This window comes from Helianthus annuus, chromosome 12 (genome assembly GCF_002127325.2).
Source record: "Helianthus annuus cultivar XRQ/B chromosome 12, HanXRQr2.0-SUNRISE, whole genome shotgun sequence".
Taxonomy (NCBI): Eukaryota; Viridiplantae; Streptophyta; class Magnoliopsida; order Asterales; family Asteraceae; genus Helianthus; species Helianthus annuus.
The window spans coordinates 23915125-23987213 of NC_035444.2; the positions used below are offsets into that span (position 1 = coordinate 23915125).

The window sequence follows — 72089 nt, forward strand, 5'->3', positions numbered from 1 at the left end:
AGTAAATAAACCTTTATCTTTATCAAAAACCCTGGTATGTAGCAAATAAGGAAAAAGAGATCACCAATGGTTTGCAAGGCCATTGATATGTGTAAATGCAAGTAGGAAGGCTCAAACCTAGCAAATTTATGCGTCGGGAACAAAGTCATCCCAAGGTCCGTTCTGCTGGACCTGGGACTGGGCTCGCTACACCCAAATAGATCTACCGCTCCTGCCCCTCGGTCCTACCCTGAGGATTAATGACCTCAAGTTTCCGCCTACCCATTCACATGATCTAAGTAACCCTCCTTACGCTAACCATACCATGTATAACATATCCATAATCATTGTAACATGTATTTCACCCCCGCAGTTTATAAAACTGAAAACAGTTAAGAGAAAAGGGGGACATGAACTCACAGTGAACGCGTCACAAAATCAAGCAATCCAATATCCAGGTGCTGTGCAACGACCTACATGTGCTAATTCTATTAGACGGATGGCCGTGCCTTAGCTTCATAGTTTACATTTTTGGGAAACAGTTAGTCAACCGTTTCGTATATATATTTGATACGCATTCTCCTTCCCAAGGATGGGGGAATTAAATACATGTATACTTATATTATTTTATTAAGTCCCACTTAATATATTTTATTTCTTATTTCAAAATATATTTATTTTTCTCAAAAAATAATATATTTCCTTTTTCTCATAATATTTTCCCAAAATAATATATTGACAACACACGCGCTTATGAATACTTCTGAATAAAGCGTAAGTTACGTTTTGGTGATTAAGTGGTAATGATAATTACCGTTGTAACTTATATTCTTGACGTATAAGCGTTTGTATTATTTCGGGCTTGACAAGGTTAGTAAATATTATTTTTACTCTAAAAATAATATTTATATATCTTCACAAAATAATCATAAACAGTGAGGTGACAAAATGTATTTACCGAATATATACTTATCACGTTTACTTTTGTGAAAATCCCACCTCCGATTATTTGTAAATAAAGTTGTGGCGAAATATATTTTGAAAACATGTCAAAGTAGTCTAACACTTGTAAATAATTCTAAGTGTTAGATTTTTAGAAAATTTCGCCAGAGCTTCCCCTGTAACTGGAGGTGGCCACGCTTTCAAGCGTATCATTTTCTTTTACAAAATCATCTCAACAATTTGTCAATTCAACCGAGTCATTTTTCCACTCTTCAAATAGAAGACTAGTATGTAAAACCACGTTGTTTCATGAACTTGTAGTTTTTACAAAAACTACGGTGTAGATCTCGTTATTTTTAGTGGATCTATTCATAACCTAGCTTAGTCTTGCAAAAACCTCGTTTTTGGAACAAATCACTTCTTACAACTTCCCGACAATTTTTGTAAACATTGTTATTTTGTCGGATCTTTTATTCTACAAGTGTTTCTACACTTGTAGTTTATAGAAATCGTATTTGTTAACACTTTATCCACTTTTATAAAAACATGATTTTCTCGACACCCGGTCCTACGAATATACCGCTTGTACATACGTAGATCGGCTTGTTTTAAATACTATTTTTCATGTTAAAACACTTTTATACAAGTTCATGTTTCTCATGTGGTGGAGTTTCACCTTTTAACCCTTGAACCGCTGGCATCTAGTGTATGCCAAAATTCGAGATCTTAACAAAGTCGGGTTAAACGATGATAAGAGCCACCACATCATAGATCGGGCCATTTTAATCAACATGTTCAAATACTACGACATTTACACGCGTTTTGAGCTTTTATCCAACGATATACACGTTTTAGTAAACTTTAAAGTTCCATTAAGCGGGTTACCGACATTCAACCGACAAATATCCTTTTAACCACTTTAGACATGACCAAAAATGAGTTTTAAACGTTATACCTCTAGCTCGGGGCTAGGGAAGAAACTAGTCGAAAACTGCGTGGATAATAGCAAACGGTAGAGGTCCTTCGCGTTCCGTTTGTTCCGAGCTCCGTTGTACGTAACCACCAACACTTGAGTATACTTGGAACTTGCAAGACTTGAACCGACAATGGATGTGGGGGTGGGGTGGCTCACGGCCGAGAGGGGCAAGGGGAGAGGGAGAGAGAGTGAGGTGAAGTGTGTGTGTGTTTGTGTGTGAGAGGTGAGGGTTTTTATAGAAAAAAAGTGCCTCGTTCTTCGCGTAATCTAATTTAATATTATAAAGGACGTACTCTCCCGGGGCCCACTAGTTGGCCGATCCCATTGGGATGTAATGGTACTCGGTTCGTTTCCAATCGTTCAGTTACGGTTCAGTTTGGTTAAGTGCGTTAAGTGCGAGGTCTAACCCCGTTAGTTGTTTAATGCATTATAAAGCGGTTGTTAGGGTAATCAGGGACCCTAACTGGCTCAGAAAAGTACTAATATTAATTTTGGCAATATTTTTATGTTCCGGGTATTGTCCGGTTGTTCGGTCGGATAGTAATCCGTTAAAGTGCTTAAGATATCCGTTAAGCGTCATAAATAATATTTTTAGCGACACAATTTATTCTGCAAAGTGTCGGGAATAATTCCTCATATTTTGGCACTTTATTAATTAGCTAGAAGCTAGTGTGTTGATAAAAGTGCTGTGTTCCGTGCTTAAAGTATGTTTTAGGCACATCCAAATCTCTATATCTTATTCCTAGAGACGTAATCATACAACCCTTGTATCCCTACACACACTATGGGTGTAGTAAAATAATTCTGGCTCATTCAGGCCTTTAGAGGCAGTGTTTGCCTGATGCTGGCTATATCAGCATGTTCACTGTGTATCCGTTTAGTGCTACTGTGCTTTTGTGCATCATGTTTGTCACTAAGGTTCAGCAATTAAGTAGTGTAGTGACAGGAATATCAAAGTATGATGCAGATATGTACAAGTACCAACAATCAAGTAGCAGTTTATCAGCAAACTCAGTAAAGCCCAGTAATTAGGCAATAATTAATAATTAATTAAGTCGTACGGATACCTGGTTTTGAGAGGGTTGTCACAGTTTGTTTTCGAGTCAGTAGTTAGTCAGTGTTTTGAGTCGAGTTCAGTTTAGTTTTTTTTTGAGTCGGGTCAGTGAGTTTTAAAGTTAGGACAGTAGGTGGTATTTCTGTGTCGGGTCAGTCTATTGCAGTGCACTATAGTACTTTGTTGGGTATCGAGTTTTGTTCGACGTTTTTGGGATTGTCACGTAGCCAGACCATATGCTGATTTGTTTTTTTAAATAATGTGAGGGTGCGGAAGGGCCCGGGTTGGGTTATTGTGATGATTGCTTGTTTTGAGAGGCGTGCGAACGGGATGTGACTTTGGGTAATCAAGGGGGGTGGTTTTGTCCGCAAATTTTATGGTCATGTTATTTGGCGCGGACGGTCGTTATAGGATAAGTGTGGGGAAGCGTAGGCGCGCTTTTCACATAAAATGCACAATTCTTTCCACAACATCACGCGCCTCGTTTCCATTGCTTCCACACGTGAGTTGTTTCTATTTCTCGGCACTTCGGATTGCTCGGGGGCGAGCAAGGTGCCGGGAGGGGGTATATGTTGTAAATTTTTTGTAAAATGAGTCTTAAGTGTCGTAGTGTCTAGTTTCGCGTCGTTTAGGGTCCATGAGTGTGTTTCGAGTCGTAGTTGCGTCTTGTTAAGTCGTGTCGTGCGCATACTATTGCACCGTTCGATTTTAGGCCGCGTCGCCCGTACTCAATCTCCATTCGGGCGAGGTTGGCCTAGTTTCGAGTTGTTGTGTGATATGCACTTGTGTCGAACGACGGCCGCGAACGAAATGCTATACGGCCGTCGTCCGATTGTACACTGTTATAATATTATTTTATTATTTAAAAAAAAAAAAAAAAAAAAATTCAAAAAAAATTCAAAAAGAACAAAAATAGTTTGTGATTTCTAACGGTTCACCTGTTTTGCGTGTTTGTTTGATTCTTTGTGAACAGGATGTCAGGTGAAGGAACGTCGTCAGGCACCAAGCGCAAGAGGCGCACTACTCGTTCGCAGACGGCTGCATCGGAGCAGCCGGGTACTCCAGTGCTTCGGGAGATTAGGTATAGGGATGCTGGGACCCCACATGGACAGAGTGATAGGTTGGTTCAGAGTCCGTTGTTGCGGTTTGAGGTAGGATCGTACGAGTTTATGAAATTTGAGGCGTTGAAGAATGTGAGGTTGTTAGAAAGTAAGCGGATTGACTGGGAGTTGCTTAGGAGGTTAGGGCAGGTTGAGAGAGTTCAGGAGTTGCTGGGTGATAAGTTTAGGTGGGCAGTGGAGTGTGAGTGGCCACAGTATTTAGAGCTGACTATGGAGTTTCACTCCACGTTTATTTATAGGCACCGAGGGGGGTTTGATCAGTCAGATGTAGTGTCGTTTGCATTAGGAAAACAGGTTTACAATATGAGCCTGATTCAGTTTGCAGAGGAGACAGGGTTGTATTCAGCTGAGGAGGTTGGGTCAGCTGAGTTTAGGAGTTTACTGAGGCAGGTGATGAGGGACCCAGCGGAGGCGTGTGTTGTGAAGGAGGATTTAGCACGTTTCTGGCACACCATTGCTATTTCACCGTTTTCTAGCAATTTGGTGGCGTCGGACATTAGGGATCCAGTTTATAGGTTCGTGCATAAGATTCTATGTTCTACGCTGATAGGAAAGCACGAGGGAGATAAGGTGAACCAGCATAGTTTGTTCTGCTTGATGTGCATGGTTGAGAGGCGGCCAGCCAATTTAGCTAGTATTCTGGCGTGGTCTTTGGCGAGGCCGAAGAAGGGGGGTAGTACGGCCAGGTTGTATGGTGGGCCGTATATCACTTTGTTGGCCGCCAATTTAGGAGTGTTTGCTAGGTTTCCAGCTGATAGGATGACTGCGGGCCCCGCTCCATCTCTTGTGGAGTTGAGGAGTCTACAGCTAGCCGGGATTGTCACATTCATTGAGCCGCTAGCGTGGACAGAGGTTTTGCCAGCACCACCGTCTCCGGATCCGACTGCCGAGGAGGCAGCGACCACTACGATTCCGGAGCGGTACCAGGTGCCACTTCAGCGACATCAGCTCCCAGCTAGGGAGTATCCATTCAGGCAGCCGCGGTCGGAGCCGCTTACGTTAGAGGGTTTGTATGATCGGGTCGAGCAGGTGAGACATGAGATGCAGCTGGGTTTTCAGGGTCTGTATGATCACTTTCAGTTACAGCTACCACCAGCACTGCAGCCACAGCAGGGGGGTCCCGCTGGTGGAGAGGAGGAGCAGGATAGTGGAGATGCATGAGGATGAGCAGCAGTGATAGCAGCGGTTATATCTTTTGTTTTATTTTTATGCTGTTTTAATCCTCGATAGTCGGTTTGTATAATACGATATATTTGGTTGGTTGGGTTTTTGGGTTGGATGATACTTGTTGGTTGATGCTTTGATCGTATATATTATTTTGGGTTTGGTATGTGTGATTTGTTAGGTTGTTTTGCCGCTTCCGTTCGCGTGTCCGAGTTAGTACAGTTTGCTGAGCGCGTTATGGATTGGAGGGCATGTGTGGTATCGACTGGCATATTGACAGTCTCACATATGATTCAGCTAAGTCGTTCCACTTGTATACTTGTATATTATTTTATTATATTTTTGTTTTGGGTTTTTAGGAGTCCGGTTTTCATCCTTGCATTAGGGACAATGCAACATTCAAGTGTGGGGATGGGAACTTGTAGTTAGTGAGTGATCAAAAAAAAAAAAAAAAAAAAAAAAAAAATCCAAAAAAATTAAAAAATAGAAAAATGTCTTTTGAAATAAGAAGTTTGCAAAATAAAAACGGAAAATGATAGAAAAGTCGGGTTTTTGATCGGGTTCAAATAATAATAATATGAGATAAAATATTCGTGCTTGTGTCTAGTTTGGGATGCGCGGGTAGGCTTGATTCGGTTTCGGGTTCCTTTGATATTAATTATACCTAATTGTCGGTCTACTAGTGGGTTCTCATCTAGGGAAAGTGGGGAAATTGAAACCGCCAATAATAGTATAAGGGATGCCGTTATAAGCTAAGATCGTTAGAGTTTTTGGTCATTATCTCGTCGAAAAAGAAAAAAAAAATAATAAATAAATAAGCGAGCTAGAAACTAAATGAAAGTAGCCATTCTATGTAATCTGTGGTTGGGGATAGCGACTCTACAGCCGGAATACCGCTAGAATGTGTGAAATCGACCTTGCAAAATAAATAAAAAGTACCGAGGCCTATGTAATCTGTGGTTGGGGATAGCGACTCTACAGCCGGAATACCTCTAGGATTAGGGAAAGCAACGTCTACGCTCGTAAATGAAAGAAAAAAAAAATGGAAAAAAAAATGGAAAAATAGATTTGATTTTAAACTCTCTTGATCTTGGTATAAGGCGGTTAGGAAATAACCCAGTGGTGGTTCCTTTTGTCCTATAAGCTTGAGGGGGGAGTAGGTGGACTTGCAATTTCTAGCGTGAGACCCTAGGTGGATTGACCGAACTTGAACCTAAATTGCATGATAAGGGCTTGAAACCGGGTTGGGTTTAAGAGGATCATTATACTTGCAATCGCGGCTAACACGAGTATCGATTTAATAAAATAATCTAAGTTTTTGTCCCGATCGACTATCTTGACTATGATTCCGTTTGCATTATTCTTTTTCGAGGACGAAAAAAAGATAAGTGTGGGGATATTTGATGTATTGCAAAATACATCGGTATTCGCGTCGGTTTTAGTCGTTAGTTAGTTAGTTTTAGTGTCGATTTAGTTTAGAACGTACATACTATTGATTTATTTATGTTTCCAGGTTTTTCCAGCCAAAAGGAGTGAAACCGAGCAGGAATATTGAATGGCGAAAGGCTGGCACGGAAACCGAGGAAGTCGGGAGCTGAAACGAAGAAAATTGTAAATTCTGGAGCTTCCAGGCGACCCGCGTTGACTAAACATGCATTCCCAGGCGGGTCGCTTTGACTTAATAAAGAATCAGAAGAAATACACCCTCTCGCGCCCCGCGTAAACTTGAACAGAAACATGAGGCGGGCCGCGAGCATCTTGTAAAACAACTCAGGAGTTATTAGCTTAGGCGACCCGCGAAAGATCAAGCTAATACTTCATGCGGGCCGCCTAAAGTTGTTATGTCGGCAAACTTACGAGGATTGCATGGCAAGTTAGGGTTTTCGGTTATAAAAACACATGTTCGCATCAGCAGCCGATTATTGACAAACTAGGGCATCTTTGGGGCTGTTTTGGCTGCTGATTGAAGGCTGTGAACGTGTCGGAGGCATACCGGAAGCTAGGAATCATCGGGAAAGCATTCTTGAGCATTCGGGAGTGAAGATTCGGGTTTTATACACCTATTTCTTGCATTCTTTGTTTGTTTAGATTTTGTTAACGATGAATTCAGTTGATACCTTGATTTTGACTTTGTTTCTGATTATGTTTTCCGGCTAAACTCATAAACTACCTAGGCGATGATTATGGCATAACGAAGATTGGATTTTTATATGATTATTGATGTGGTTGTGATTTTTCTTGCATTGTAAACACTATGTTAGTTTGTCTTGGTGCGTTTGTATGCTTGTGATTTCTTAGTTAATCGTTTATTTGTTCCATTCAATTCTTGGTGACGGTCTTTATCACGGAATAGAGTTGAATTAGGGTTTTTGACTTAGGTGAGTGTCTATATCACATAATAGGTCATTAATTCTCTAGGGTGAAAAGTGCACTAGTAACCTTAGGAACAATATTCGGTAATTAATTAAAATCAAGTGTGCTGCTAGACTCGTCGCGGAAAGGCTCGAGGATATTGGTAGGTCTAGGAGTAGTTAAAAGGAATTAACCACCCATTGTCTATCAAGCCAAGATTGAACCCATAGTTGCTTTAGACGTTCGCGCGGCAAAGTAGAGCGTCTTACATAAGCACTTTCAAGAAACTAGAGGACGGACAAGAAATCTAGAAAACCGGTAGTTTAACAACCTCTCGGGAATCTTAGTGTGCTCTTGGGAGGGATTAGGGGTCCTTAGATTTCCCTAGAGGTGAGAATTTTAAGATCCCGGTTTCACACCACATCATTATCATTTAGGAATCCATTCCGAGTTTAGCCTGCGTCTAGCCTAGGTAGTCTTTATTCTCACTGATTCGACCCTTTGCTTGTGTTCGTGTCTTGCTTGCTAGTATTATTTTATTATTCTATCTAGGATTTTTAGAAACCCCCCCCCCCAAATTAATAAACAAATTAGTATGTCGTGTCAGTCCGAGTCTAGATAGAGTCGTAGCGTAGTCAGTAGAGTCTTGTGGGTTCGACACTCGGACTTACTTTAGCTTTACTACATTCGATCGGTTCACTTGCCGATTGTGTGTTTAGGGTTTAGGTCGAGTCTTAGTTTATAAATTTAAAGCTTAGAGAGTCTAGAATTAGGGTATTTTAGTTAGTTTTATTTGACCCATTTTCAGCACATCACGCTCCCAACTCTCCTCAACGTTCGATGTAGAAGTCACCACTGGAAGAACTGTCGCCGTTAATTCTGTTCTTCGTGATTGTACTCTTGAGCTCAACAATCACATCTTCCCAATCGACCTTATTCTGATTCAACTCAGAAGTTTTGATGTCATAGTAGGCATGGACTTTCTTCGCGAAAACCATGCTGAAGTTGTGTGCTTCGATAAAATGATTCGATTCTCGCTCCCAAATGGTGATTTATTATGTGTGTATGGTGAAACTACTTCGAAAGGTCTCAAACTCATGTCGTGTGCCCAAGCTAGCAAGTATCTCCGCAAGGAATACAGAGCTTTCTTGGCTAACATTGTAGTAGCGGAGAAGGAAAAGAAAGGAAAGACAGAAGGGAAAGACGTTCCTGTGGTTCGTGAATTTCCTGATGTGTTCCCAGACGATCTTCTTGGTCTTCCGCCAAGTCGTGATATCGACTTTCGTATCGACCTCATTCCTGAAGCTAACCTCGTTGCCAAAGCTCCCTATCGACTCGCGTCGTCTGAAATGCGTGAACTCTCGAACCAACTACATGAATTACTTGAAAAAGGCTTTATTCGCCCGAGCACCACTCCTTGGGGCGCGCCAGTCCTCTTTGTTAAAAATAAGGATGGGTCGTTCAGGATGTGCATCGACTATCGGGAGTTGAATAAGCTAACCATCAAGAACCGCTATCCCCTGCCTCGTATCGATGATTTGTTCGACCAACTGCAAGGTGCTACGTGTTTCTCGAAGATCGATCTACGCTCAGGCTACCATCAACTACGCATTCAGGAAAAAGATATACCCAAAACCACTTTTCGCACTCGCTACGGCCACTACGAGTTCGTTGTTATGCCTTTTGGTTTAACCAACGCACCCGCGGTTTTCATGGATCTGATAAATCGCGTGTGTAAGCCATTTCTCAACTGTTTCGTCATCGTGTTCATCGACGATGTCTTGATCTATTCCAAATTTCTCATGATTCGGCCAAGCAGCTCGATCGGACAGCCTGTCATGGTCATCATTTCCCCTTTTGGAAATCCTCTGACCGACCAGCTCGTGCTCTCCATCTTTTCTCAGATTTCTCACGATTCCGGTAAGATCTTGTCCTAAATCTTGTACTTTCTTGATCTACACGCACTCCTACACCTTTCTATCTTTTAAATCTTAACTTTTAACCGTGAAATCATCAAGATTCAAGTGTTCTAGGATGATGTCATCATGGTGTTCTTGAAGAACTTCATGTTTTGGCCTCAATCCACCAAGAATGACTTGGATCTAACCGATTTCCACATAAACAAACAAACATCCTAGACGGATCTAAACATATTCACGGTGAAAAAGATTGAAAGATGGTTTTTCTAACTTACTTTCAACTCTTTTACACTCAATGTCTTCAAAACCGATAGAAACGGAGCTTGTGCCGACTTGCTAACCATCCCGGTGGTTGCGTGGCTCAAGATCCGTATTCTATTCACGAGGTTCACCGATTTCGGGTTGAACGTTAAACACCGTCTCAAACCATTCACTAACCAGATTTGGGTGATTCCTGTCCGGTCAGGTGAACCAAGTATCAACGAGGTTTCTGTTGCTCGATACGTTATCAAAATACCTCGATAAAACGACAAACAATCAAAACAACCAAGTGATAGCCGAACAGGCCGACCAGGACAAGGTACTGTCCGATCGGACTGCTGTCCGAACGGACAGCCAGCCGAACGGACAGACAAGCCGAACGACTGGCCATCTGATCGGCTAGCACTTGGGTCCCACAATTAATCAATCTAATTGAAGTAGAGTATTGAACGAACTGCCATCCAATCGGACTACCATCCGATTGGATTACTCTTCGGATCATGAGATACTTGACTTCAACACTTAATCGATTTTGCAACATGTTAGATGCACAAGGACTGCCACCCGATCGAACTGTTGTCCGATCGAGTGCCTTCTACTGAGAACTTGTCTTTACTAAGGTACCTAGCCGATCGGGTTGTCGGCCTATCGAACGACCGTCCGATCGACCGACCTGAAAGGTAAAGATACTTTAATGTTTTCAATACTGCAACAAAAATTTCAAAAGTCAAACCATCATACACAAACACATCTTACTCAAAGGAAGAAACAATCCACTCGAACAGCCATCCGATCGGACTACCGTCCGACCGAACAACTGTCCGAACGGACTGTCAACCGCACGGCTACGCGTCCGATCAAACGACCGTCCGATCGACCGACCTGAAAGGTAAAGATACTTTAATGTTTTCAATACTGCAACAAAAATTTCAAAAGTCAAACCATCATACACAAACACATCTTACTCAAAGGAAGAAACAATCCACTCGAACAGCCATCCGATCGGACTACCGTCCGACCGGACAACTGTCCGAACGGACTTTCAACCGCACGGCCAAGCGTCCGATCGGACTACCGTCCGATCAACCAGCTGTCTGATCCTTGAACACTTGTTTCCGTTTTACGCGTTGCTTATCATGCTATCGAACTATTCAGGCTAACCCTACTCTTAAGCGCTTCCTTCAATCCATCAACCGCTCTGAGTATACTCGAGCCCTTTTTGCTTTCGCACTTTTGGGTGTTACATACGTTACTTATTCTAAATCACAATCGAACACATTACGTAATAATTTTAAACGCTAACCGTTACCGCATGTTATACATGACTTAATGAATGCTTGTTTGTTATGTTTACACATGGAATGCTGTCTACCTGCCTTAACGACGATAGTACTATAGTTTGGACTCAGCACCCGCTCATGCGGGGGTTGTTAAGGACAATTACTTGCATGGATTACGGTGGTAATCATGTATTGCGCACTGCCTCGAGCAGTCAACCCGCAGTCATTGGTATCGATAGGTTCATGTCGATAACTATCATGCTTCGTTTTCCTCTGTGTACGTGTTGGTTATGCGTAAACTATTTCGAACTCTATATGCTATTATCAAACTTGTATACTCGCCTTTACACTATGTGTATTGACTTTATTTTAACGTATGTGACAGGTGTTTAGGACGCTTAGAGTCCAACAAATAGTTGTCTGTACTAGTCAAATCAAGGGTCTCTAGAAGCAGATAAACAATTGCTATATTTAAATCTGAGTTGTCGGAACAGAATTATTTGCCTAGATTTTTGCCTGTAATAATTTGTTTACTATTTGAGGCATGGTACGGGACATGTTATTTTAAATTGAATTGTAATGATAATTGTTATGGAAACTTCTGGACAATCTGTTTCGCTCAGTGCCATGCCCCGATGATCCCGCCATCGGCTGGGGTGTGACACCAGGTAACCTGACCATCTGAATGTTATTCGATGCATGTCTTCAAAACTTTTTTATAGTGGTATGTTCTTGTTTTATACATGATGGTCCTAGGCTCACTTTTGTGATTGTGATAGTGAAATTTAGTTGCTTATGAATGTTGCATGTATTTCTTAGCAGACTGATGATCACTTCTTGAAGGAAGCATATTCTGGATTTGGGGATGTTACCGAAGGTGAGAACAATCTATTTATAAGGAGGTTTCAAGTCTTGTGACATACCTAATTTAAGAAATATCTTGTAGTGGTTATGCAGTGGTGGACTCAGGAATTTTTTCATGGGGATGCGGAACATTTTTAAAAATTTTAGGCCCCTAGGTATATAAGTAAAAAAATCGGTTCGTGTCGGGTCGGGTCATATAAAACAAACGAACCGTGTTTGGATTTCGGTTAGATTTGATGTCAAACGACGGTGGTATGGTGGCTGATTACGGTGGTCGCCGGCTGCTGGACTGTTGTCGCTGGGTGATGTTGTTCGTTGGCAGTTCAGGGACGCAAGAGAGAGAGAGAGAGAGAGAGAGAGAGCGAGAGAGAATTTCTAAAGGTTTTGAGCTTTAATTATTTTATTATATTTTGAAATATTGTTGGGTTTGGTTAATGACCTAAGACTTAGTGGGCTAGCTAGTTAGGAATTATAGGTATTTCGGTTTAGTTAGTTAGGTATTAAAAGTTATATAATTTAGGTAGTATTTTTTTTTAAATAAGAGTTTACTAAAAAAATTAAAATATAAATTGATAACACTTTTTACCTAAGGGGTGCGAACGAATAATTTCAAGGGTGTGGTCGAAAAATTTCAAGGGGCGCGGACGAAAATTTCCAAGGGGTGCAGACGGAATTTTCGACAGAACTTAGCACTAATTCTTTTCCCCCCGGGGTGCACCCGCCCATCTTGGGCTGGGGTTGGGTCCGCCCCTGGTTATGTCTGCTTTACAAATGGTAACCACTAGCATAGTGATCATAATTTTCTTTGGGGTAAGCTAAATATACCCCCTCTTATTACTTTTTATACCCCTTTCCATAAAATAATATTAAAACTTGTAATATTTACCCCTATACAAATCATCATTTTAAAAAAATATTCTTTTTGTTACAAAACAAATTCAAAAGTGTAAAAAAAGATTACTGACGTTTTTTTTAATATTTATTTTTTAGTTTTTATTTAAATCATATTTTTTAAAGTATTTTGATTATGTTTCTAAAGTCACTTTCTCAAATAGTATTTTGATTAAGTTTTTTTTATTGAACATTTTTACAAATAAATAATAACCTTTTTCTTATAAAAATAATAAAAAATTTTCGTTTTGAAAAAAGTCTATATTATGTTTTTCCTAGTCTATTTTGTATTTTAAAGGTTTTACATTTTAATTTTTAATACTTTAGAGGTGTTTATAAAATAATTAACAAATTTTATTGAGTTAATTACACAGATGGACCCTGTGGTTTATAGCTATTTTCATTTTTGGGTACTAACTTTTTTTAACAGGTTTAGGTTTTATGGTTTCAATTTTGTAATACCTTTGGGTACTAATACCAAAATTATCAATATAATGACTAAATACCCTTCCATTCTTTTTAATTTTATCAATGTAACACCTTTGGGTACTAACACCTAATTTTATTTAAGTTTAAATCAATTTTACAAAATCAATTTTTTTTATTTTCATCTTTTTATTATATCTCTTAATTAACATAAAAACTATTTATGTTTTATTTATAAATATAAATTAAAAAAGTCAGAAAACGTCTGCTCCATTTTTTTATTTATTAATAATATTACTAAATAATACTAGATAATATTATGAATATATAAAAAACTCTTTAAAATATAAATTAAATAATGAAACAAATGATATAATAAGTATCTATTAAAATCCATAGCAATCTTGAAAACACACGAATAAATAGATTTTGTGTTAATTAAGAGATATAATAAAGAGATGAAAATAAAAAAATAAATAGATTTTATGTTAACTAAGAGATATAATAAAGAGATGAAAAAAATAGATTTTGTAAAATTGATTTAAACTTAAATAAAATAAGATGTTAGTACCCAAAGGTGTTACATTGATAAAATTTAAAAAAAAAAATGAAAGGGTATTTTAGTCATTATATTGATAATTTTGGTGTTAGTACTCAAATGTGTTACAAAATTGAAACCATAAAACCTAAATCTGTTAAAAAAAGGTTAGTACACAAAGGTGAAACTAGATATAAACCGCAGGGTCCATCTGTGTAATTAACTCATTTTTCTTTATCCAAAAAGTAAAAAAAAAAAAATTCTTTTAAAATAGCGTTTACCCTAGCACATATTAATCATTCAAATCATCTATGTAAGTGAACAAATAAACAATAAGTACTAAAAGACATTCAATAAAAGAAAACATAATCAAAATACTATTTGAGAAAGTGTAAACAATATCTGAAAACTTTTTTAAAAAATATGGTTTTTTAAATAAACATAAAAAAATAAACAATTTAAAAAAAACGTCTATAATATATTTTTACACTTTTGAATTTGTTCTGTAACAAAAAAGAATACATTTAAAAAGTAACAAGAGGGGGTATATCACAACTTTAAATATAATTTTATACAAAAGGAGGTATAAAAAGTAAAAAAAAGGGGGTATATTTAGTAGCCCCCTTTTCTTTTCTAGTTTGGGGCTTTGTTGTTACGGGTTATTACTGGTTATAAGCTGATATATTTTGTTTGATCCAGCGAGAGTTAGTATCGACAAAGAGAGAGAGAGAGTCCGGGAGATCTAGAGGATTCTGTTCTGTGAACTATGCTTGTGATGAATCCGCACATGAGGCTATGAAAGCAATGGATGGGCAGGTTAGAAACAACTCTAGCGAGTAAAGGCTTTATTGTTAGTTTGATTGTATGATATTAAGATTAATTTTTCACAATAAGATATTAAGATTTAGGATATGAAAGCAGTGAATGATTTGACATCGGCCCAAAACTACCCATTTCTACCCTGTAGCCAACTTGGGATTTTTTAGTTGCAGTGCGTTTTTTACCCCCTTTCGTCGTCAACGAATACGATGAGGAATCCAAGCGAAGATGGAGTCTGTGAGGGTAAGTTTACTCCTTTTCCTGCGATTTTGATTCATCGGATCGAAGATATTACGGCTTTCACTGGTTGTGGTGGCAACGAAGGATAATGACAACCATTTTCTTTAATCTTCTCAACCTCTTTTAAATGTATTACATTTCTGACATTTCTCGTAAGACAGACAAGGTATGCTCTTGAGTGGCCATTACATTTTGCTTTAATGCATTGCTCAAACTAAAGTTTCAACCAATACATATGAACTCATGTACGTCATAACATGCTTCATAGGAGGCACTTATTTTACACTGTGATGAGCTCAGTTCTTTAAACCTAGGAAGCACTAGAGACAAATGTTTAGCCGATGCCTGGAAAGCTTATGGACACGTAAGTTCGATATTTATCGGTGACGAGTTGTGACCCGCATCGGTCAACCCGACCCGGTTACAACCTTTTATATTTATATAAATACAAACGTTTATTCTAGAACCTTCCATATCTACATGGAAGGTGCACAACTAAATCTCCAACTTTTCGGGAAGATCGTGTAAATCTCTAATTTATCGGAATACATCCTGGGATAAAGGAAACCCTAATGGAAAACCTATATATAGAGACAAACGTATAAGGTATGATCATCTGGTTCTCATACATCTTCTTCTCCAAAACTTCTCTCATAAACCAATACTTATTCTCACGCCGGAGGGTGGTTACAGGAATAACCCCATTCCTGTAACGAGTCCTAACGGTGTTTCTGTTTTGCAGCCAAGCGTTCGAGTCACTAATCATTGAAGCCGTAGGTGCTGTTTAGGTCAGTGTTTCTTCATTGGCGCCATCCGTGGGACCTATTTAGCGACAAGAACTTCATGGCAAGTGACCAGAACATGGCTGGTCAAACGTTGGCAAATAATAATTTGGCGCTAAGGGCGGGAACTAGTACCGTTCCACAGTCTTCCCCGGCCGTCACGAGGTCGTTAGATCCAGAGTTCGAGGCGGAAGGGCCACCTCCAGGTTTTGACAATATCACCACCGTCTCTTCCCAGACTGTGGTTACAAACCCTTTCCTCTATATGTCCTCACAAACACCACCAAGGAGGATGGAAGGGACTGGCGGTAACACATTCGCTCCGGGAACAACTGTTTTTTCACAGGCTTCACGCCTCTACTCCACTCCTGTTATCACCTCGGCGAGCCCCAGTATCTTAGTGTCAGAAACCAGTACGCCTCAATACTACCAGCCATTGGTTTCTAACCCAATGCCGCCGCTATACTCAGCCGCGCTTACGGCGGCGCTATCTACACCACCTCACCAGCCGGTTATCATGCCAACGGGGGTAATGAATGCCCCTGTCACACCAGGAAATCAGATGTATTTCCCGGGGTATTGCTATGCGCCCCCATTCGGGTATTTACCCTCATACGGGGGAACAGCGTATCCGTTTCAGGGAACAGCGCAAGGAAGCTCTCAATCGCCGTACGCGGCTTACATGCCGCCATGGTGGAATTTTCCAACTCCACAACCAATGTATACCCAAGCGCCAACTGAACCTGTGCACGACAGAGAAAACGCGGTCAGACCCCGGGTGACCCCTTTGGAAAACTCCAGTCTGGGGGCAGGACCTGCCCCGGGTATGAATGTTCCACCTGCACAACCCGTGAATGTGGAAGAAGACGAATTAACCAAACCATACAAACCGGTAGACGCGACGTTCTGATCCAAATTCACTCGTAGGATCGCCGAAGCTCCTATCAAGGAAAAACCTAAAATGCCCCAAACGGTCGGTAAGTACGATGGCCTCACCGACCCGGATGACCATCTCAATTTATTTAAGAGCGCGGGTGAAGTGGCCTGCTAGCCCATGCCCCTATGGTGTAAAATGTTCGTACAAACCCTAGTGGGAGCGGCACGAGTATGGTGGGACAGCCTGCCCACAGGTGAGATAGACAGTTTTGAAGATTTGGAATCAAAGTTTATCCTACAGTTTAGTCAGCAGCGCCGACACACGAAAGATAGGAACGAACTCCTTCATATTCGTCGTCGTGACAATGAGACGGTAGAAAACTTTATCATCATGTTCAACAAAGAAAGCCTGGCGATACCAGGCGTCACCAACGATCTGGCATGCGGAGCATTCCTCCAAAGGGTTAATGATGACGAACTACTGAGAACACTGCATGGAAGGGATGGGGTACCCCCAACCATAGATGAAATACTGCGAATAGCCAAGGTATATGTTATACAGGAAAAGGCGGTAGCAGCCAGCCACGCAGCCAACAGAAAGAAAGAAGCCCTAAAAAGTCAGGAGGAAAAAGATCACCGAGGGTCTAAAAGCAAACATAGGGGAGACCGATATCAGAGAAACGACAAGGACTCGCGATACGACAGACACCGAAGCTCCTATTCAAAGAACGAGACGTCAAAACCTCGATCTGAATATCCCAATTTAAGCAAGACCCCGGCTGAAATTCTTGCCTCAGAAAACCTCAGGCTTAATCCACCAAAGCCGCTGAAAGATAATCCGAACAAAGACACGAGCAAATACTGTGAGTACCACAAGGGAAGCGGGCACGATACCAACGACTGCTTTCAGTTTAAGAAACAGATCGAATATTTCGTGAAGTCGGGTAAATTGGCACACCTAGTGCGAGATATCAAGCAAGGCCCGCCGGTGGTCAAGAAGGAGAACGACAAGGCGGCAGGCAAAAGGCCGCGCGAATTGAACATGGTTCATGCTGACATAGGAAGGGGGGCGAAGCGGAGTTTCTCCACACTCGAGCCTTGGATGTTGGCAACAATGACTATAGAACCACGAATGGAGGATTTGCATCTTACCACAGACGCCCTGATCATCTCCGTGGCAGTAGGAGACTACCGCATTAGGCGAATCCTAGTCGACACCGAAAGCTCAGAAGATATCATCTATGAACATTGCTTTAACAGAATGCAATCAGAAGATAGGAAGCTGCTCGAGTCAGTACACGCCCCTATCAAAGGTTTCACAGGGGAAAAGGTTGATCCTATCGGTCAAATCACTTTCCCGGTAACTTTCGGGCAATCACCCAAAGAAAGAACCATACTACTAACTTTCCTTGTGGTCCGCGCTGAGTCATACCACAATGTGATTATCGGAAGACTCACCCTGGGAAAGTTAGACGCCATAGTCTCCACGGCAAGAGGTTTTATGAAGTTCCCAACACCGCAAGGTATCGCTACTGTATTTCGCGATAAAATCGGAGAAGTATTGAATACTAAACGATGTCGCCAAGGGCCCACCGGGGCCACAGGACCAGAAAGGTGGGTATTGAGCACGCGCCACCCGGACCAAATGGTCACAATTGGGGACACTCTGTCCCCAGAAGTTAAGAGCGATTTGAAGCAATTGTTAAAAAGAAACGCGGACATTTTCGCTTTCGAGCACTCCGATATGACGGGAGTCCCCCGTGACAAAGCGGAACACAAGCTCGCCACACTACCAGGCGTTAAGCCAGTCGCTCAGGGTAAGCGCAGCATGGCCCCGGACCGCCGGGCGGCGGTCGTTAAAGAAGTACGCAAGTTAGTGGAAGCTGGAATTCTCAGGGAAACACAATACCATACTTGGGTGTCTAACCCGGTCATGGTGAAAAAACCGGATGGCACATGGCGAATGTGCATCGATTTCAAAGACCTGAACAAGGCGTGCCCAAAAGACGCGTACCCGTTGCCCGAGATTGATTTAAAGGTCGATTCCCTGGTACCTTATCGATTCAAGTGTTTCCTAGACGCGTATAAAGGGTACCACCAAATTAAGATGTCCAAGGAAGATGAAGAGAAAACAACGTTTCATACCGACGTTGGCATCTTCTGTTATACCAAGATGCCTTTCGGACTACGAAACGCAGGAGCTACCTATCAGAGGCTCATGGACAAGGTGTTCGAAACACAGATCGGGCGAAATTTGGAAGTCTATGTAGACGACCTTGTAATTAAAAGCAGCGAAGAAAAACAGATGTTGGCAGATATAGAGGAAACTTTCCAGCGGCTCAGAGAATACAACATAAAATTAAATCCAAAGAAATGTTCGTTTGGGGTGGAAGAGGGGAAGTTCCTGGGGGTAGTCGTCACCCGAGACGGTTTTAAAGCTAACCCAGAAAAAATAGCCGCCATATCGCGAATGCCTTCTCCCCGAACGCTGAAAGAAGCTCAAGCCCTTAATGGACGACTGGTAGCAATCAACAGGTTCTTAGCGAGGCACGCCGAAAAGTCATTGCCATTCATAAAACATTAAAAGATTGCCTCAACAAGAAGAATTTCAAATGGACCAGCGGAGCGGAACAGGCTCTGCAGGAAATGAAGCGTTTTATAGAAAGGTTACCTACGCTGACCGCGCCCAGACCCAATGAAGTACTAAAGATGTATTTAGCGGCAGCTCACACGGCGGTGAGCGCCGTGCTCATGGTTGAACGAGAGGGGAAACAAACACCAATATACTACATAAGCCGGGTGCTAGCGGGGCCTGAAACGCGCTATCCTACACTGGAAAAGCTAGTCTTAGCATTAGTACACGCCACGAGGCGATTAAGAAGGTACTTTCAGGCACACCGTGTACAAATCTTAACCAACTACCCGCTACAGCAGGTTCTGCACAAGCCAGAGGTTTCGGGCAGGTTGGCTAAATGGGCCATCGAGCTGGGGGCTCTAGATATTGAGTATCAGAAGCGAACGGCGGTTAAAGGGCAAGTGATTGCTGATTTCTTAGCTGAGATACCGGAAGGAGAAGTCGTTACGGACCCAGTCATTCAAGATATACCAGAGTCCAGCACTACAAGGCAGACTTGGAAGTTATACACTGATGGATCATCTAGTGGAAAGGGGTCCGGTGCAGGCCTAATGCTGATAAGTCCAGATCAAATCAGGCTAATGTACGCCTTACGTTTTGACTTTGAATGTTCTAATAATGAAGCGGAATACGAGGCATTATTGGCAGGGTTACGAATGGCAAAATCCATGGGGGCAGCCAGAGTAGACGCATATGTCGACTCGTTGCTGGTTAACAATCAGGTAAACGAAACGTATGAAGCTAAAGACGAGTCAATGGCGAAAACTAAAGAACTCATGGATTCCTTCGACAAGGTCACGCTCAACCATGTACACAGAGGGAAGAATCAAATAGCAGACGCCCTAAGCAAACTCGCTACCTCAGGCATGGAAAAGGAAGTCAAAGTCGAAACGTTACAGACACCCTCAATCGAACCACGAAGTGTTTCCGCTGTCACAATAGAAGAACCTTGCTGGTATACTCCGATCCTACGCTTTCTCGTAGCAGGTGAACTATCTCCCGCCAAGGGCGAGGCACAAAAGGTACAAACGAAAGCGCTACAATATGAAGTCAATGATGGTGTCCTATACCAAAAATCTTACTTGGGTCCGTTGCTCCGATGCGTTTCCCCAGCAGAGGCAAAGTACCTCATCAGCGAGATTCACGCGGGTATATGCGGCATACACGCTGGACCTAGAGCAGTGGTGGCCAAAATCCATAGTGCGGGATATTACTGGCCCGGGATGCACGAAGACGCTGTTTCTGGAAAGGCCACGCTGCTGTGGGGCCGGCGGGAAAGGTACTTCAGCTTTCCAGGGGCCGGCGGGAAAGGTCCTACGATATCCACGGCCCATTTCTGGAAAGGCCACGCTGCTGTCACCGGTACCAGGCTGTTTTTGGGCCGTATTGTCTGAGGAGCAAACTTCTGGCAACTGCGGCATTTTCGCAGTTCCGTTACAGCGTTTTCGTGCATCCCGGGCCAGTAATATCCCGCACTATGGATTTTGGCCACCACTGCTCTAGGTCCAGCGTGTATGCCGCATATACCCGCGTGAATCTCGCTGATGAGGTACTTTGCCTCTGCTGGGGAAACGCATCGGAGCAACGGACCCAAGTAAGATTTTCGGTATAGGACACCATCATTGACTTCATATTGTAGCGCTTTCGTTTGTACCTTTTGTGCCTCGCCCTTGGCGGGAGGTAGTTCACCTGCTACGAGAAAGCGTAGGATCGGAGTATACCAGCAAGGTTCTTCTATTGTGACAGCGGAAACACTTCGTGGTTCGATTGAGGGTGACTGTAACGTTTCGACTTTGACTTCCTTTTCCATGCCTGAGGTAGCGAGTTTGCTTAGGGCGTCTGCTATTTGATTCTTCCCTCTGTGTACATGGTTGAGCATGACCTTGTCGAAGGAATCCATGAGTTCTTTAGTTTTCGCCAAGTATTTCGCCATTGACTCGTCTTTAGCTTCATACGTTTCGTTTACCTGATTGTTAACCAGCAACGAGTCGACATATGCGTCTACTCTGGCTGCCCCCATGGATTTTGCCATTCGTAACCCTGCCAATAATGCCTCGTATTCCGCTTCATTATTAGAACATTCAAAGTCAAAACGTAAGGCGTACATTAGCCTGATTTGATCTGGACTTATCAGCATTAGGCCTGCACCGGACCCCTTTCCACTAGATGATCCATCAGTGTATAACTTCCAAGTCTGCCTTGTAGTGCTGGACTCTGGTATATCTTGAATGACTGGGTCCGTAACGACTTCTCCTTCCGGTATCTCAGCTAAGAAATCAGCAATCACTTGCCCTTTAACCGCCGTTCGCTTCTGATACTCAATATCTAGAGCCCCCAGCTCGATGGCCCATTTAGCCAACCTGCCCGAAACCTCTGGCTTGTGCAGAACCTGCTGTAGCGGGTAGTTGGTTAAGATTTGTACACGGTGTGCCTGAAAGTACCTTCTTAATCGCCTCGTGGCGTGTACTAATGCTAAGACTAGCTTTTCCAGTGTAGGATAGCGCGTTTCAGGCCCCGCTAGCACCCGGCTTATGTAGTATATTGGTGTTTGTTTCCCCTCTCGTTCAACCATGAGCACGGCGCTCACCGCCGTGTGAGCTGCCGCTAAATACATCTTTAGTACTTCATTGGGTCTGGGCGCGGTCAGCGTAGGTAACCTTTCTATAAAACGCTTCATTTCCTGCAGAGCCTGTTCCGCTCCGCTGGTCCATTTGAAATTCTTCTTGTTGAGGCAATGTTTTAATGTTTTTATGAATGGCAATGACTTTTCGGCGTGCCTCGCTAAGAACCTGTTGATTGCTACCAGTCGTCCATTAAGGGCTTGAGCTTCTTTCAGCGTTCGGGGAGAAGGCATTCGCGATATGGCGGCTATTTTTTCTGGGTTAGCTTTAAAACCGTCTCGGGTGACGACTACCCCCAGGAACTTCCCCTCTTCCACCCCAAACGAACATTTCTTTGGATTTAATTTTATGTTGTATTCTCTGAGCCGCTGGAAAGTTTCCTCTATATCTGCCAACATCTGTTTTTCTTCGCTGCTTTTAATTACAAGGTCGTCTACATAGACTTCCAAATTTCGCCCGATCTGTGTTTCGAACACCTTGTCCATGAGCCTCTGATAGGTAGCTCCTGCGTTTCGTAGTCCGAAAGGCATCTTGGTATAACAGAAGATGCCAACGTCGGTATGAAACGTTGTTTTCTCTTCATCTTCCTTGGACATCTTAATTTGGTGGTACCCTTTATACGCGTCTAGGAAACACTTGAATCGATAAGGTACCAGGGAATCGACCTTTAAATCAATCTCGGGCAACGGGTACGCGTCTTTTGGGCACGCCTTGTTCAGGTCTTTGAAATCGATGCACATTCGCCATGTGTCATCCGGTTTTTTCACCATGACCGGGTTAGACACCCAAGTATGGTATTGTGTTTCCCTGAGAATTCCAGCTTCCACTAACTTGCGTACTTCTTTAACGACCGCCGCCCGGCGGTCCGGGGCCATGCTGCGCTTACCCTGAGCGACTGGCTTAACGCCTGGTAGTGTGGCGAGCTTGTGTTCCGCTTTGTCACGGGGGACTCCCGTCATATCGGAGTGCTCGAAAGCGAAAATGTCCGCGTTTCTTTTTAACAATTGCTTCAAATCGCTCTTAACTTCTGGGGACAGAGTGTCCCCAATTGTGACCATTTGGTCCGGGTGGCGCGTGCTCAATACCCACCTTTCTGGTCCTGTGGCCCCGGTGGGCCCTTGGCGACATCGTTTAGTATTCAATACTTCTCCGATTTTATCGCGAAATACGGTAGCGATACCTTGCGGTGTTGGGAACTTCATAAAACCTCTTGTCGTGGAGACTATGGCGTCTAACTTTCCCAGGGTGAGTCTTCCGATAATCACATTGTGGTATGACTCAGCGCGGACCACAAGGAAAGTTAGTAGTATGGTTCTTTCTTTGGGTGATTGCCCGAAAGTTACCGGGAAAGTGATTTGACCGATAGGATCAACCTTTTCCCCTGTGAAACCTTTGATAGGGGCGTGTACTGACTCGAGCAGCTTCCTATCTTCTGATTGCATTCTGTTAAAGCAATGTTCATAGATGATATCTTCTGAGCTTCCGGTGTCGACTAGGATTCGCCTCATGCGGTAGTCTCCTACTGCCGCGGAGATGATCAGGGCGTCTGTGGTAAGATGCAAATCCTCCATTCGTGGTTCTATAGTCATTGTTGCCAACATCCAAGGCTCGAGTGTGGAGAAACTCCGCTTCGCCCCCTTCCTATGTCAGCACGAACCATGTTCAATTCGCGCGGCCTTTTGCCTGCCGCCTTGTCGTTCTCCTCCTTGACCACCGGCGGGCCTTGCTTGATATCTCGCACTAGGTGTGCCAATTTACCCGACTTCACGAAATATTCGATCTGTTTCTTAAGCTGAAAGCAGTCGTTGGTATCGTGCCCGCTTCCCTTGTGGTACTCACAGTATTTGCTCGTGTCTTTGTTCGGATTATCTTTCAGCGGCTTTGGTGGATTAAGCCTGAGGTTTTCTGAGGCAAGAATTTCAGCCGGGGTCTTGCTTAAATTGGGATATTCAGATCGAGGTTTTGACGTCTCGTTCTTTGAATAGGAGCTTCGGTGTCTGTCGTATCGCGAGTCCTTGTCGTTTCTCTGATATCGGTCTCCCCTATGTTTGCTTTTAGACCCTCGGTGATCTTTTTCCTCCTGACTTTTTAGGGCTTCTTTCTTTCTGTTGGCTGCGTGGCTGGCTGCTACCGCCTTTTCCTGTATAACATATACCTTGGCTATTCGCAGTATTTCATCTATGGTTGGGGGTACCCCATCCCTTCCATGCAGTGTTCTCAGTAGTTCGTCATCATTAACCCCTTGGAGGAATGCTCCGCATGCCAGATCGTTGGTGACGCCTGGTATCGCCAGGCTTTCTTTGTTGAACCTGATGATAAAGTTTTCTACCGTCTCATTGTCACGACGACGAATATGAAGGAGTTCGTTCCTATCTTTCGTGTGTCGGCGCTGCTGACTAAACTGTAGGATAAACTTTGATTCCAAATCTTCAAAACTGTCTATCTCACCTGTGGGCAGGCTGTCCCACCATACTCGTGCCGCTCCCACTAGGGTTTGTACGAACATTTTACACCATAGGGGCATGGGCCAGCAGGCCACTTCACCCGCGCTCTTAAATAAATTGAGATGGTCATCCGGGTCGGTGAGGCCATCGTACTTACCGACCGTTTGGGGCATTTTAGGTTTTTCCTTGATAGGAGCTTCGGCGATCCTACGAGTGAATTTGGATCGGAACGTCGCGTCTACCGGTTTGTATGGTTTGGTTAATTCGTCTTCTTCCACATTCACGGGTTGTGCAGGTGGAACATTCATACCCGGGGCAGATCCTGCCCCCAGACTGGAGTTTTCCAAAGGGGTCACCCGGGGTCTGACCGCGTTTTCTCTGTCGTGCACAGGTTCAGTTGGCGCTTGGGTATACATTGGTTGTGGAGTTGGAAAATTCCACCATGGCGGCATGTAAGCCGCGTACGGCGATTGAGAGCTTCCTTGCGCTGTTCCCTGAAACGGATACGCTGTTCCCCCGTATGAGGGTAAATACCCGAATGGGGGCGCATAGCAATACCCCGGGAAATACATCTGATTTCCTGGTCTGACAGGGGCATTCATTACCCCCGTTGGCATGATAACCGGCTGGTGAGGTGGTGTAGATAGCGCCGCCGTAAGCGCGGCTGAGTATAGCGGCGACATTGGGTTAGAAACCAATGGCTGGTAGTATTGAGGCGTACTGGTTTCTGACACTAAGATACTGGGGCTCGCCGAGGTGATAACAGGAGTGGAGTAGAGGCGTGAAGCCTGTGAAAAAACAGTTGTTCCCGGAGCGAATGTGTTACCGCCAGTCCCTTCCATCCTCCTTGGTGGTGTTTGTGAGGGCATATAGAGGAAAGGGTTTGTAACCACAGTCTGGGAAGAGACGGTGGTGATATTGTCAAAACCTGGAGGTGGCCCTTCCGCCTCGAACTCTGGATCTAATGACCTCGTGACGGCCGGGGAAGACTGTGGAACGGTACTAGTTCCCGCCCCTAGCGCCAAATTATTATTTGCCAACGTTTGACCAGCCATGTTCTGGTCACTTGCCATGAAGTTCTTGTCGCTAAATAGGTCCCACGGATGGCGCCAATGAAGAAACACTGACCTAAACAGCACCTACGGCTTCAATGATTAGTGACTCGAACGCTTGGCTGCAAAACAGAAACACCGTTAGGACTCGTTACAGGAATGGGGTTATTCCTGTAACCACCCTCCGGCGTGAGAATAAGTATTGGTTTATGAGAGAAGTTTTGGAGAAGAAGATGTATGAGAACCAGATGATCATACCTTATACGTTTGTCTCTATATATAGGTTTTCCATTAGGGTTTCCTTTATCCCAGGATGTATTCCGATAAATTAGAGATTTACACGATCTTCCCGAAAAGTTGGAGATTTAGTTGTGCACCTTCCATGTAGATATGGAAGGTTCTAGAATAAACGTTTGTATTTATATAAATATAAAAGGTTGTAACCGGGTCGGGTTGACCGATGCGGGTCACACCTCGTCAGCTAGTATGCTACAATGATAGTTAGCAATAGATACCTGGTGAGAAAGCACAAGCAGCCTGTACCGCCTCAAAGGCACTTAGAGTAGGTGCGACAAAGGTTTTTCTTTTCTTCGAGGCACGACTTGGACTGGTCAGGTCGGCGACCAAGGGAACATCACGCCCAACACTGGACGTTTCCTCCATTACGGGCACACTCCCATGGCTTGCTGTGTGTTTCTTCCCGGTAAGCTTTATTCGGGCAGGTTTTTTCTCCGACATCGACACGGCGGTAATCGCCACACTTGACAACGGGGTAATGTACGCCGTGGGGTCCGCCGGTATAGCGGGCAGAAGAAACTGCTCAAGATGCACCTTTAGCACGTCCGGTTCCCCTTCGTCCAACACGCGGTCGGCAGGCTTCAACGCGAGGTGCCGCGGTGGATCAATAAAGTCGAACATACCCCACTCCCCTGCGTGACATATGAGGATAAATAAAAAAAAAACAACAAATAATAAACACAGCAAAACTAGCAAGGCATGATGATGTAAACATACCTGCATCGTCTCTTTGAAATGAGGGATAACGCTTAATATCAGGCCACAATAAACTCATGCCGGCCATCACCAACGCACCTTCTGGGATAATTGTGCACTCAAAGGGGCGGCCACATAGCTTCATGTATAGGGCATTTGATGTGTACGAATCCTCAGGAGGAGCATCGTCTCTCACTTTATCCTTTGGCCCTTTCTCTCTCCAGTGCATCTCCCCAGGGATAACAGTGGCATCAAGATAGAAGAATTTTTTCTTCCAATCTTTGTCCCTCGAGCTGGTGGGAATATCCCTTAAGCACGACGCGTCCGTATCCCTCCGATCGAAAGTAAAGAAAGGGGATTTCCACACAAGCACAAAGAAAGCCCTAAAGACAACCAGTTCTGGGATATGGCCCAGCGCTATACAGGCATACTCAAATTGCCGAAGTTTCACTAAGCCAAGGGGATGTATTTGAGAGATGTGGATACGGTAAAAATCGAGCACCGATTTCAAAAATTTGGTGATGGGTAGCCGGAAATTGCAGAATTTGAAAAAATCACTGAACAAAGTGATTTTACCTCCCTTCAAGGGAAAGGCAGTGTCGGCCTTCGACGGCAAAACAGGGTTCCATTCGGCCCTAATTCCGTAATCATGAACAAGGTTATTGAAAGATGTTACGCCCCACTTACAAAACAGTATGTCTGTAGGGGCGGTAGCGGTGGAAGACGATTCATTCGTTTTCGAAGCCATTTGAGTAGAAAGAATAACGAAGGAGTAATTTGGGGGAAGGGATTTGAACTCCTATATAAGGAGTCGTTATTTATACGCAAAGGCAACTTTTCAAATTCAAAAAGATGTACGAACGGACACACGTGTCCATGCGGGGTAAAAACAGCTGTCACCGATATGATGACCCAACTGTCACATCCTGTATTCTCGCCGTCATTTTCCAAAGCCGTTGTAACAATCATCATATGCTAACTTTTTCTTTTTTCTCTTAGTCCGACCTAATGGATTTTTATTCCATGAGCTCGGACTGGGGGGACATGACGAGGTGTGACCCGACCCGGTTACAACCTTTTATATTTATATAAATACAAACGTTTATTCTAGAACCTTCCATATCTACATGGAAGGTGCACAACTAAATCTCCAACTTTTCGGGAAGATCGTGTAAATCTCTAATTTATCGGAATACATCATGGGATAAAGGAAACCCTAATGGAAAACCTATATATAGAGACAAACGTATAAGGTATGATCATCTGGTTCTCATACATCTTCTTCTCCAAAACTTCTCTCATAAACCAATACTTATTCTCACGCCGGAGGGTGGTTACAGGAATAACCCCATTCCTGTAACGAGTCCTAACGGTGTTTCTGTTTTGCAGCCAAGCGTTCGAGTCACTAATCATTGAAGCCGTAGGTGCTGTTTAGGTCAGTGTTTCTTCAATCGGCACCAGACAAACACCACAGTTAACCAAGGTAAAAGCACAAGAATATTTTTATTAGAGGTGGTAAGATGTGGGCTTGATGACTTTTAACCTGCTAGGTCCATTTGATCTATCCTCATTTGATCTAATTTTTTTGTGATTTGGCACAGCCCAATTCGACCCTTATCTAAGCAGTTTTGAAACTGGCACCTTTAATTTTTTATCAACTTATTCCATCATATATACAAGAGTAACTTTTAGGTGACCTGGCCTTTTTTTTTTAATTACAGCCTTGTAAAGGAATTTTGCTTTTTGGACCCCCTGGTGCTGGTAAAACGATGCTTGCAGCTTGTGCAAATTTTATTAACATATCATTGTTAAGCATTATCTCAAAGGTGCAGATTATCATCTCTCTCAGTACTAAATTATTAGTTTTATAAATATTGATTCATTTAAACATAATAATTTTTCTACATGATTTATTTTTGTAGTGGTTTGGTGAAGGAGATAAGTATGTTACAACAGTTTTCAGCCTGCTAGCACATAACTCTTTGACTAGAGGTGGCGAAGGTAGCATCTTGTCACATTATCTAAGCTTTCTAAAAGTGACATAAGCGTGGAGTTGTCATTTATAATACTCCCTCCATCCAATCAAAAGTGCATTTTTCAGTTCAAGGTGGTGTGTATTAACCGATTGGTTGCTCAACCATAGGATTTTAGGTTTTTAATGTCCCCGCTGCGCAAATGTTGTCTTTAAACCCATGACCACTCGATTTGGGACATATAACTCTACATAGCATCTTTTGATTGAGTTATGCATTTTTGTAATTAACTGCATCATCGGCTATACTTTCAAAAAGTTTGATAAAATGACAATTTAAGTTAAAACTTTGGTAGAAAATGGTAATTTTCATGATTTCATTTACAAGTAAATTGGCACATTTATATTCTTTTTTAGTACAGAGAGTTTGTAACTACACCTGATACGTGTTTGGTGTTTCCTTTCAAGTAAATTACACTTAGCCCCCCCCCCCCCCCCCCCCCCCCCCCCGCAATTCTAATAATATAGCTTTCTAGAACTCTTAATATTAAGTTCATCATCAATATGGTAACCATTTTCCCACTGTGAAAGAATTTGCATATGATACTAAAAGTTTGCTTAATAATGTTGAATGGTTGAATGAAAATGTAAATGACAAAATAGATACTTTTTTTTAACAAGCACATGGGTTGGACTCGGGTCAAATTGAACAGGCAGATGGTTAATCTGATTAGCCTTGTTTAGCATATTTCCGGGTACCCAACCATTTGAATCCAAACTCGGGTATCCCAAAATAGATAAATAAATATTAATTAAATCCCTAAATTGTCAACATTGCCTAATGGCGCGGGTGTTTTGCTATCTTGTTTTCATGACTATGGTTTTAATACGGCTTGGTGGCAAGTCTGGACCAGCAGTCAGAAGTTTCTTGACCGAAGCATTGCAGACCAGATGAACTCTTGGGCTTGGTATTCTCTGGCCAAGTTTTATAAAGGTGAGGGTTTGATGTTCATAAAGGAAGTGACTGTTATGCGGTTACGAGGAAACGGAACCCGTCAAGCCATTTAGATGATAGCGACAAAACGGACGAACCCACCGAACCCACCGCAACGCGCGTGTATTCCTACTAGTTCTAACTTATACACAAGATGAAGTCGCGAACCAGAGTAGCATTACTATTAATACGACCACATCAACGAACACCAATCTGCAGAACTTTGAATCAATGTATTGTTCCAGTTATAAAATAAAAATGTAATAGGTTTAAAAAACAAATTGTATATTCTTATGTTCCCGTTAATTTGTAACTACTTTTTGTTAAATATTAGCCCTTGGATCAAGTTGAGATAAAATCCTGACCGTATTAATTCAATGAAAGCTTCTAGAAGGGGAGGTTGGGGACGGTTCATCATTCCTTCCGATTTCACCCCCACGTCGTCTCTCCCAGCAGTTATGGTGTCTCCCCTTATTTACCTCCCAAACTCCTGCACCCTCATTTACGGTTCGTCTGTCTTTCTTCTCTCAAGCACAGCGTTTTTCTCTCATGCGGCTAAGGATTTGAAGATTCAATCTAAGAGGTAATACCAGTAATTAATGTGAAATCGGGATTCTAGGGTTCAGATTTTGTCAGATTCTCGCCGCCGTCGCTAAGGCCTTACTGTTCTCCGCCCTAGCCCAACCTACCTGCCGGAAACCGAAACGGAAGAGGAAGAAAATGATGGAGTAATTTCGGATTTCGAAGCTTCAGTTTCCAACGAAGTTCATGAGGTGACAATCCGAACATCACGTGCTCTATTTCTGATATAGTTTCTAAATCAGTTAGTTTACGTTTCTACGTACTGCATAATTGTAATTCATGAATCTCTGTAAGACCTTTTAAGTTGTTATTATCTCAAATATGCAGCTATATGAGGCTTTGGTGTCTAGATGAATATTGCTATTGTGAATGAGGCTATACTCACAGAGGAGTCTACCCCCATTGGAAGGTTGTTTTCTCTTTCAAGTTGCTTTTTAATTTTTTTTTCAAATTTTAGTAGTGGTATTTTATTTTACTTTTATGCCTTACATAAGTACTAACTTATGCATTCATGAGGCATGAATAATCTTTATCATTGCGATCTGCCCCTTGTCAACCAATAATTTTTGTATAGGTAGAGATCGTATTCCTTTATATATGGTAGGAAAGAGAATTAGATGCACTCGAATAATTTGAACCTAATGTCTAACTACAAAATGTAATACAAATTGTTTATAGTTATATTTGCAGGACATGGTATCAAATATTGCAGAGAACATGAGCAATTGGAGTCACTTTCATGGGTTTTAATATTACTAATATAACTGTTGTAATGTGCTCATGAGAAAATGTCCAAGGCACTTATGAGGTTAGTTATAACACAATGAGTCTGAGATTAAATCTCAGCCATTTAAAATACATGAAGCAGCGGTTACAGGGAAGTTACCAACCCCTCCCCCATTATCGCCCTCCCCACTCCGCGATTTGTAACCATGTCTCTACTTCTCTTGCTCCCCCGTCTCCGTGATTATTCCGATCAGTTGTCACATCATTGGTCCTTACAGTGTACGGGCATTTAAACTATCATCACCATCACTACCGTCGGCGAAAGGCTTTCCTAATGAATTTTGTCGGATTTATTGGTGGGATCAGAACGTGCTTTTAGATCAGGTAAAGCAATTGGATTTCTTGGTGGAAATAAAACGGGTGATAGGATGGCCACCGCGGTGGATTGGTGTTCGTAGTTCCACGCTCCGCAGGTCTGCCTTCCCTCATCCATGTTTCGATGATGCTCTTCTTCTGCTATGGCTATTCTGCTCTACTCCAAACATATTTGAAAAATGCTTTTGTGGTGAGTTTTGTCATGAATCTTTCACGGTTTTTGTGTATCAATAAGATTGGGTTTAAGACATCAATAATTAGACACAAGTTATTGCAATTGTTATGTATTTTGAATTTTATCAAGCATCATTCACTTATATGGCTTCTTTACCTTAATATAAATCAAATGTATGCAGGCATTAACACAAGATCAACTAATTACATTAGACATTGAACATTTTGTATACATGTACATCTTCTTTACCTTAGATATTGAACATTTTCTTAAAGTAAGTTTTTTTTAATACATCAGGTTAAGAAGCTGTATACATGTATGTATTGAAAGTGTTTTAGTGGACATCAACCGTTTTACGACTTGACCAATTCTCTTTTTAGCTAACCTTTTCTATTTGACCCTTTGAAGTAAGACATAATTTGGATCAACCCACTTGTATGTAAATGGGTGAATTTGCCACTGCTGATAATAATTTTACGACACGTCTTGTAGGGTCTTGTGTATTTCCACCATGCGAGACATGTTATTATACTTTATCATGGACCACTGTGTTGGTGTAACCGAATTCCTGAAAGCCACATGACCATCGGATCATGCAGAAAGGATGTTCGGCATTTGCACATAACTCAGAAAAGTAAAGGACCTTTGTTAGATCATAGCACATATGAATGAGTTATTTGGGTTATTGTTCATCTCAAACAGGTCAAATAAATAAAGGGTTGTAAGTCCCAACCTCCTATATTGTTTTGTAGAGATATTGTGGCATTAACAACATTGTTTTAAAATTTTCTTCTTGCAGAATATAGTGTGAGTGCGCCCGTGTTCAAAAAAGCAATCTCAAATACTGCTTAGGTGCTGGAGCTTCAAAGCAAAAAAAAGGTGCAGTCATGCATGTGGTGAAAGGTTGAAAGGCAGGAGGCAAAGGTTAAGAAAATCCAATATGTAAGCATGGGCCAAGTTATGTCAGGTTTGCTACACCTGGCCTATATATTTTGAGTTTTTTAATCAATAATTAACACTTTAAATATCATTATAGAAAGTTAGAAACCATACATTGTAATAGTAATCAGATTTGTTTTAAAAAATGATTTAGATGTTGTGTATATGCATTAGAAGTACACTTTATAAAACTTTTACCCCATTAATCCCTTTGGTTGCTAAAATTTGTGACTTTACGCATTTGACGAATTTGGGATAAAATACAACGCAAATCTATCCATTTATGTGATTTTTTTTTGCAGGCACAACCTTTTCCTTCATTCGGCTCTTTTTTGCTTTCTAGGAAAATAGCTACATTACTTAGTGGCATCAAAGTATCTTTTCATATATTTTAGAAGCATTCTGTAGTCTTTTGAATATGTACAGTTTGATTATAGATAAGGAACATTATGAAGGAAAACACCTATCTTCATGTAGTAGCATCAAACTATGTTTACTAAAACTATATATTACAATGTAGGAGGCTTTCACATACTTGACATACATTGTTTTTGTGAAAAATAATTAGTTTACTCATTTGATCTTTTAGGAATAAAAACTATAAACTAAATCGGCTTCTTTAGAAGTAAACGGGTAACCTTTAGAGCACATGCTAATTTGTTTCCATGTTTGTAGTCCCTAAGCAGCAACGAGTTTTTGAAACCTGCTCCTGGTAAAAGGAAGTACACTTCAGGTGGTTGTTGGCGTGGTGGACCAAGATGTGGTGAGCAGTACAACCAAGGTGGTTCGTCATCATGCTATGCACATGAAGGCCCAAATTTGAAGACCCATATATGAACCTTTTGATCAACATTTCACACACTTTAGCTCTTTTCTAAATAGATAATGTAGTGCAAAGAAAAAAATTATATAATTATGACCATAAAAAGCCCGTCCACCGGACGGGTATAGAACTAGTTACAATATATAGTACAAATGCGCAAAAGCAACACAATAAAAGTACGCTAGTTGTTACGCTTCATGTATCAATAAATGTTCCTTCAAGCTCTTCTTCCTCATCGCTAGCATCCTCACTGACATCCTCACGAATTTTGATGTCCTTACATATATGTGATACGACAAACAAGTTTGATACGATCATTCGCTTCTCCAAATGCTGAATGGTGGAATATCCTGGCCGGCTAAAGCTACATGTACAGGAGTTTTCTTTCGAGTTTAGAAGCATTACAATACATCGAAGGCTTAAATGGCTCAAAAGTATGGAAAAAGGTCATTAATGCGGTATTCCAATCAACTATGCGGCATGTGTGGCTGGCAAGAAATGAGAGAGAGTTTGACGGCTTCCTGAGATCTGGCAACAATGTGGTGGAAGCTATAAAGGCGGATGCATATCTATGACTAAAGAGTCGGTCTAAATTTAAGTATCTAGTATGGGATAGAAAGGTGGATTTCAATATATTAGAGACATAGTAGTATAAAAATGTACGTAATAGGGGCGTGAATGTTTTACTTTATGTATCTTTTGGGATTTATACAACATATGTTGGTCCTATTTTATAATCATAAATCCTACCATTTAAAATAACCTATATTATTAAAGGCTCTTTGCTGACACATTGTTCTTCTTAATTGATATACCGTTGGCTTTTCCTTGACAACAACCCAACATTGTTTTTAACCATAATTATCCATCGAATGATTCAATGTACAATACATATAATACATATGTGATGTCCATCAAAGCATGTTTGGGGGAACAGGATGATGGTTGAGCTTGGGGAAAAGAAAATGCAACTTTTTAAAATGACCCTCAAGGTTTATTGGTAGTTTAGTTTGAATTGAATTTAATAAACGCTAAAACTTTTTAAACTTAATAAATTAACTTTTTCTTATTGTTTTTATTTTAACTATTTAGTTAATAAGTAGTTAATATAAAAAATAATATATGAATAAGTAAGTAATGATTCAAAAATGATTGCGGTGCGGTTAAAATCAGTGAGTGCGGTTCAAATCAGTGAACCCATAACATGGTGCAACTAAAAACACTAAAAGAAAGTGATCTAGTGATATGACTATAATATAACAGACACATTATGATGTAACATTTAAAAATTGTAATTGCATAACGCATAGCCTAATATAAACTTTATTATATGTACAAGTGTTATTTTTAATATATTTATAACTTTTTTATGAGAAAAAAACAGTATTCGTTGCACTTTGTTTACTCGATAAAATGTTATTTTAATAATTATGTATTTTGCATTAAAATAGTATATCGACGTTGACTTAGATGACATTAAATAATCCCCTTTAATACATGGTATTTGTCTATAACAATTTTGTGGAAAACTAATGGAAGTTTAATCTGATAGATTACAATTTGTTTAATATTTGGTATTTTATGTTTATTTTTCTCTCGGATCATATAAGAACAAACACAACAAAAAAAAAAGTTTTAAACATGACTAGTTATTAAATTATTATCTTTAAGATTTTTAGGTTTATCATCAGTCATCACCATGAACTTGTTTATCATTCACATGCTAACTCATCTCAAACTCCATGTTTTATGCACGATAACCAAAACCGAAAACTCTGCATGAACGTCAATTTTGTGTGTTGAAACATGTAGCGGAATCAAGAACACAACATAAGAAAATGAAATTTATCTTGAAAGTAACAAGATAGAAAGATTGACGTTTAATATAATCCAAATGTGTAAAGTAATAACTAATAAGGGCTACCTTTTGTTTTTAGTATCACATCAGTCATTGGGATTCCCACGCAACAGGAATTCAGTTTTGGCGAATTTAGTTCGTTTCATTATAGTACCAGTATTGCACGTATTCACTCGCTATAACTTAAAATACAAGAAAAAAGTTATACTTTGAATACAAATCCATTTTCAACAAAGTGCATGTTGTAACGTCAAAAAAAAACTACACACATGCGTATTCAGTTTTTTTTAATTAACGAACGTAAGTTAATAAAGAAAAATTAAATTAGTTAAAAGCATATATTGTTTAAGTATCTATAAGAGATAATTGAACTTGTTAAAAAATTACTTCTTTCCTTTTTATTTTATATCTAAGTTGATCTATTTCATTTAATTTTGATGCACTTAACATTGAAACTTCCAAAAGAGGATTGCCGAACCTTCGCCCCTTCATATGACTAATGGAAACTTCGAACATAATTCATTTAAATTTGGCACCCTTTACCTTTAAACTTCCACAAAAGGATTGCCCTTATATTATAAATATATATAAGCCTTTCTCCATGTTAAAAATTAAACCACTAGAGGACTGAAATTATATGTTCTCAAAATGTTACAACAAGCAATCTCTCTTTTGTTCTTAATATTATCTTTCATGATATCCATCTTATCCGTGTCTACCACAAACTCCACCATCACCATCTATGTCCAATGCTCTCAGCTCAACTTCACCTCAATGACATCGTACGAGTCGAATCTCAACTCTTTATTCACTTCCATAGTCGACTCTGCCCCTATCTACAACTTCAACAAATTTGAAACCACCCCACAAAGCGATGTTGTGTATGGCCTCTTCCAATGTAGAGGCGACCTTACCTCCCCCAATTGCAAAGATTGCGTAGCCAACGCTATAAGTCAACTCAAGACAACCTGCCCAATGTCCATAGGTGGTGAAATACAATTAGAAGGATGTTTGGTGAAGTATGATAATTCATCATTCTTTGGAGTCCAGGAAAAGGTGGAGGTGTGGAGGAGATGTGGCCCTTCAGTTGGCTATAATTTGGATGTCATGAATCGTATAAATGGTGCATTGGGATATCTTATTGGTGGGAATGGACAATACTTCCGTGGGGGTGCTTTTGGAAGCATACAAGGTGCGGCGCAATGTGTACAAGATTTGAGTTTAGGTGATTGTCAAGACTGTCTTTTAGAGGCATGTGGACGGTTGAGAACCGAGTGTGAGACCTCAACTTGGGGTGATATGTACATGGGAAAATGTTATATTCGCTATGCTGATCAAGGTAGGTGTATTTGCGATGGTGGTTTGCTTTAAGTCTCATTTTCATATAGAATTGACATATAAAATTTACATGAATTCATGTAGGAAATGAGAATCTTGCCAATAACGACAACTCTGGTTCCAAAAGCATTATAGGAGGGAGCAAGAAGAACATAATAAAGTGGATTGCGATTGTTATTGTCGTCGCAGTTGGCGTAGGAAGTTTGACTTTTGCTGTCAAAAATTGTTGCAACATAAACGGTACGTTACTTTCTTTAGCAAGATTAAAGCATCTACAACGTTGTGGTCCAAAACCCAAGTCCAGTAGTGGATCACCGTTTCCGGACCACCAGGTGATGAGGTGAGCTAGTCCTGTTTGATGCACCGGACTAGTCCAAAACCTTAAACGTAGACCCCCTTTATTTTAAATTCATTTAAAATATAAAATAAAAAAAGCTTTTTGCATTAGATTAAAAGAAAACCTTGAAATTATTTAAACTAATATCATAAATATATAGATTAAAAGAAACATATGTATAAAAACCAAATTTATTAAAATTTAAAACATTACACAAACTAGATAATTGAACCTAAACAAACTAGCTAAGTAAACTTAAACAAACTAGATAATTAAATTGATCATCAATCCTTGAATCGTCGGAGTCGGCATCCGTTTAAAAAATTAATTGTTTCAAAACTAACCGTTTGAAAAAAGAGTCGTTAGAAAAATTACATATTCTTTTTTTAGTATTTTATTTTGAATTTATTATTAAATAAATACACTAGATAACGAAATAATAAAAATAATTAATAAATTAATTAACTATAGATTAGATAAATGAATTAATAGTAGGTTATATAAATGGAAAAGTATGTGATGAAGTGGATAATAAGATGGAGGTTTGAAATGGTTTAGTGTCGAAAAAAATGGGTTTAAGATGATATACTATTTTAGACGAAGTCTAGTATTGTGGATGCTCTAATGCCACTAGTGTATAAACTAATAGTTAAAAAAGTTCTTTTTTTTTTTTGTCACTTAAGCAAATTTTAATTAATGATTGTTATCTAGTATAGTTATGTTACTCTCTTAATGAATCACGATTGCTCATTCGTTCAATTACTAAAGTTATTTTCATTACTTTTTAAGTATTTAAATGTTTTCGTTTGAAAATAAAGTCAAGACATTTCTTATTATCCCCATCTTTCCACGAATCTCTTTCTTCTACATGAGTGTCATATCATCATATTTCAATTCCATTCCTTTTCACTTTATCTTAAAACGAATTTATCAAATAACTAGATTAGAAAGATGTGTATTAAACGACTTAAATAAATAAAATATTAGATAGTTAGTAATGATTTATTAGTTATAAAACCATACATTAACATATGATATCAGTGAAATTAAGATATATATGAAGGGGTGAAATAAGAAAAACAGGAAAAACATTTTAGATTCACGAGTTATCACAAATGACACAATAAATTCCTATTTTTTAGGTATAAATCAAATCAATAGATTAATTTAAACAAATATCTGCTTAACTTTTCAATAGTTATTAAAATGTATTAAAAGTATTACTAAAACAGAAAATGCATATAATCTTCTATACTATATAATAAAAGAAACCACTTTTGAGACACTTGTCATCATATTAGTGCTTCTCTTATAGATAATTATTATTTTAATTTAATTTTTTCTAATTAATTATAGATAACTATCCTATTAAATATGATTTAGTTTAATATCTTATGGATAATTATTATTTAGTCTAATCTTTTATTCTCATTTATAATATTATTTAGAGAAAATTATGATTTTAACCCCTGTAGTTATATCACTTTTACCCTTTTAGAACAAAAAAGAATTTTTTAACATCTGAGCTCCCAACGTCTTCTTTTCTAACCCTTTTGGCCCCTAACACTAACCTCATCTATTAAATGTTAGGGGCCAAAAATGTTTAAAAAAAGACGTTAGAGGCTTAGATGTTAAAAAAAAATTTTGACTAAAAGGGTAAAAGTGATATAACCACGGTGGCCAAAATCGTAATTTTACTTTTTGATGTATAAAATTAGATTTATTCAATTCGTACAATACAAGAGGTTTTTTAAGGATATATATATATTTTTTTATTATTTAGTAAAGAAAATTACATTTATTCAAACCGTGTAATACACATTTTTAAAAATGTAATTTTTTTATTATTTGGTATATAAAATTACATTTATTCAACCCGTGTAATAAATGAGGCTTTTTAAAGATGTATTATTTTATATTACATTTATTCAACCTGTACAATATTGTTCTTATAGATATAACTTTTTATTATTTAATATATAAAATTATATTTATTCAACTCGTGCAATAAAGAAGGTTTTTAAATATATATTATTTTATTATTTAGTATATAAAATTTATTTATTCAACCCGTGTAATACACGGGGTTATAACCTAGTATTGAATAAAATAATATTCCGCTTATCCACTTGCCCAACCAATATCCTCTTCTTATTAGAGCCCACAAGACTTTTAACTTCTTCCATTTTTAGCCCTATATAACACTGAAACAACATATAACACCGTATAACACTATGTAACAACATATAACACTTTGTAACACTGTATAACACTATATAACACTATACATCTATCATTAACATGTTATGAGACAAATATAACACTATAACATTATATAACACTATATACTCTAAATAACACTATATAACACTATACATCCATCATATAACACTATATAACATCATATAACACTATGTAACACTATAAGACACTATATAAAAAATATAACACTATACAGTTCTGAACGAGATGACACAAATTCGTAGATTAATTCTTAATTTGTATTCCTATAATAAAGGGTGGCGGTTATGGAAGGTTATCAATTAATTAAATCAATAAGAAAATTACTTGTTTACCCTTTTGAATTAATTTAGATTGAGTACACATGTCATCACCACAATATTTCTCACCCTTCTCACACTTTTAGATTAATGTACAGGATCCTCTACCTATATATGATATTCCGATATTTATAACTAGGTTTTTTTTCCCATCGCGCGTTGCGGCGAAACGGAGCAAATAATAATGTAAAATAAACGTTATTTGAAAATGTAGCATGTTGTTTAGAAAGCCAAACCATTAGAATCGGTTCAGTTTATCATCGTATCATCTTATGATACCAAGTAAATACTTTATTCTTAAATATAAATTCATTTTTAATAAAATTTATACTGATCGAGGGTAAAAATTAACCACAACTACGTACTTAAGTTTTTAGAAAAAAATTTAATGAACATAAGTTATTGAAGAAATTTCAAATTAATTGATAAAGTACAGATGATTTAAAAAAAAGAAAAAATAATTATTAAAAAGAAAAATAAGTGAAAAAGAAATATGGTTTTAAGAAAAAGAAAAAATGAGAATACGTTAAAAGATAAAAGTAAATACGAAAGAATGAAAATATGTTAAAGTTCAAAGTAAATATTAAAAATAATATATTAATATAATAAAATATTAAAAAGCTATTTATTATTTTAAATTCAAAATTACTATTCATGGTCTTTTATAAATAATATATAATATATAATATATAATATATAACTAGTTTTTTTATATCGCGCGTTGTGGCGAAACCGAGCAAATAATAATGTAAAGCAAACGTGATTTGAAAATAAAGCATGTTGTTTAGAAAGTCAAACCATTAGAACGATTTAGTTTATTATCGTACCATTTTATAATACCAAATAAATACTTTATTTTGAGTATAACCTCGTTTTAACAAAACTTATAACGGAATGTCAGGGAAAGAAATCAAGCATAACTACGTACTTAAGTTTTTAGAAATAGTTTATAAACGTAACTTATAAAGAAGTATCAAATTAATCGATAAATTAATATATGTCAAAAAAAGAAAAAAAATAAATATTAAAAAAGGTAAAGGAAATAGATGTTTAAAAAAAGGAAAACCATGTTATTAAAAGTACATATAATAATAAACTATTATAATATATTAAACAATAAAATAATAAAAAACTATATATTATTATAAAAATAAAATTACTATTCATCATCACTCGAAAGCAATATATATATATATATATATATATATATATAATAAACCTAATCTAATATTATAAAACATATAATAACATATAAATAAATATAAATGTAAATTAATATATTTGGAAAAAACATACTTATCTTCATCCAATTTACAAATATGTTTCTTCACAAATTATATATATATATATATATATATTAAGTTCTAACACTTTAAGAAATAGTTACTATTTTGTCATTTAGTTGGTTTATTTATTTATTTTTATTAAGCAAACTAAAGTTCATGTTTTCAATAAAATAACTTTTGTTTTTATAATTTGGCCACAAAAGTTACATGAGCTTAGTTTAGTTCGTTTACGTTAAACGTTACGTAAGTCACTTGGTTTTAAAATTCGTATTTTGGTTATACGTTTTTTTTTCTAGATTTGGTTGTCGTTCGGTTTCTACTTAGCACAGTGTTTGTTGGTCATATTTCAAACTGGTCAACTTTGCCCCAATTTCTAAAAACTCTATACAATATCACTTTGACATCCTTGACTTTCGTCAAGGTTTTACGTCATGAGACTCACTTGGTGTTGAGTTCATGTTTTTATTTTACGTGTTTTCCTGATTTTGGTCGTCGTGTTGCTTCTTAACACGGTTTTACGCTCCATGCCCCGCACCGCAATACGGGCGACTTATGACTAGTTCGTATATATTTATCATGTCTTCACATATTTCAAAATACCATAACAATCTTTCATATCTAATCTAATAACTTTTAATAAATAATTTCATTTAATATCACATTGCATTCTTTGCTCCAACCTAAAAAATTGACATATATTTTATTTTAATGTTTTTTAATAATTAATACATACATATCACTTATTCTTATCTTTGCCGATCAAAGAAAAACTTATTCTTATCCTTATTCTAATAAATGATTTCAGATGTAAACAACTTTTATATATATATATATATATATATATATATATATATATATATATATATATATATATATATATATATATATATAAAATCCATGTTAAAGAATTTACTTAACATTTAATAAATAGTTAAATATATATTTATTTTTTAATATATTGTTATATATTTATTTTTTTAATATACGGTTTAGTTAGTGTAATTTTAACAGAATGGAGTGATTCATAATTACAACTTGAATTTGAGTCCATTTAAGTATGCTAAAAGAATATTAAAAAGAGTAAGTACACTTTAATTGAATTAACATTTATCAATTACTTTTAAAAAATTTAATACCCAGTTGAAAAATAAATATTTTAAAATTAACTTAAAATGATTTATAATGATCATGTCAAAGTAATTTTTCAAAGACATATCTTGACACATGTATGTGTTATTATATTTTATTTAATCAATGTAATAAGTAAAACATGGGTTTATTCAACTCATATAATACATTTTTTAACGGCGTACGGTTAGGATGTTGTTAACCGAGTTAGGGGCTGTTTGGTAGCCTCTTAATGACCATTCAGATGCTACCTCTTAATGGTTTAAAACCTCTGAATGAATAAGAGGTAACCTCAAGTCTTAATGGTTAAGAGGTAACCTCTGAATGGTAAATCATCACATGTCACATTCTTCTACCTTCTCATTTGTAAAATTCTTAATGGTTCCATTAAGAGGTAGCCTCTTAATGACCATTCAGAGGCTACCAAACAGCCCCTTAGTAGTTAGTATGTTAGCATCACCAAGTTAGTATTAGAATTCCATCTTTCCTGGATTTGAACCCAATACCTCTAAGAAAAGCAAAGTTTCCCACCTCTCTCTTGACCACTAGGCCAAGAGATATTATACATGGGTTAAAGAATTTTAAATTAATAACATTATTTTAACACGTGTAATACACGTAATCATAACCTAATTATATATAATCTTATCATAATGTATCCTAACGGATATTCATTCCATACTCTGCTGTTATAAACATACATGTTTAAATATATTATTGGAATATGTGTGACCTAAGTTCTATACTCTTGTAATTCTATGAATTTTCAGTCTCCAATAAAGTAATAAAATATTTGAGGAGAGATTTGGAAGCAACAAGGAAAGAAGTGGAATCAGCCAAATCCGAAGCAGCATCAGCCAGAGAAATGGCGGAAAAAGTTGAGCAAAGAGTAGAAGAAGGATCAATAAAAAGTGGACACTCGTATAATTATTATCCTTATGGAATGCCATCTCATTTTTGGGTATAACATGTAGTGTAATTATTTTCCTTATAGAATGCCTCTTACATCACGTTTTTTGGTATAATATGTATAATGTTTAAATACTATGAAGGGTTTTATTTACTTTTAAATGTTTATTTGAGAGTGATTATTAAATATGTTAATTAAGTTTTGAATTCTGGTGAAATGCTTGTGCTAGTTTAAGTGTAAAAAAGGTTTGACATCAAAGTTTTGGTTATTGATATATATATAGGGAGAAGATCATGCGAGAACCACCTCTTATTGCGAGAATCAATGTGAACACAACCAAAATAGCTAAAAATAGCTAAAAATCACACAAAAAGTATTTTTTTAATGTTTTTTATATAAAAATCGCTACTTTTCGAAGCAAAAAAAAATTAAAAAATTTAAAAAGAAAAAAAAAATTTTAAATTTTTTGGCCACTAAAAGTAGTGATTTGAGCATAAAAAAATATTAAAAAAAATTAGATTTTTTTTTGATTTTTTTAGATTTTTTTTAGATTTTTTTTAGATTTTTTTAGGTTTTTTGGGGGTTTAGTTTTTAGCATTTTAGCTTTCGGGGGGGGGGGGGTTAGGTTTTTTTTAGGTTTTTTTGGGGTTCTAGTTTTTAGCATTTAGCTTGGGGGGGGGGGGGTTAGGTTTTTTTTTTTTTTTTTTTTTTTTTTGGGGGGGGGGGTGGGGGTTAGGGTTTTTTAGCTATTTTAGGTTGTGTTCACATTGGTTCTCGCGGTTCTCGCAATAAATGGAGTTCTCGCATGAGCCCCTCCCTATATATATATATATATATATATATATATATATATATATATATATATATATATATATATAAAGTATAATGTACTTCAAGGCTTAACCTACATTAACATACATGACAAAAATATAACATGCGTTATTATCATAGAACATGCGTGATTATAGTCCCATGCGTGATTATGTGGTCCCATGCGTGATTATACCCCTGATCCAACGGTTACCATTGTCTCCTACGTGATGTATGATAAGGCTTTTTGTATGTTAACCTTACTCTCTCTCTCTCTCTCTCTCTCTCTATATATATATATATATATATATATATATATATATATATATATAGGGGATCGCTAAAATGAAAACCACCTCTAGTTGTAAAAATCATGAGAACCACTTTATGGCCCTTAGATCAACTAAATGGATGAATGTGATTAAAAGTAGTTAATATTAATATTAAAAGTTTTTTGTCTTATTATGTCTTTAATATTATAAAATAAAAGGGTATTTAAGTAAAATAACTCTATTTTGTCTTTTTATATATATTAATTTTAAATTACCTTTTTTGTCCTATTCATTAATTATTTTTATTACTTTTATTTTTTAAACATAATTTCTTTATTAAAAACATTTTTAAATTCAGATTTTTTTAAAAGATTTTTATACTTTTTACAATTTAAGTTTTATGTTAAACTTTTTACGTTTTTTTGACGCGCCGTTTTTAACGCGCCGTTTTTCAAGCGTAGCGCGCCGTTTTAACGCTGTTTTTTAACGTCGTTTTTTAACGCGCCGTTTTTTTAAGGCGTCGTTTTTCTCAATCGACGTTTTTTCAACACGCCGTTTCTAACGCGCCGTTTGTAACGCGCCGTTTTTTAATGCGCCGTTTTTAACGCGCCGTTCTCAATCGGCGTTCTTAACGCGCCGTTTTTAATGCGCCGTTTTTTTACGCGCCGTTTTTTTAACGCGCCGTTTTTTTTTAACGCGCCAAATTTTTTACACGCTTTTTACACGCCTTTTTAACGCGCCGTTTTTCCGAAGTTTTTTAAGGCGCCGTTTTTTTGAAGTTTTTTAACGCGCCGTTTTTCCGAAGTTTTTTAACGCGCCGTTTTTTTACGCGTTTTTACGCGCCATTTTTTCAAGCGTCGTTTTTTTTAAAACGCGCCGTTTCTCCACGTTTTTTAATGCGTCGTTTTTTTACGCGCCGTTTTTTCCACTTTTTTTAACGCGCCCCTTGTTGTTCACTTTTTACGTTTTGCGTTAAAATTTAAATTTTTTACGTTTTACGTAAAAGTTTTTACGTTTTACGTAAAACTTTTTACGTTTTACGTAAAGGTTTTTACGTTTTACGTTAAAATTTCCACGTTTTACGTTAACTTTTTACGTTTTACGTTTCACGTAAAACTTTTACGTTTTACGTAAAACTTTTTACGTTTTACGAAAAACTTACGAAAAAGTTTACGTAAAACTTACGAAAAAAATTTACGAATAACTTACGAAAAAGTTTACGTAAAACTTACGAAAAACTTTTTACGTTTTACGTTTTGCGTAAAACTTACGAAAAAATTTACGTAACACTTTTTACGCTTCACGTTTTTACGTTTTACGATAAAAAGTTTACGGTTTACGTTAACAAGTTTACGGTTTAATTTTTTTTTTTTACAAAAACGTTTTTACGCAAAACTGAACGCAACAGAAAATCGCCGTTTTTTTACGTTATTTTTTTTTACGTTTTAACGCGCCGTTTTTTACGTTTTACGTAAAACTTTTTACGTTTTACGACTAACGTAAAACTTTTTACGTGTTGCGTAAACCTTTTAACGTTATACGAAAAACCTTTTACGTTTAACGTAAAACCTTTTACGTTTTACGCGTCGGTTTTTTACGTTAACAGTTTTTATGTTAACGGTTTTTTACGTTAACGTTTTTTTCGTTTTAGTAAAAAAAAAATTACGTTTTTACGTTTACCTAAAACTTTTTACATTTTACGTTAAAAAAGTTTACGGTTGACGTAAAAAAGTTTATGGTTTAATTTTTTTTTACAAAATCTTTTTTACGCAAAAACGAACGCACCCAGAAGTCGCAAACTCGGTGAAGCGTCTCAGATATATTGTTATCATCATCGACGCCTAGATTTAAAAAAAAAAAAAACCCAACAAACAAAAATCAAAAGAACGAGTGGATTCTAGAAAAAAACGAAGTTTTGGCTCAGATTTTCCGATAATCAGAGGCTGCAAAATGGGGTTGCAGGTTCAAAAACCTACCCTCCGCGTCCTTGCCGCGCCATTGTCAGTTTTTTTTTTTTTTTGCATCATTACTGCCGATTCAAATGAGGCCCCATATTCAACTGATTTAAACATTCAAAAAGGCCAAGAACATCATTCAAACATATTTCAAACCCAGATTCAACATTCAAACAGATTCAACATAAAACCCAGATTCAACATCAAACCCATATTCAAACATCAAACCCATTTTCAAACCCAAATTCAACATCAAACCCATATTCAACCCCAGATTCAACATCAAACCCAGATTCAAAATAACCAGCATCATCAAAAACATCCACAAGAAAATACAATTTCTAGAGAGAGAAACCCATAAGAAATCAACACCCAACAAACAAAAATCAAGAACAGTATAGCTCAACACCCACCGTTTCTAGAACATAATAAATCAAAACCCACCAAACAAAATCAACAAAATAAATCAAAAAAACCAGCATCATCAAAAACACCCACAAAGAAATCACCATTTCTAGAGAGAGAGAGACCCACAATAAATCAACACCTACCATTTTTGGAGAGAGAAACCCACAAGAAATCAAACACCCACCAAACAAAATCAAGAACAGAAACCACTACCATCGCCAAGGGGTCCGCCACCAAACCCAACGCAACCACCACCAAACACCGGTTGCAAAAGGGGGCGGCGGGAGGAGATGGAGGCCGGAGATGGCGGTGACCACTTCGAAGAGAGGAGAGAGAACCGTCAGCCCTTGTTTTTGCATCATGCCGGAAAACCCCCTCGAGCCTCAGCCGCGCACCATTGCCGGAAAAATCAAGGGTTTCAGGGGTGTTTGATGTTGTCTTGGAAGCAAGAAGGAGGCCGTTGAGGCTCCGGCTCCTCCCATGAGTGTTTGATCAAGGGTTTCAGGGTGTGTTTCATGTCGCCGGAGAAATGGGGAGCGCCGGTGTGGGTGTCTCTCACCGATGAAGATGATGATCAGAGAGTTTTGCTTAAGTTAGAGAGAGAAAGAGATCTGTGGGTTTTATTAGATGAGAGAGGTGAGAGGATTAAAAAGCTGGTTATAATAAATGTGACAGAGAGAGAGAGAGAATTGACATATAGAGTAAATGACCAAATTAGCCCTTTTGTTGGCTGAATATGATTGGTGGAGAGTGGTTCTCACGGTTCTTACAACTCGGGGTGGTTTTCATTTTAGCGGCTCCCTATATATATATATATATATATATATATATATATATATATATATATATATATCTTGATACTTTGAGGAGCTATTTATGCCATTAGATAGCAATCTATTTAAAAACCGGTCAAAGGTGGTAGGACTCTTGCTATTTTGGACAAAACAGAATCTGAATGTGTTTTTAAAGACGAAGAAGAGATATCACTAGGGGATGGCCTAAATGTGACAACCCGTAATTTCAGGTTACTACTTCTTTAACCTAGCCACAGTTAACTTAGACATACATCCATAGCACTACATTTAACTAGGGTTAGTTGAACGAGTCTACCTTGGTAATTCGGGGAATTATCGAAGCACACACATGATAACTCTTGAACGTTGGTGACTAACACGAATAATAATTATAAACGGACGGTTTATACGAAACTTATGCGTTTCATGACAAATACGTGAATTATATTCTTTAATTATAAATTACAAGTTGTTATATGCTTTTTTTGTGAAAATTATGTAGTTTAGGGTGTATTATGATTATTAGGGAACTAGTGCTAATACCCGCGAATTTCGTGGTGTTGAAAAATGATATGTTTCTTACTTTTAGAAAGAAATTAAGTTACTGATCATAAAGAAGCTATACACGTGAACTTATTATGGAAATCTGAGGTTGAATATTAAAATAAAACGAAGCATCGAACTATATATGAAACAAAACCAAAAAGATAAATAAATGAAAGAAATACGTTTTTTCTGGTTTGACATATAAATTGAAAGCCTATTACTCTAATACTTCTACTTGCTGGAGTTTCGTAACCAATAACCTCGAATTCGTTTTAGACCAATTGAAAAAACAATCATCCCCTAACAAAATATGTTCCGCTTCAATTATATCATGTCATCCAACAACACCGTACCTATCATAAACAAAATATATGAACAAAAAAACTATTAGTAACATACATAAAAAATACATTGAAAATAAAGGTATTCAATAACATCAAAAATGGATTCACAAACCTTGTTTGACCATTAATATTATGTGTACGAAGATTCTTAACCAATACGGACGTACTTTTACGTATCTGTGACATTTTTAAAATGCAAAGTATATCTTCTTGTAAAATAATCTATCATATAACGAAAGTATGAAGAGATGTTAAGTAAAACACTTTAGCTTTGTTTATTCGACAGTCGTTATTAGTTCACCAAGTAATAAACAACAAAATGGTATTATCGTTAAAAAACGCTAAAAATGACAACATTTAAAAGTAAGACATATAAATAACAACTATAGTAAACACGCGTTTCATAGTAACTAATATACAGAAAATGTATACTGATTTAAGAACACGTACCTTATGAGATCTGAAAGCGGTGTGTATAATATTAAACTTTATGACACTCAATGAGACCTTTTATAACTTGATAATGAGATTCAGGGAGTATGACACTTCGGGTGTCATATTTAAGCATATATATGTCCTTATATAACTTGACAATGAGACACGTCACTCAAAATGTGACATTTTAGCAAGAATTAAAGAGGCTGTAACAACATCAAATTCAAGTTTCTTGGTAGAAATCCACAAAAATACGTGGAAGCTAGCGACGGCTAGATGAATGGCTGCGAGATACAACAAACAAACGATTACCGATAAAACTTAACAAAATAAAGAAAAAAATGGATTAATAGACAAATTCATACCTTGGAGACGAAGATGATAATCAGATTCGAAGAAGATGGCGATTGATTATTTTTAGTTTTGGGTCCGGAGAAAATAAGAAAGCTATTATGGACAGTGATATTAGTAAGCCGAATTGTAATGTTAGGTATACAACTTTTGCCATCCCAGTTCGTGGTTAGAAATTCCTATAAAATAACATTTTCATGAGTTAGGCATCAGAGAACAAAGAAATACAACCCAGTTTTTTACTATTTTTATGAGATTACCCGTTCAACCCATTGGTGAGAAATAGAAAACTCAAATTAACCACTTGGGTCAAGACTTCCACCTCTATGCATTTATAGTGGGCTAATGATATTCGACTTGAAGACTTGAAAATGAATTAGTTCTCCTTATTAAATGAAAAAAGAAAGAGGTTATCTTCAATTCAACTTTAAACAAAGAACCATCAATTTAGGTTGGAACAATGATGTAAAAACATTAAAATAATATATATCACAAAATCAGAGAGAGGGGGTAGGGAGGCTGCACATAAAACAACTCGGGATACATGACTTGAGGTGATTCACCCTGATACAAAAGATGAAATCCCAAATTTTCACATTAATAGGTTTTAATTCTTGAATATAATGAAATAGGCAATATGTAACGTGAACTCACATGGATAGGCTAAGAGACTTAGATACACCCGGGATGTTGCTTTTCCTTCTACAAACAAAAAAGAATTTTGATGCACCGACAAATCTATGATAACAAAATCCATGGTAATATTTGTTCTAAGTAAGCAAAAGTGCTTGTGATGATGTATACGTGCAAAAAAAAAAATTTATAGTGCTAACCTTTAAAAATAATACACCCATGTCATCGTATATGGCTTAAATATTATCAGCAGCATGTTGATGTTGTATCTCCAACATTGACTCTGCCTTGTCCACATCTTTCTCAAAACTAACCCTAAGTATAATGAGGTTGAAACATCTTAAACCACACACAGATACCTAGATAATAAGGTTGAATTTCAAATTGAGAGAAGATACGAAACACAAAAGAATTATAAATTACATTTTTTGAAAGTATAACGAGGTTGCAAATCATTCCTTGCTAATTAATCATTGCATTACTTTTAATCAATAATTATATATTAGGTAATGTCACAACCCCCGGTCCCTAGTTCCCGGGAACGGGCGGCCGTGAGCCAGTTTCGGTGGTATCACATTTATTTATCCAATTTGGCAGCGGAAATTTTCATCAGAACCGTAGTTAGGAAATATTTAATCAGAGTAAACCACCATGTTTTATAACATTAAACATATGGGTAAAAACCCAAGTTTTCAATACACACGTTTCATAGGAATAAATCCTATTTATTGAATAAAAACAACCATTTTATTATTAGGTAACTTTATTGCCACTTTTCCAAGCCTCCAATGCTGTCCAGCTGGCTTCTATTTGGCTTTCACATTTTGTTACCTGAAACGCGTTTTAAAAACATTTTTGTCAGTGGGAAATACTGGTGAGTGAATCCCAGTTTAATCAAGTTTAAATAAAATTCACAGTGAACAGTATTGAGGGCGATCCCGCAATTACATTTGTTTCCAAGTTATATCAATTATCACCCGTTGGTACTGTCGACACCCGACTTGTGGAAATGTTACTCCTTAACCAGGTTGTAACCAATTTTGTATACAAAACCCCAACATACCCACGATAATTGTATTCTTACAAATACTCAATAACTGTCATTCACATGGAAAAGTATGTAAGGTTTTGTAAAAACAGTTTACAAAAAGGAGATTACTCACATTGCTGTTTTAGGTTATTCTTTAGGGTTTCCTGGTGAATATCTATAATTTACACAAATGCACGTGTGTTAGTATAATAACCCATTTTAACATTACTAATACCCTCCCCGAGACGGCATTCCAACGACTACGTCGGGCAGAACCACGACAGCCGTTACGGAACCCTAGATCAATCGGGCAGCATATCTAATACGTCTCTAGGGGTTATAATACTTACATCGTAGCAGAACCTCGCTATTTTAGGGGGTATAATGCCCGGGTATAGTAACGCCACTACAGAAATTTAAGAAAGAAAGAAGTTGAGCGAGACGGACTGAAGGCCGTTGCCTTCTATTTATAGGGCTGAAATCGCACTTTCTCGCGGCCGCGTGAAGTAAGGCTAAACCTTACGCGGCCCGCGTCAACATGCGGTCAACGTATAGCTTGGTCCGGTCATCTACTAGGTTCGACACGATGCTGACACGTGTCATCACCGGGCTGTGCCACATTCCAGGTCGCTCGCGGCCCGCATGAACTTAAACGAAGTTATACGCGGCCCGCATGAACTTAGGATTATTAGCGAAGTCTGGTTACACCCTTACACGACCCGCGTTAAGTTGAGGTGAGGCCTTACGCGGCCCGCCTCAGCTTAATAATTATTGTTTTTAATTTATTTTATATATTATATTCTAATTTGGGCTCGGTTTTCACATACGGGGTGCATATAAAGACATATTGATATATTTAAAGATATATTAGGGTGTCAGAAATATTATGAGGGTGTCAGTTTTACCGAGGGTTGTTATATCCTCCCCACCTTGTTTTAGAGCTCGTCCTCGAGATCTACTGGAACAAGTGTGGATATTTCTTTTGCATTTCTGATTCAAGTTCCCATGTGTATTCAGGTCCTCTTTTAGAGTCCCATTTCACTTTGACCAGAACTAATCTCTTATGCTTGAGATTCTTAATTTTTCTATCTTCAATCTGTAGAGGCCTCTCTACAAATTTGAGTTGTTCATTTACCTCTATATCTTTGAGAGGTACTACGAGTGATTCATCAGCTAGGCACTTTTTGAGATTAGATACATGAAATACATCATGTATTCCTGCCATTTCCTCTGGCAGTTGTAGCTGATAGGCTACAGGTCCTACTCTTCTAAGAATTTTGAAAGGTTCAATATACCTGGGACTAAACTTTCATCTCTTGATGAATCTTACCACTCCTTTCCAAGGAGAGACTTTTAATAATACTTTATCTTCTACTTGAAATTCTAATGGTTTGCGTCTGTTATCGGCATAGCTCTTTTGTCGATCACGTGCTGTTTTCAGTCGTTCCTTGACTTGAATGATTTTATCAGTTGTTTCCTGTACTATCTCGGGTCCAGATAATTGTTTTTCCCCAATTTCTGCCCAACAGACTGGGGTTCTGCACTTTCGTCCATAAAGTGCTTCGAATGGTGCAGCATTGATACTTGTGTGATAACTGTTATTATAAGAAAATTCTATTAAAGGTAAGTGTTCGTCCCTATTACCTCCAAAATCAATTACACAAGCTCTAAGCATGTCCTCCATTGTCTGAATTGTTCTTTCGCTTTGCCCATCTGTTTGAGGATGATAAGCTGTGCTTAGATTTAACCTGGTTCCCATTGCTTTTTGAAAACTTGACCAAAAATGAGAAGTAAAACGGCTATCTCTATCGGAAACAATTGATAAAGGAATGCCATGTAAAGAAACGATTTCATTTACATACAATTTGGCTAATTGTTCCATACTAAAGGTTTCCTTCATTGGTAAGAAATGAACTGACTTGGTTAACCTATCTACAATCACCCAGATTGTATCATTACCTTTCCTTGTTTTAGGCAATTTGGTAACAAAATCCATTGTTATCAATTCCCATTTCCAAATTGGTATTTCTAATTGTTGTAACAATCCTGAGGGTTTCTGATGTTCAGCTTTAACTTGTGAGCAAGTTAAATATTTAGAAACATAAGCTGCTACATCCTTTTTCATTCCTATCCACCAGAAATTTTTCCTTAAATCCTGGTACATTTTATCACTTCCTGGATGCATCGTATATTTAGACTTATGAGCTTCTTCTAATATACGGTGACGTAAATTTCCTAATTTAGGTATCCACATTCTCTTTTTATGGAACCTCCAAATTCCATCTGTTCCTTGTTCTAATTCTTTAATCATTCCTTTTAATTTTTCAGTATCCTCCTTGATTACTGATTCTTGTGCTTTTCTAATCTGATTGTTTAAATCTACTTGTAGATTTAATTTAAGAGAACGTACCCTTTTTGGCTTTTCATGATACTTTCGACTTAAAGCATCAGCCACTACATTGGCTTTTCCTGCATGATATTGGATATCACAATCATAATCACTAAGTAACTCCATCCATCGTCTCTGCCTCATATTCAGTTCTTTTTGCCCGAAGACATATCTTAAACTCTTATGATCTGTGAATATGGTAAACTTATTACCATAAAGATAATGTCTCCAAATCTTAAGGGCAAAAATTATAGCTCCTAATTCCAAGTCATGGGTTGAATAATTTTCTTCATGACTCTTAAGCTGTCTAGATGCATAAGCTATAACCTTTTGACGTTGCATTAATACGCATCCATAACCTAACTTTGAAGCGTCACAAAAGACTACAAAGTCTTCAGTTCCTTCTGGTAACGCTAGTATGGGTGTATGGGTTAATCTTTGCTTAAGGATTCTAAAGGCTTCTTCTTGTTTTGGTCCCCATTCAAACTTAACAGATTTACAGGTTAACTTAGTTAAAGGAATGGCTATTCTAGAAAAATCTCGGATAAATCTTCTATAATAACCGGCCAATCCTAAGAAACTTCTAACTTCAGTTGGTGACTCTGGGGTTTTCCATTTGGTAATTGCCTCGATCTTTGTTGGATCTACATGAATTCCTTCATGGTTAACTAAATGTCCGAGAAATTGTACTTGTTCTAACCAAAATTCACACTTTGAAAATTTAGCATAAAGCTTTTCCTTTCTCAATAAACTTAAAAGTAAGTGCAAGTGCTTTGCATGCTCCTCTTTACTTTTAGAGTAAATTAGAATATCATCAATGAAAACAATTATGAATTTATCCAAATATGGCTTACATATTCGGTTCATCATGTCCATAAATGCGGCTGGGGCATTGGTTAAACCAAATGGCATGACAGTAAATTCATAATGACCATACCTTGTTCTGAATGCGGTTTTAGGAATGTCCTCTTCCTGTACCTTTAGTTGATGATATCCTGATCTTAAATCGATTTTAGAGAAAATCGAGCTCCTTGAAGTTGATCAAACAAATCATCGATTCTCGGTAATGGATACCGATTCTTAATCGTGACTTTGTTCAATTCACGGTAGTCAATGCACATACGCATTGATCCGTCCTTCTTCTTGACAAATAAAATCGGTGCTCCCCATGGCGATGGACTTGGCTGTATAAATCCTTTCTCCAACAATTCATCTAATTGTTTCTTCAGTTCTTGCATTTTAGCGGGTGCCAAATGATAAGGTGCTTTGGCAATCGGTGCTGTCCCTGGTAACAGGTGAATTCTGAATTCAACTTCCCTGTCTGGTGGTAGTCCTGGCAATTCTTCTGGAAAGACATCTGAAAATTGGGACACTACTGGAATGTCTTTTAACTCTTTTCCTTTAGTGTTAGTGATTGTAGAAATCAAATACACTATTGATCCTTTCCTTATACAACTTGCAGTTTTCATCACAGAGATGAATTTAGTGGATCTAGATGGCTTATCTCCTTTAATTGTGATCTTTTCACCTCTTGGTGATTTTACTTGAATTACCTTTTTATCACATAAAATACTGGCTTTATTGGCTATTAACCAATCCATACCTAACACAACATCAAATCCAGCCAGATTTATTGGGTAAAGGTTTGCAATAAACGTTTGATTAAAAATTTCTATTCTTGCTCCCTGCAAGATTTCAGAAATTTTAACGGTTTCTCCATTTGCGGTTTCTACTAGACATTCTTGCGGTAGTTTATTTAATGATTGATTTAGGAGTTTGCAAAATGAAGTATTAATAAAACTTTGGTTGGCACCAGAGTCAAATAATACTTTAGCAAAAATATCATTAACTAAAAACGTACCAGCAATTACGTCTGGAATCATCCTGGCTTCATCTGCAGTTAAAACGAATGCTCTAGCATTTTTAGTATTCTTGTTGTTTGCAGCTAGAGTCAATTTTGGGCAGTTGGTCTTAATATGACCTTTTTCTCCACAGTTGTAGCACATTCCATTACTGGCTTTTCTTCTGCAATTTTCTTCCTTGTGTCCTGGCGCCTTACAGTAATTGCAGTAAGTAGAGCATCTTCCAGAATGCTTCTTCTTGCAGTTCCTGCAGTATGGTGCAGAGGTAGAACCTACATTTCTACGGTTGGAATTCCCAGAACGGAATTCTTGGGTAAGCCTTTGGGTTAGGTTTCTCCTCTGGTCTTCTTCTCTAGTACGGATTAACTCATCTGTCAAGGTATTGGCTAGTTCTACAGCTTCTTCTATAGTTTGGGGTCTAGCTGCCTTGACTACATGTCTAATCTCTCCAATTAATCCCCAGATATAACGGGAGATTAATACCGGTTCAGGTGATGTAAGGGTAGGTACTATCCTAGCATATTCAAAGAATGTGGTAGTGTAACCCTTACTGTCTACCCCGGTTATTCTAAGATTCAGAAACTTATTTGCTATCTGTTCTTTTTCATTGGGAGGGCATAATTTTCTTTCTATCATATTTTTAAATTCCTCCCATTCCATGCTATAAATTTTATCACTTCCTCTTGACTGGAGGATAGTGTTCCACCATTCTAAGGCTGCATTTTTAAACAGGTTTGAAGCAAACATTATCTTATCTTATCTTCTTCAGCACATTTGCTTATTTTTAGAACAGCCTCAGTTTTCTCTATCCAGCGTAAGGCTGCAATGGGTCCTTCATTGCCCGAGAATTCTACTGGTTTACAGGACCAGAATTCTTTGTAAGAACAACCATATGGCATGGTTCTTCTTCTTTTGGGAATGGGCGCTTGAAGTATGGGTCCATTGTTCACGCTGTGTTCCGGTTCACTTGGTCGCTTACTGCTATGCTTACTTTTATTATTCGCTTCTTGAACCGTTTGAATAATAAATGGCATTGCATCTATAATTCCTTGTGCCACTATATGTTGAACGGCACTATTATCCATTTGGTTTCCATTGTTATTGTTGTCCGGATTCTCATTAACCACGTTAATGTTACTCTGGTTATCGTTATTCAGATTATCCTGATTTTCCTCGTCGGCCATCTGAATTTTAAACAATTTACCAAATATTAATATCACAATTAATATTTGAATATAGCCAATCACATGACACGCACTTTTAACCAAAAGCGTCGAGCATTGCGACTTTTACTCTATTTATATAGTATGCATCATTACACACCAGTACTGAAATTTAAATTACAATACTGACTGAAATGTAAAGCTACAATACTAATAGTAGACATCCGTATTGTTTTTTTTTTCTAACACATACACACATATATTTTATTTTTATTATTATTATTACTACTACTACCGTTTCTGCCATCACCTTCACTGATATGGATTCATCCAAAAATCCATATTACGCTCATCGTATTTCCATACGAGGCGTTCTCCAACCTGTCGCATTCGATCACTGCTTTCTAAAATTTCCTCCCCAAAAGTCCTAAGTTCTTGGACATTTTCTGCACTCATTGGGGGTGCAGGTTCTAGGACTGGGTTTGGAAACTGGGGTACGGGTTCCTGATACGGAGGCATAGGGGCCTGGTACGGGTATGGATTCTCTAAAATTTCCCTAACATATGCATCAGTTGTAGGGATCTTGAGGATCTAACCCTGGGTAAGCTCCTAAGTTGGGCATTGGCACATTTTCCTGTATTGGGTTTTGTTGCACGTAGTCCCTAACATCGTCCCACCAGGGGTCGTAATTGTTTGGGTCTAGGGGATCTGGTGCAGGTACCCTAGGTATCTCCTCCGGGTTGTAATCAGTTATTTCTATCTGGTTTTCTACTTCCATGGGTTGGTCAGGATTTTGTGGTTGGGGTGCTAGCATTTGTTCCAGGTTTGGGTCAGCAGCAGTGGTTGCTAAAATATGGATATTAGCGATACCCCTATTGAGCATGTCCTGATTATAAGCATCAGTCTCTCTTTTTGCTGCGGCTAACACTCGCTGTTCCTGCAACCTTTTCATTCTTTTCCTATGCTCGTGCGCTCCCCTACTGAACCATCCCCTCTTTTTCTGATGAAATGGCTCTTCGACTGATCCTTAAACACAAAGATTCCTTCTTCTGTGTCAGCAGAATACCCTGAGAGAGCAGGCTGAGAAGAGGAGGTGCCTTCGCTCCTAGGCGAACCAGACAGTTGACGATAGGCGTCAGAAGGTCCTTGGTCGCTCATACTGTAAACTAACAAATAGTCAGATAACACATAGCAAGAAATACAATTATACACGTATTTCCATACTTTATTTCCTAACACTTTTGAATTTCAATGTCAGCAGAACACTTCTGTGGCTGAAGCAGTGGCATAGCTCTGATACCACCTTCTGTCACAACCCCCGGTCCCTAGTTCCCGGGAACGGGCGGCCGTGAGCCAGTTTCGGTGGTATCACATTTATTTATCCAATTTGGCAACGGAAATTTTCATCAGAACCGTAGTTAGGAAATATTTAATCAGAGTAAACCACCATGTTTTATAACATTAAACATATGGGTAAAAACCCAAGTTTTCAATACACACGTTTCATAGGAATAAATCCTATTTATTGAATAAAAACATCCATTTTATTATTAGGTAACTTTATTGCCACTTTTCCAAGCCTCCAGTGCTGTCCAGCTGGCTTCTATTTGGCTTTCACATTTTGTTACCTGAAACGCGTTTTAAAAACATTTTTGTCAGTGGGAAATACTGGTGAGTGAATCCCAGTTTAATCAAGTTTAAATAAAATTCACAGTGAACAGTATTGAGGGCGATCCCGCAATTACATTTGTTTCCAAGTTATATCAATTATCACCCGTTGGTACTGTCGACACCCGACTTGTGGAAATGTTACTCCTTAACCAGGTTGTAACCAATTTTGTATACAGAACCCCAACATACCCACGATAATTGTATTCTTACAAATACTCAATAACTGTCATTCGCATGGAAAAGTATGTAAGGTTTTGTAAAAACAGTTTACAAAAAGGAGATTACTCACATTGCTGTTTTAGGTTATTCTTTAGGGTTTCCTGGTGAATATCTATAATTTACACAAATGCACGTGTGTTAGTATAATAACCCATTTTAACATTACTAATACCCTCCCCGAGACGGCATTCCAACGACTACGTCGGGCAGAACCACGACAGCCGTTACGGAACCCTAGATCAATCGGGCAGCGTATCTAATACGTCTCTAGGGGTTATAATACTTACATCGTAGCAGAACCTCGCTATTTTAGGGGGTATAATGCCCGGGTATAGTAACGCCACTACAGAAATTTAAGAAAGAAAGAAAGAAGTTGAGCGAGACGGACTGAAGGCCGTTGCCTTCTATTTATAGGGCTGAAATCGCACTTTCTCGCGGCCCGCGTGAAGTAAGGCTAAACCTTACGCGGCCCGCGTCAACATGCGGTCAACGTATAGCTTGGTCCGGTCATCTACTAGGTTCGACACGATGCTGACACGTGTCATCACCGGGCTGTGCCACATTCCAGGTCGCTCGCGGCCCGCATGAACTTAAACGAAGTTATACGCGGCCCGCATGAACTTAGGATTATTAGCGAAGTCTGGTTACACCCTTACACGGTTCGCGTTAAGTTGAGGTGAGGCCCTACGCGGCCCGCCTCAGCTTAATAATTATTGTTTTTAATTTATTTTATATATTATATTCTAATTTGGGCTCGGTTTTCACATACGGGGTGCATATAAAGACATATTGATATATTTAAAGATATATTAGGGTGTCAGAAATATTATGAGGGTGTCAGTTTTACCGAGGGTTGTTATAGGTAAGTTGACTTAAAGCTCACCTGTGACATGCACTGCTCCACATCATTGCCTTTGTCCGTTACACTTTGCCACTATAAAGCATTTTACAATAAACAACCCAAATTAATTTCAAACAAACCAAATTAGAAAAGCATATATTTGTACCTGGTGATAATTCTACATTTTTTTATACATAAAAAGTATCCAAACTCGGAATCAAGTTCTTCTTTCATTTTCATAAAATTTACTACTTTCATGGACTGCTCAAGTAGTAAATATTTAGAAAAGAAATAAAGTATAAAGGAGCTAAAATATGAATTTAAATACTTCAAGTTGTGTTTATCTATTTGGAGTAAATCTAAAACTAATATTTTTAACTAATGGGTGAGTTCCACCAATACTGATGATTCTGCAGCAGCAGATAAGTTAGAAATTGCATGTGGACCAAAAACCTGCCATGCCCAATGTGGAGTAGATCCCATGATCTTCTCTATTGTTGTCCCCTGATATGATAAACATTAATGTACATGTTTTGGAGTTAATAGACCATTATACATTCATGAATACAAAAAAAAAATCGTTCAAGTTACCTGGTCAACAGGATATAAACCGGAAGCCACAACACCGCTCAGGTTGAGAGGGACATAATCATCAAAAATACATGGAAAGTTCAAAAGTCAATTCTATATCTATTATTTTAATGATTTAAAGCATATATGGTAACAACCCATGAATGTTTTTGATATGATTGTTGAATAATTTGAATCTAATTACTTATATAGAAACCAATAATTGTTGATTAGAGGTTATTAAAAATTAGGATAATTAGCAATTATAAAAAATGATTGTAGTCAACTTCTATTTCAGGTAACTTTATTTAAAAATAAGTCAAATATAATTTAAATTTAAAATTACTATAATATGTTGGAAGAATTTAATCAAAATTATATATCAAATTTTAAATTTTAAACCACTAACATGTCTAGGTACATTGAACCAAACTAAAAAGAAAATCCAATTAATGTTATTAACTCCAAATCGTTTACTTCCATATTATCCTCCAAATCAAATTTTTGAATTTCAAATCAAGTTATTATCTATCATCTAAATAAGGAAATTATCAGCCAAAAATACTAAAAACACATTTTTTGTCGTTTTTAAGAATATTAATATATTGTTAAAACAAACTTCTAATAATTAAAATGATATTAGAAAACATAACAATGCTAACATCTTGAGGGACATAATCATCTAAAATACACTGAAAGTTTAAAATCAATTCTGTATCTATTATTTTAATGATTTAAAGCGTATATGGTAACAACCAATAAATGTTTTTAATATGATTGTTGAATAATTTGAATCTAATTAGTTATATAGAAACCAATAATTGTTTATTAGAGATTATTAAAAATTAGGATAATTAACAATGATAAAAAATGAATGTAGTCAACTTCTATTTTAGGTAACTTTATTTAAAAATAAGTCAAATATAATTTAAATTTAAAATTACTATAATACGTTGGAAGAATTTAATCAAAATTATATATAAAATTTTTAAATTTTAAACCACTAACATGTCTAGGTACATTGAACACACCTAAAAAGAAAATCCAATTATTGTTATTAACTCCAAATCGTTTACTTCCATAACATCCTCCAAATCAAAATTTTAAATTTTAAATCAAGTTATTATCTATCCTCTAAATAAGGAAATTATCAGCCAAAAATACTAAAAACACATTTTTTGATGCTTTTTTAGGAATATTAATATATTCTTAAAATAGACTTCTAATAATTAAAACGATATTAGAAAACATACAATGCTGGCATCTTGAGGGACATAATCATCTAAAATACACTGAAAGTTCAAAAGTCAATTCCGTATCTATTATTTTAATGATTTAAAACATAGATGGTAACAACCAATAAATGTTTTTAATATGATTGTTGAATAATTTGAATCTAATTAGTTATATAGAAACCAATAATTGTTGATTAGAGGTTATTAAAATTAGGATAATTAGCAATTATAATAAATCAATGTAGTCAACTTCTATTTCAGGTAACTTTATTTAAAAATTAGTCAAATATAATTTAAATTTAAAACTACTATAATATTTAGGAAGAATTTAATCAAAATTATATATAAAATTTTAAATTTTAAACCACTAACATGTCTAGATACATTGAACCCACCTAAAAAGGAAATTCAATTAATGTTATTAACTTCAAATCGTTTGCTTCCATATTATCCTCCAAATCAAAATTTTGAATTTAAAATCAAGTTATTATCTATCTGCTAAATAAGGAAATAATAATTAACAATAATAATTTTTTAACAAACGGATGGATAGCACCGAACCGTTATCATGATCCGACATTCAATTGTCAAACATCAAGGATCAAACCATTAAACTCCAAGAACACATATGACATTCAATCAATCTTCAAACAAAACAATAGAAAGGTGGAGCAAAGATTCGACAATATAATGAAATAAAAAACAACCAAACACTTCTAAATTTCCACAAATTTATCTAGCCTAGCAACAAATTACAAACACAACAATCATAGTCCGATGATCAATCACAACATCAATTCCTTAAGCAAAAAAACAACATTAACACGAAAAATCATTCACTAAAGGGGGAAATAACAATCATATCTATTACGATATATCAATAATATAAAAGTGTGCATGACCTATGACATTTAACCAAATCCCATCACACAAAATCAAAATCCTTTGAAAGGATACAGAAACTGATGCAAACGTCTTACAATTGCAATAATACGAAACGATCATATACAAACCTAATGTTTTTAAGTGAACAAAATTAAGGAGATAGGAAATATACCAAGTTAAAGGAAACGTACCATGAGCTTCAGCAAAGAGTAGTCGGCAACGCCTGGCTAAAAATCAGAATAATATATCATTCAAACGCCATAAAATCCTATAAAAAATTTAAACTATTAATAATATCAGATCTGGAAAAAATTCTAAAGACAAAATCATCTCAAACGACATCAATGTTCAAAACCCTAAATGTGATACAATCGACCAAATATTTTCATGATATAAAAACAAAATCTAATACACGGAGGTAAAAATCAGAATAATATATGAATATCAGAATCATACCTTGTTGGAGACAACATTTATGTGTAAGAGAAGTATACAGATCGAATAGCAAGAAACCCTAGGTGTAAAAGAATGAAGATCAGTGAACCATGAAATCAAAGATTGACAGATTGGAATAACAAAATCAGTAACAAAATACGTATGTATAATCGAAACTAATGATGATCAATGAAAAGACTGATAAGACGAAGATGTTGTTTACAATCCAATCGAAGGACTTAACAGGAAATCAGAGAATTATTTGATGAAGTTATACCTTTGATATTTGATTGTTTGATTGAATTCGAAGGGAGAAAACCCTAATCGCGGCTGCTGATTTGAAACTTTGTGAGAGTTATGAGAGGAAACAAACAGGTTATGTGATTATATATGTTCATAATCTTTGACCCGTTTTCGTAATATGGATCGTCCATAGCATTGCACCATAGGGAATGGGAAGAGTTTTGGCGGGAAAATGAGGTTTAGAGGCCCTAGATAGGGGACATGTGTCCCCTAGGTATGGCTTTTATTAGGTTGTATAGATTATAATAAAACACAAAACCCTAAACTCCTCATAATTCCCAACAAATGGCAGTTTCTAATCATCGGTTTCTCTAATCATTTCTACATCAATCTCACACACAACCATTGGCAATTCTGATCTTTCAATCCTTCAAGAACAAACCCTAGAATCAATCTAAGGTAATGCTTTATGTTGTACGTTGTTATTACTGTCCTTCTGATTTCATGCAAACCCTAGGCATCCAAACAATCGCCTGTGGTTAATTGATATTGTCTGATGAATGTGTGATTGTTTGTATGTGAATGTGTAAACTGTTTACCAATTATTAGGATGCAATTGACATGCTAGAATTGTTAAACTGTTGTTTGATTCATAGCAATGTTGATGATTGAGATTAGGGATTTGATCGTATTGTGTGACAACTCGGACTTTAGACCTACCTTGTGTAGCGTATGTGAACGTGTTATAATTATACGAGCTACGATTTAAATGAACGTTATGTTATTATGTGCTACGTGTATTACGTGTTTAATATGTTTGTTGTTATAAAAAAATCGAATTGCATAACACACGGCCCAAGGGCAGCCCAAGCGGATGGGCCGGCCCACTCCCCTTATGCGCGAACAACTATACACCTTAGGGACTTAGTTACTTTCTCAATGGTTACAACACAAGGACACACACACAAACCCTAGCTCCCGTTCTCTCCCTCTCGTTCGCGAATCGAAGGCAACCATCTCGAATCTTTATCGTTCGGATATCATTCTCGTCCTTTCAATCGGTTAGTGTTTAATTGTTTTGTTAATTGAATGATTTATGTGCTTAATGAATCGGCCGAACATGTTTGATTAACCGGCCGGACGTGTTTGTTAACCGGCCGGATATTGTTTATTAATCGGCCCTTATATAATCGGTTGTGAATTGATATCGGTTAAATGGATGATTAGATAATACGGTTGGATGATAACATATTGATTTAGTTTTTGTTGATCGGCCGGATAGGCCTGATAACCGGCCGGACTTGCTTGTTAATCGATCGGATAGGGTTTGGGTTATGAACATGAACCAGTTATGCACATGTAAACGAATGATTAACTTGGTTAATTGGTTAGATCGTTCAATTAGGGTTCATGTGACTTGAATACTAAATGTGCTTGTTTGATCGATATCACGTTAAACGACTTGTGGAAATCGTGTTAATTGATAGGGTATTAGGTAACTGATAATCTAATCGTAACCAGCTTGCATGATATTCGGATTATTGAATCAATCACACCAAGTAATCTGTTTACACAAGATACCCACACACAAGCTGGTCCGGTTACACATCCGATCGTACGAGTGAACTGTTGGGCCGAATAGCACGGACTGTCCGCACGGACGGACCACACCAACTGTTCCGCACGAGTTTCCGACCGGACGGATTGTCAATCCGGATGGACTGACCATCCGCACGAACCAACTACCGCACGAAAGGTCCAATCTGGATGAACTGACAACCGCACGAACAGACCATCCGCACGAGCTGACAGTCCGCACGGATTGTCAGTCCGCACGAACTGTCACCCGGATGAGTGCCACTCGCACGGATTTCCACCCGGATGGACCAGTGGCCATCCGCACGAAATGCCACCCGCACGGAATGCCCATCCGGACGGATTGGTCACCACTCGCACAATTTGATTAGTTTTGTTTGGGCCATGACTTATGCTTGCAACTTGTTACCTCTGTTTAACCCTACGTGCTATACGTGAATCGAACCTGACTTGAATAAATGCATGATAGGACGTGATTAACCATTACTTGCTACCTGTTCACTTGTGTATCTGCCGAGCAAACCAAGGTGAGTTCACACAGCCAAGGCATGGGATTCCCGGGTTGGGAATTGGGTTGGATATGATGAAATGGAATGATTACTCGTACTTACGCATATACCAGACTATAGACCATCGTCCTCAGGTTAGTCAGGACACGTTACGTAAAGCCTACGTAACCCAGTACTATTGCCATATGTCTCCCGGGTCGGGAGGACACGTTACGTAAAGCCTACGTAACCCAATACCTTTCTACTGGCTTCCGGGTCGGAAGGCCACGCTACGTAAAGCCTGCGTAGCCCCCACGCGTACCATGTCCTCGGGGAAGGGCACGTCACGTAAAGCCTACGTGACCCTGTACGTTTTCCTGTTCTCGGTAAAGAAGAACACATGGTCGGAAATTAGTCTAGTAAGTACCATAATGAGAAGCCCGTTATAAAGGATAAACGTGAGAATTCCTCACCAATAGAATACACTTGCTTGGGAAGCCTTATCAGATGAACTTACGCATGATTATTACAAACTTATTTTCTGTGAACTCGCTCAACTAGTTTGTTGATTATTTGCTGCATGCCTTGCAGGGCCTTAGGTATACTAGGAGCTTGCACCAGAGGAGAAGCGGGTCGTTGTGGACAAGAACTCGTGAATGCTTATTAAACACTTTTACATTCACACATTGATACTTATGTTTTGGGTTTTACATTTAATGCTTCCGCTACTTAAACAGTGTTTGGTTTTGAACACCAGTTATGTCTTTGATTATTATTTAATGCTATGTTTGATATAACTGGTGGCTTGATCCTGGTCAGTCACGCTCCCAAGCGGTGGTACTCCGCGTGTGGGATTTTGGGGGTGTGACAGATTGGTATCAGAGCCATTGGTTATAGAGAACTTGGTTTTAATATGGGAAAACGTTTTTATTAAAACCGGACTATAACCAGAACAGTGCTCTCAACGATCCACAACGACGCTTCGCTCCACGTGCAAGACTCGACATCCTAGGTAATAAGGTTATGTTTATTGCCTGTTTGCTAGAACTGCTTAGAACTTTGCTCGCATTACGCTTAGATACACATGCTTTGATTACATGAGAACACCTATATGCCTACGCTTTTCTGTCATCGCCCTACTCGCGAACCATTCATACTTATGCTACCTTTACTGTTCGATCATGTCTGGACGTGTTGACATGACACAAGCCCAGTTGACGGCTCTCATTAACGAACAAGTCGCTGCGGCGCTTGCAGCCGCACCAGCAGGAGGTATAACCTGCTATTCCAACCCTATCCTAGGACGTTAGATCCTACTCTCGTGACCCAACTCTCGCGCTTAATCTTGACTCCTCTTTCTCGCGCAACGGGTCAGAACGCACAACAACCTGCCTGCACATTCAAGAACTCCATGGACTGTCGTCCAAGCACATTCAGTGGCACATAAGGAGCAGTGGGACTACTCCATTGGTTCGGGGAGCTCGAGTCAGTATTCGAGATGTGTGAATGCCCTGAGGCTCGCAGGGTCAAGTACGCCACTGGTACTTTGAAGGAATCACGCTAACCTGGTGGAACGCGCAAGTACAGATACTAGGGTTGGCAGCTGCTAACGCCACCCCTTGGAACGAATTCAAAGAACGCACTAAAAGGGAATACTACACGCGTGACGACATCCACAAGTTGGAAGTGGGGCCTTACCATTTGAAAATGACGGGGTCAGAAATTGAAGCTCATACGAAACGATAGAACGAATTGGCCATCTTGTGTCCAACCATGGTGGACCCTCCAAACAAGCGTATCGAATTGTACCTCAAGGGTCTAGCCTCAGAGATTCAGAGCCATGCTACATCGGCTAACCTCGACAAAAATCCAAGACATTCAGTGTCTTGCTCATCGCCTCACCGATCAGGCAGTGGATCAGAATAAACTGCCTAAGCACGTCAGCGCTACTGCTACAGTCACTCCTTCAGCTACTTCCGCAGCTCCTAGTGACAACCAGCGGAAATGGAATGGGTATTCCAGCAAGGGGTCGGCTACCGTTCAGTCTCAAGCACAGCATCAGCGCAAGAATAGTGATCATCAGAGCACAGCAGAAGCTAAGGATTCAGGAGTCCATGGCCTGCAAATCGGAATCGCCAGCAGCAGCAGTAGGCAGAAATCTTATGCAGTGAGAAGATTATTCGCATTCCTCGTTCGGGTCAGGAACCCCTAGAAGTTCAAGGCGACAAGAGTGGTGCAGTGGTTGGCATCATCTCTTTCTTGAAGGCTCAGAAATGTTTACGAATGAGGCACGCTGCCATTCTGGCACTTGTTACAGACGCCGCAGCAAAGGAAAAGAAGTTGGAAGACATTCCAGTTGTACGTGATTACCCTCAGGTGTTTCCTGAAGACTTACCTGGCTTACCGCCTCATCGTCAGGTCGAATTTCAAATCGAACTCGCTCCAGGAGCAGCACCCATAGCTCGCGCACCATATCGTCTAACTCCATCGGAATTGGAGGAACTGTCGAAGCAACTACAAGAACTCTTGGAAAAGGGTTTCATACGACCAAGCTCTTCGCCTTGGGGAGCTCCAGTGCTTTTCGTGAAAAAAGAAAGACGGTACGTTCAGGATGTGTATCGACTACCGTGAACTCAACAAGGTGACGGTGAAGAACCGTTATCCTCTTCCGCGCATAGACGACTTATTCGACCAGTTGCAAGGGTCGTGCTACTATTCGAAGATAGACTTAAGGTCTGGGTATCATCAGCTGAGAGTCCGGGATGAGGACGTCTCCAAGACAGCCTTCAGAACTCGTTACGGTCACTACGAGTTTCTAGTCATGCCATTTGGGTTAACGAACGCGCCTGCTGTATTTATGGATCTTATGAACAGGGTGTGCAAACCCTATCTTGACAAGTTCGTCATTGTATTCATCGACGACATCCTGATTTACTCCAAGAGTCAGGAGGAACACGAGCAGCATCTTCGCCTTATTTTGGAACTCCTTCGAAAGGAGCAGCTGTACGCTAAACTTTCTAAATGCGACTTCTGGCTTCGTGAAGTCCACTTCTTAGGCCATGTAGTGAACAAGGATGGGATCCATGTTGATCCATCCAAGGTAGATTCGATCAGAAACTGGCCTGCACCGCGTACGCCGACAGAGATACGTCAATTCTTGGGCCTGGCAGGTTATTACAGACGGTTTATCAAGGATTTCTCGAAGATTGCTCAGCCGCTTACGCTACTAACACAGAAGGGTGTTACCTATCGCTGGGGAGAGCCCCAGGAGACTGCTTTTCAACACTTGAAGGATAGACTTTGCAGTGCACCTATCCTCTCATTGCCAGAGGGCACGGACGACTTCGTGGTTTATTGTGATGCATCCATTCGGGGACTGGGATGTGTGTTAATGCAGCGCGACAAGGTTATTGCTTACGCCTCTCGTCAACTCAAGATTCATGAACGCAACTACACGACGCACGATTTGGAGCTGGGAACTGTTGTTTTCGCGCTTAAGATATGGCGACACTACCTGTACGGTACCAGGTGCACGATTTACACCGATCACAGGAGTCTCGAGCATATTCTTAAGCAGAAGGATTTGAATATGCGTCAACGACGATGGGTCGAGTTACTTAACGACTACGAATGTGCTATTAAGTATCATCCAGGCAAAGCCAATGTTGTGGCTGATGCCCTTAGTCGAAAGGACACTTTACCACGGCGCGTGCGAGCGCTACAACTTACGATTCAGTCTAGCCTTCCAGCACAGATACGAGATGCTCAGATAGAAGCATTGAAGCCCGAAAATGTCAAGGCTGAAGCCTTACGCGGCTCACGACAACAAATGGAACAGAAGGCAGACGGCGCCTACTATGTAACGGGTCGGATTTGGGTCCCTCTTTATGGCGGTCTACGCGAACTTGTGATGGATGAGGCTCACAAGTCTCGCTATTCGGTACATCCAGGGTCGGATAAAATGTACCACGACATCAGCACTACCTATTGGTGGCCTAGTATGAAGGCCCACATCGCTACGTATGTTGGAAAATGCTTGACCTGTGCAAGAGTTAAGGTTGAATATCAAAAACCAGCTGGCCTATTTCAGCAGCCTAAGATACCACAGTGGAAATGGGAAGAAATTTCCATGGATTTTGTTACGGGCTTACCTAGATCCCAGCGTGGAAACGATACAATATGGGTCATAGTTGATCGACTCACCAAGTCTGCACACTTCCTGCCGATTAAGGAAACGGATAAATTCTCCACTCTCGCAGACGTATATCTTATAGAAGTTGTCTCGAGGCACGGGGTGCCCACGTCTATCATTTCGGATCGCGATGCACGATTCACATCAGAACTTTGGCAAGCGATGCATAAATCTTTTGGCTCACGACTAGACATGAGCACAGCATATCATCCTCAGACGGATGGGCAGTCTGAGCGTACGATCCAAACTCTTGAAGACATGCTTCGGGCATGCGTCATCGATTTCGGCAACGGCTGGGAAAAGCACCTCCCTTTGGTGGAGTTTTCTTACAATAACAGTTATCACACCAGCATTCAAGCCGCTCCATTCGAGGCATTGTACGGGCGTAAATGCCGGTCACCCCTCTGCTGGGCAGAGGTGGGAGATAGTCAGATCACGGGTCCAGAGATTGTTGTGGACGCCACAGAAAAGATTGCACAAATACGACAACGCATGGCGGCAGCACGCGACCGTCAGAAAGCCTACGCGGATAAGCGTAGAAAGCCATTGGAATTCGAGGTCGGGGACCGGGTTTTATTGAAAGTTTCACCCTGGAAGAGTGTGGTACGTTTTGGCAAACGGGGCAAACTGAATCCGCGATACGTCGGACCATCCGAAATTTTAGAAAAGATTGGCAAGGTAGCCTACAAGTTGAATTTACCAGCTGAACTCGGGGCAGTTCACAATGTCTTTCATGTATCAAACTTAAAGAAGTGCTTATCAGATGAAAACCTCATCATTCCTTTTAAGGAACTCACTATCGACGAGCGGTTGCAGTTCGTCGAGGAACCAGTTGAAATCACGGACCGGGATGTGAAGATCCTCAAACACAAGAGAATCCCTCTTGTTCGAGTTCGTTGGAACTCCAAACGTGGCCCAGAGTACACCTGGGAACGCGAAGACAGGATGACAGAAAAGTACCCCCAGTTATTCGGGAACAAGGCAACCACTACTGAGACTGAAGCTACTACTTCGGAATTTCGGGACGAAATTCCAGATCAACGGGGGGAGGATGTGACACCCCAGGAAAATCAGTGAACAATACAGTTTATCTAGCTTCCTCAGTAAGTGCATACCAAATTTCGGGACGAAATTTCCAATTAGTTGGGGATAATGTGACAACTCGGACTTTAGACCTACCTTGTGTAGCGTATGTGAACGTGTTATAATTATACGAGCTACGATTTAAATGAACGTTATGTTATTATGTGCTACGTGTATTACGTGTTTAATATGTTTGTTGTTATAAAAAAATCGAATTGCATAACACACGGCCCAAGGGCAGCCCAAGCGGATGGGCCGGCCCACTCCCCTTATGCGCGAACAACTATACACCTTAGGGACTTAGTTACTTTCTCAATGGTTACAACACAAGGACACACACACAAACCCTAGCTCCCGTTCTCTCCCTCTCGTTCGCGAATCGAAGGCAACCATCTCGAATCTTTATCGTTCGGATATCATTCTCGTCCTTTCAATCGGTTAGTGTTTAATTGTTTTGTTAATTGAATGATTTATGTGCTTAATGAATCGGCCGAACATGTTTGATTAACCGGCCGGACGTGTTTGTTAACCGGCCGGATATTGTTTATTAATCGGCCCTTATATAATCGGTTGTGAATTGATATCGGTTAAATGGATGATTAGATAATACGGTTGGATGATAACATATTGATTTAGTTTTTGTTGATCGGCCGGATAGGCCTGATAACCGGCCGGACTTGCTTGTTAATCGATCGGATAGGGTTTGGGTTATGAACATGAACCAGTTATGCACATGTAAACGAATGATTAACTTGGTTAATTGGTTAGATCGTTCAATTAGGGTTCATGTGACTTGAATACTAAATGTGCTTGTTTGATCGATATCACGTTAAACGACTTGTGGAAATCGTGTTAATTGATAGGGTATTAGGTAACTGATAATCTAATCGTAACCAGCTTGCATGATATTCGGATTATTGAATCAATCACACCAAGTAATCTGTTTACACAAGATACCCACACACAAGCTGGTCCGGTTACACATCCGATCGTACGAGTGAACTGTTGGGCCGAATAGCACGGACTGTCCGCACGGACGGACCACACCAACTGTTCCGCACGAGTTTCCGACCGGACGGATTGTCAATCCGGATGGACTAACCATCCGCACGAACCAACTACCGCACGAAAGGTCCAATCTGGATGAACTGACAACCGCACGAACAGACCATCCGCACGAGCTGACAGTCCGCACGGATTGTCAGTCCGCACGAACTGTCACCCGGATGAGTGCCACTCGCACGGATTTCCACCCGGATGGACCAGTGGCCATCCGCACGAAATGCCACCCGCACGGAATGCCCATCCGGACGGATTGGTCACCACTCGCACAATTTGATTAGTTTTGTTTGGGCCATGACTTATGCTTGCAACTTGTTACCTCTGTTTAACCCTACGTGCTATACGTGAATCGAACCTGACTTGAATAAATGCATGATAGGACGTGATTAACCATTACTTGCTACCTGTTCACTTGTGTATCTGCCGAGCAAACCAAGGTGAGTTCACACAGCCAAGGCATGGGATTCCCGGGTTGGGAATTGGGTTGGATATGATGAAATGGAATGATTACTCGTACTTACGCATATACCAGACTATAGACCATCGTCCTCAGGTTAGTCAGGACACGTTACGTAAAGCCTACGTAACCCAGTACTATTGCCATATGTCTCCCGGGTCGGGAGGACACGTTACGTAAAGCCTACGTAACCCAATACCTTTCTACTGGCTTCCGGGTCGGAAGGCCACGCTACGTAAAGCCTGCGTAGCCCCCACGCGTACCATGTCCTCGGGGAAGGGCACGTCACGTAAAGCCTACGTGACCCTGTACGTTTTCCTGTTCTCGGTAAAGAAGAACACATGGTCGGAAATTAGTCTAGTAAGTACCATAATGAGAAGCCCGTTATAAAGGATAAACGTGAGAATTCCTCACCAATAGAATACACTTGCTTGGGAAGCCTTATCAGATGAACTTACGCATGATTATTACAAACTTATTTTCTGTGAACTCGCTCAACTAGTTTGTTGATTATTTGCTGCATGCCTTGCAGGGCCTTAGGTATACTAGGAGCTTGCACCAGAGGAGAAGCGGGTCGTTGTGGACAAGAACTCGTGAATGCTTATTAAACACTTTTACATTCACACATTGATACTTATGTTTTGGGTTTTACATTTAATGCTTCCGCTACTTAAACAGTGTTTGGTTTTGAACACCAGTTATGTCTTTGATTATTATTTAATGCTATGTTTGATATAACTGGTGGCTTGATCCTGGTCAGTCACGCTCCCAAGCGGTGGTACTCCGCGTGTGGGATTTTGGGGGTGTGACATATTGTAACTGTTATATTGAAAACTGTGATTTTGGTTTCTGTTAATCTGTGCGTTTGTTAGTCTAGAGATAATCTTCAGACTTTGTGAGGTCACAAAGTCCGAGTTTATCATGTCCGAGTTTATTTATAAACAAGGGCATCTGGGTTTTGTTTGGTAGCTTCTAAGTTATACATAGATATAATAGTCCGAGTTTTTGTTGAAAGTATCCGAGTTTACAATGCTCATAAGGTGGTTTTCCGAATTTAAACACATGATTAGGTCCGGGTTTATCATTAAGAGGTGGAATCCGAGTTTATATAATAACTTAATGAGACCGAGTTTACATGAGTTTCAATATAAACTTCCGAATTTATAATTATAAGTTAGATCCGAGTTGGTGTCTATGGACTAATGTAGTCCGAGTTTCGAAAGGTAGTTCGGTCCGAGTTTCTTGATCTTCTCTGAGTTTTTATACATGTCAAGTATCCGAGTTTGTTTGTAGATTAAGGGGGTTTCGAGTTTGGCGTATATGTCTGTATATATGAGGGGTCCGAACTTAACATGATGAGTCCAAGTTTCTTTATGGTTGCTGAGTTTTATGCTTATAATCCAAATTCTGAGTTTATATATATCATATACATAGATTCCGAATTATTCTAGTGTTCTGAGTTATGTTGAATAAAATAGACCGAGTTTCCAAACAAAATTTCCGAGTTTCAGAATTAACATACGGGACGAGTTCTGAATTAACATGTGGGCCGAGTTTCTGAATAAACATGTGGTCCGAGCTTTTATGTACATAGTTGTCCGAACTTATAAGAAACTTAGGAGTCCAAGTTTACTTCAATGGTAGTTCCAAGTTTTTAAAATGGATATGGAAGTTCCGAACTTATGTATGTTGATATAGAGAAAAATGCAATTTGCGTCCCTGTGGTTTGTGTGAAACATCAACCTGAGCCCCTAAATTCATTTTTTGGTTTTTTGAGCCCTTAAGCTTATGAATTCATAACACTTTGAGTCCCTCCGTCACACTTCCGTCTGTTTGACTGTTTGAGCCACGGGTAAGACCGTCTTTTGGCATATATTCATAACACTT

The 72089-nt window shown here is 38.6% G+C and overlaps 3 protein-coding genes and 1 long non-coding RNA gene across 11 annotated transcripts; all 4 read left to right on the forward strand.

The window, feature by feature from the left end:
- The first annotated feature begins 15687 nt into the window (after window positions 1-15687).
- On the forward strand, window positions 15688-16518 carry LOC110892604 (protein transport protein sec31-like). Its single transcript, XM_022139759.1, has one exon. It carries the CDS (start codon window positions 15688-15690, stop codon window positions 16516-16518), a length of 831 nt encoding a protein of 276 aa, XP_021995451.1.
- Window positions 16519-19193: 2675 nt separating this feature from the next.
- LOC110892605 lies at window positions 19194-20513 on the forward strand. The gene has a single exon (XM_022139760.1). It carries the CDS (start codon window positions 19194-19196, stop codon window positions 20511-20513), a length of 1320 nt encoding a protein of 439 aa, XP_021995452.1.
- Window positions 20514-29513: 9000 nt separating this feature from the next.
- On the forward strand, window positions 29514-33554 carry LOC110894402. 8 transcript variants are annotated; one of them, XR_002566298.2, is made up of 6 exons: window positions 29515-29968; window positions 30105-30186; window positions 30456-31068; window positions 31546-31774; window positions 31853-32020; window positions 32295-32526. It is a non-coding gene; the product is annotated as an uncharacterized LOC110894402 (long non-coding RNA). The 8 variants fall into 8 exon arrangements; XR_002566296.2 differs by having other exon boundaries at window positions 29516-29968; window positions 31546-31755; XR_004874563.1 differs by lacking the exon at window positions 32295-32526 and adding an exon at window positions 32668-33554 and having other exon boundaries at window positions 29514-29968; window positions 31546-31995.
- Window positions 33555-35293: 1739 nt separating this feature from the next.
- LOC110892606 (plasmodesmata-located protein 6) lies at window positions 35294-42414 on the forward strand. Its single transcript, XM_022139761.2, has 3 exons — window positions 35294-36012; window positions 36096-36251; window positions 42094-42414. The coding sequence occupies exons 1-3, from the start codon at window positions 35322-35324 to the stop codon at window positions 42288-42290; spliced, it is 1044 nt and encodes a 347-aa protein (XP_021995453.2). The 5' UTR covers window positions 35294-35321; the 3' UTR covers window positions 42291-42414.
- Window positions 42415-72089: the final 29675 nt, after the last annotated feature.

Coding starts and splice junctions, on each gene's coding strand:
- LOC110892604 (XM_022139759.1), top strand. CDS start 15,688: ATGGCTGGTCAAACGTTGGCAAATAATAATTTGGCGCTAAGGGCGGGA.
- LOC110892605 (XM_022139760.1), top strand. CDS start 19,194: ATGTATTTAGCGGCAGCTCACACGGCGGTGAGCGCCGTGCTCATGGTT.
- LOC110892606 (XM_022139761.2), top strand. CDS start 35,322: ATGTTACAACAAGCAATCTCTCTTTTGTTCTTAATATTATCTTTCATG. Junction 36,013..36,095: donor TATTCGCTATGCTGATCAAG/GTAGGTGTATTT, acceptor GAATTCATGTAG/GAAATGAGAATCTTGCCAAT. Junction 36,252..42,093: donor AAATTGTTGCAACATAAACG/GTACGTTACTTT, acceptor ATGAATTTTCAG/TCTCCAATAAAGTAATAAAA.